This window comes from Nicotiana tomentosiformis, chromosome 11, assembly GCF_000390325.3.
Source record: "Nicotiana tomentosiformis chromosome 11, ASM39032v3, whole genome shotgun sequence".
Taxonomy (NCBI): Eukaryota; Viridiplantae; Streptophyta; class Magnoliopsida; order Solanales; family Solanaceae; genus Nicotiana; species Nicotiana tomentosiformis.
The window spans coordinates 47730916-47803004 of record NC_090822.1 but is presented as its reverse complement, the minus strand read 5'-3'; the positions used below and the strand labels follow the sequence as shown (position 1 = coordinate 47803004).

Genomic DNA, 72089 nt, shown 5'->3' with positions numbered 1-72089 from the left:
TACGGTGCCTTCTGGCACATAATCTCGAGTCCGATTTTCCCTAGTAATTGATACCTTAGTGCGTTTGAACATGGGCCTTTGTGGGATATTGACCCGGCCAACGATCATGTGGATTACATGTTGTGGCTCTTCCTGTTCAGTTTTCCTATTGGCGTCCCTTTCTCTGAAAATGATTCTTGGTTCGATCACTTAAGAGCTATCGAAGGTGGCCCTAGTTGAATAGATGGGCTACCTCCTCTCTTAGTTGCATGCAATCCTCGATTTTGTGGCCATGTGTGCCATGATACTTACGCATCAGATTGGGGTCTTTTTGGGAAGGATCGGTCTGTATGGGCCTCGACCACCTGGAATCTTTGATTCTTTCGATTGCCGATACAATACCTGATGTGTCGACATGAAAATTATACTTTGACAATCGTGGTGCCGTTGTATGATCGGCATGCTTATAAAAACCTTTTTCGCTCATAAGTCCCCGAGAACTCTGTCCTCGATCGCTTCTTCGATCATTTCAGGTGGAGTTGCGTCCCGGGCCGTCATTCCTATGATCTGCGATGTATGGCTGATATCGGTCTTTGTTCAACAGAGGCTCCCTGTTGATGTCCCTCTGATTTCTGACTGCGGACCTGTTTGGATATACCGAGCCGAAGGAAGCTCCTAACTGGTCATCTTCGACCCTTATCTTTATTGATACCAATTATGTACATCGGCCCAAGTCGCCACTAGATATTCGATCAAATTTTGCTTCAATTGGCGTGACGCTATCCAACTCTGATCATTCAAACCCTAAGTGACAGCTTCAATAGCCCGATTATCTGTGACTGGTGGCAACTCCATGCGTTCCATTTAAAATCAGGACACGAACTCCCTTAGCATTTCATTATCCTTCTGTTTTACTTTGAAAAGGTCTGATTTCCTCGTCGCAACTTTTATGGCCCCGGCGTGTGCCTTTACAAAAGAATCTACCAACATGGAAAATGAGTCGATGGAATTTGGCGGCAGGTTGTGATACCAGATCATTTCTCCCTTTGACAGAGTTTCTCTGAACTTCTTCAATAGAACAGATTCGATCTTGTCATCTTCCAAATCGTTACCTTTGATAGCGCATGTATAGGAGGTGATATGCTCGTTGGGATCGGTAGTCCCATTGTACTTAGGTATGTCCAGCAAACGAAACATTTTAAGAATGGGCTTCAGTGCCGCACTTGGAGGGAATAGCTTCTATACGAACTTCCTCGAATCTAGACCTTTTAGGATCGGGAGTGCCCTCGGTATTTGATCAACCCGTGAATTGTACGTTTCTACCTTCGTGTCGTTGGCTTCAATTTTCTTTCCCGATTCGATCCGTTTGGTGAGCTCCTCGAGCATATTCATGATGGCGGGATTTGTTCCCGTGTTAGCATTCAATGTTTCCTATATCGGTTCGACCCTATGAACAACTTCTTGCGATGTATCGAGTTCAATTCCACTTGGTGCTCGATTTTGATTCTGGAGTTGCGCTATCGTAGCTTGCTGGGTTTGCAACATTTCAAATATCATTCGAAGTCTAATCTCGCCTTCTTCATCACTTTGTGCATTTTGATCGGCTGCCCGAGTGTCTCTGCGAACACTATTTTCAGGGTCGGCGCCTCAATCCCCACGAACGGTGACACGAGAATTGACATCAATCGGATCCACGGCCTGTGGTGCATCAGGATTGATTGGAGGCACTCCGTTTCCCGGGGCGACCACGCGATCCTTTTCACCATGAATACCAAGGCCGGTGTCAGTGTGAGTGGGTACTGCTTGACAGTTTGACATGTTGATTCCTGAAGTCAAAAGCACTTAAGAAATCACTATTATCCTTAGCCCCACGGTGGGTGCCAAACTGTTTTACCCTAAAATCGAGTAACAATTAAACTTGTAATGTGGTTTTAAGGATACGCGATTTTTCTCAATACTGGTTGATTATCTTAGAGATAAATGATGCGAATTGACAAGAATGTAAAACAAACCAATGCTTGGACAATGCCCTCAAGCTGATGAACCCTCGAGAATAATGAAGTAAGAGCAATTTAAAGATAGGTAAATTGATGAACCGAAGCAAGAGATATTATATTGCCTTGATATTCGTGAATGTAAAATGCTTACAAATGCTGGGGACTCCCCTTTATATACTAGAGGATTCGTAATTATGGTACAATTTTAATTATGGAAATAAATCCCATGATTGGTACCAATAACTGCTCTTGATTTGATCTGTTCAGGGATTTCCGCCGTGATCTTCGACCGGTTACGGATATCTCGCTATTCTATTATTATGCTCCCCTCGAAGTCAGTCATACTTGGTCTCGATTGTTGCTGGCCTTGGTCTCAACGTACACTTCGATCTCTAGGCTCAATGTCTCATCCTCGAGCTCGGGTCTGATTTATTACGAGGCTACCCCCGATGCAACTCCCTTGTCTCGATCAAATAGCAAAATCGGGTAGGCCCGATTTTGACCGTATACACTTTTCTAACACCGAGTTTGGATTTTCAAAGTCTAAACCGAAGTAAATGGGCGACTCCTAGGGTTAGCTAATCCCTTTGAAATATTATAGAACAATAATAATTAAAAAAACATTCAACTCACTTCATAATTAATAAAAATCATTTAGTACAAAAGCAAAATAAGAGATTTAATCAAAACTTTAATAATGAATATTTTCATAAAGACGTTTCAAATATTGGAATAAATACTAAACACATAGGTATTCAATACAAAGCAATTAATTGAAGAAATGTTTAAAAAGGGTAAGAAAATCTCATCCAAAGTCTTCAAATCTTCAACTCTCAAGTGTGGGTGCAAGAACCCTAGCTCCAAACATGTATTTTTAGTCAAAAAGGCCAAAGATATTTCTAGAGATTCGCCAAAGAACTGCTAGGTCATGTATTTAAGGGTTTGGGATCAAGAAAATGTGAAACGTCAAATTTGCCTAGGTCAAAAACCCGTGGTTCGCATTTATGAAGAAGGGTTTGCATTTGCGAACCTAGACTCTACTATTGATAATCACAATTGCAATACAGTCATTCATTTTTGCAAAATCTGACCTCTTCACTAACCCATCACAATTTTGGTATACAGGTTCGGATTTACGAAAGTTGACTGCCTGGTTGACTTCGCATTGCGACCCGAACTTTACACTTGCGAATTCTTCTTTCCTAAGCGGGCTACGCAATTAAGGTCAGGGAGTTCGCATTTACGAACACTAACTGGTATTGTTGATTGCGCAATTATGAAGCCTAGTTCGTATTTGCGATCTAGGGCCTTTCTCCAGATTTATTCATTTGAGTTCCTTTTTGACTTGTTTTTATTTGGTTTTTTTCCCGATCACTTCTAAATCACATAAGTGGGTAGAATACCAACTAATCCAGTAGCTGTTTTACCTTCTCATACCTTGAAGTCCCTTTTCTCTTAGTGTATACTATTACTGTTTTTTCTTTCAGGCAGTCCGTATTTTGGGATCAATCTTTGTATTTAAACTCCGTACAACTCATGTACTCATTGATACCGAATCATGAGATGGTTCTAGTTGTATTATTGCTATTGACTTAATTTATTTATGATTATTCCGCTGATGAGACAATTTATTTCTATTATTTAAGTTTGTTCCTGCTTATTGAATGTTGGATTTCCTAGCAAGCATTGTTAGGCGTCGTCACGGCTTTGGTGGGATTTGGGATTGTGAAATTTTTGTTATGCACATGTAGTAAAACAAAAAGGTGGTATTATTGGATATGCACGTGTGGCACAATAAGGTGAACTTTGTGATTATGCGCATATGGCGGAATAAAGGTGGCATGCCTGATTACGCACAAGTGGCGGAATAAGGATGGAATTTACTAATTATTTTGATGAATAAGGGTGGCATATTTGATTATGTACATGAATTCTTTATGCTTGTCTGGCATTTCACATGTTTTATATGTATTATCCATGCATATCATTTACATATTCTAGTTGATGCATTCTTCATATGAATTGGACTTGTTAGTGGATTGGTGGACACACGAAGGGTTCTTCCATGCTTCCTGACATTCTGATATCGGCACGAAGGGTGTTTTCGTGCATGTGAGGTTCTGAGTTCATGGTACGAAGAGTGTTTCCGTGTAGGCGAGGAGGAGAGACATGCATTATATAGTGTTCACATATACATTTTTGCCTTTTTCCTAAGTTGTTAGTGTTAGCTATATGCCTTCTACCTTGTTTGGTGTTGTTATACACGCGAATAGTGAGGTAGAGTGGAAATGCACAAAGGGTTTTGCTGTACCATTTTATTTGACATACATGCATACATTTGGTTAGGTTGAGATAAATGCACGAGGGGTGTTGTCGTGTCATTTGATTTGATAACTTGCACATACTCCTTTTTAGTATATTAGTTTCCAGTTATGGTTTATATTGGTTCACAGATATTATTTCCTTCCTAAGAAATTTGTTTTGTCGAAAAGGTCTGGTTGTTATATTTGTGAAATAGGCTCATTATTTCTTTTACCGATCCTTTCATTATCACTTGCCTTTTTCCTCCTGATTATTTCTCTTGCTTATCAACTGCACAAGTTATATTAAGTGAGTATCTTTTTGACCTAAAAACATCGTCACTACTACACTGAGGTTAGTCAAGATACTTACTAGGTACATGGGGTCATTTGTACTCATACTACACTTCTGCACCTTGTGTGCAGATTCTGGAGCTGAGTAGCTGTGGAAGACGGAGCCTTGCATTAATGTCATGACCATATTCCCACCATAGGTTGTGATGGCGCCCAACGCCACCGTTAGGCAAGCAGATGGTAAACTACCAACATAATCATCCGTTCATAATACTTTTAAAATCAAGAATTTTATTAATAAAGTGGAATCAAGTTAAGAAAGCATGGTAAAATACTTTCATTCTTACTACGTCACGATGTATGAACAAACCATAAAGCATAATGATATAAATAATAGGTACAGCCCTAAACATCTACTAAAAACCCACAAAACCTGGCGTCACAAGTGAATGGGCATCTAGTAGAATATACAAAATAACTATAACTAGTGTGTAGAATAAAAATAGACAGAATAAAATAACATAGGGGGAGAAGACTCCGGGTGCTGCGGGTCGAAGCATGGAAAACAGCTCACCACTAAGTCTCCAAATAATACGGCTACGCGCCCGAGTGACCACCTGATGTATCTATCTTCGTACCTGCTACAATTAGTGCATAGTATGAGTACTTAAATCGACACGTACCCGGTAAGTATCTAGTCTAACTTCGAAGAAATAGTGACGAGAGGGCGACATCGACACTTAATAGTTGTCAAATAACAAGATATGTAAATTAGACTAGTATGAAACACAACAAGTAGCAAGGAAGTAGATACATATAAATAATATGAGTCTCAAGTAAGAATAATTACGAAATCATCAAATACCATAATCTTTCTCGAAGGAAACAAGGACAATCAGTATCAAATACAATGCCAAATCTCAATTCAAGAAAACTCATATGTGCGTTGACATGATATCAAATATTACGCATGAGTCTGCCGAGGCGAATAACCTGATCCCATAAGATTATTATTACACAATACGCCGAGGTGAACGGCCCGATCCCATAATGATATTTCATAACAATGACGAGGCGAACAACCTGATCCCATAATGATATTTCATAACACTGCTGAGGTGAATAGCCCGATCCCATATGAATAGAGAAACTTTCCCACCTGCGAAGATACATGCGAGTCGAGAAAATATGGAACTACCGATCACGTAAACACAACAAGAGGATGGGAATGCAAGAGAAAACATAAATGTTACCTACCATCAACTATTCCTTAAAAATTCATAAAATTCTATTCTCAATCTCAGTTATGAATTCTAGTAAACAAACAAGCAAGTTTAATTCAAGTAGTAGAGTTAAAGCATGGTGTAGGTCTAAATCTACTCGGACATAAACATAAATCTAGATTACGCACGGACACTCGTCACCTCATACATGCGTAGAACCTATAACACATAGCATACAACAAATAAGTTACCTACGGGGATAATTCCCTCTTACAAGATTAGGCAAGAGATTTACCTTGCTTTGAAGCCCACTTCTCAACTCTCACACCTCACTAACTAGTCAAAAGGACATATAAACCAATCAATATACGCTCAAAAACTCATAATTCAACTATTAGAGTCATTTCCCAACCCTACTCGGAAAGTCAACAAAAGTCAACCCCGAGCCCACGTGCTTGGATTCCAAAAATTTTCAAAGATAAATTTTATCCATGGCATTACAAACTCAATTATATAATTTATACTCAATCCCATAACTAATTTCATAGTCAAATCTCATTTTTACCAAATTCTAGGATTTTCAACAAAATCCAAGAATTATACTAATTTCCATGTTAAAATCCACACCTAAATCATGTATTTAGCTCACAATAGGTAGAAATCACTTACCCAAATACTCTTGATGAAAATGGTTCTTCGAAGAGCTCCCAAATCACTCACGCCAAGAGAGAATAGTGTGAAATAGGCCATAGTACAGTATTAAAAATCACATTCTGCCCAGGCGTCCATTATCGCGATTGAGAAAGAACCATCGCGATCGCGAAGGCCAAGATGCCCTTACCTAGAAATCCTTCATCGCGTTTGCGATGAACACATTGCATTCGTGATGAACACTTCCCCCAACCCTCCTCGAATGCGGTTTTCACTCCCCAAAACCGAGGAGCACGACCGGCGCTCAACCGAGTGAACCCGATTGAGCAAGCCTGTTGGATTTCCTTCTACCTAAACTCATCCACGAATGAAGATAATACTTATTTTCATTAGTTATATAAAAACGTGATCATGTCTACAATACCAATTCATTACCAATAGTTTTCATCATTTATAAAGTCTCAAATGGAACAAGTAATACAACCACAACACAATATAGTTTGTCTTTCCCAGCACCAATACACAACCCACACTATGTCTACGGAGCCCCTATAGATAAAGAAGAGTACAATGATAATGCCAACAACAAGGCCCTAACTATACCTCAAACAGATTACACAAAGTACAAAAGATTCATGACCCCGGGATAAAGTGGGGCTCACCAAGTCAGCTGGGAAGAAGGTGTACTGCTATCACTGATCAATATCTCTTGCTGTGGAACCACCTGCAACCATTTAAAGATGCAGCGCCCCCGGCAAAAAAGACATTAGTACTGTCAAATAGCACTAGTATGTATAACTAAACACCCTCTCAATATAATGACAAATAATACAAACAAGATTATCATAATGTTAATGGAAGCCTTAAATAAATAGCAAACCTCAATTTAGAATCAAGACAGTGTTTTAACTTTATTTCCATATCTCACATTGGGAAATTTTTAGTATCGATATATCATTATCCACAATACCATTATTCAAAATACCAGTACCACCGTACTCTCAGCACGGAGTTCGATCATGACACGATCGGCTAGGCTATCTCATTAGAGACATCAACCACAATTACTCTCAATATCAATTCCACCGTTATTAACACGTTGTCCAATCACGACCCGATCGGCTAGGCTATCCATTAGGGACATCGACCACAATCATAATTTCAATTACAATTTCCAGCACAATCACCACTATGTGTGTGGCATGGTGTCCGGCCGCGACCCGACCGGCTAGGCTGTCTTATTCAAGACATCAACCTTTTTATATTAGTCATCGCATTTCATATTACATTCACATCTTTTCATTTCATTGGCACTAATGGCAATAATTATAAGATCATTCTTGGCACGTTGGCCATATTTAGTATTTCATGCTCACCTTTTTAATTTAAAATATCATCATCATCATCAACCACAAATACAATTCAAATCAAGGTGTGTAGTACACATGTGAGCATTTTAGAGTCTACGGCACATAGAGATATTTCACAAAATTTGGCATAATAGCCTTCGTTTGAACTTGACATGAAGTCGAAACATTATTAATGCACAATCCATATTTTAACACATCCTCAATTGGTAACATAACATGAATAAAGCATTTGGGATACTTATTGAATATATATCTTTCAACCCAATCTTACTCGGAATAGTCAATTTTATAATGAACCACTTGGGACTTACATAATTTACATGAATATCGTGGGATTCAATTCTAAGAGAAGCGTTTAGCCAACATACCTCAATCAAGCTTCCTTAAGCTCTAAAATGCTCTGGAATTCTTAGCAACTTCAATCTATTGTAGAAATATAACAAATTGAACCAGAATTAGGAAGATGCTCACGGTTCTAGCTCAGTTGAGCATTTTATCAAACATTAGGTGTGCATTAAGGTTTCAAGGTCCTTTATGGAGGATTCCATCATCCCACAACCCAATCTTTACCATTTTTAGCTCAACAATGTTCCTACACCCTTTTATAACACATGCATGTAAAATAAACAACTCTCATGCCCAAATATTATCTTGCTAATTACCCATTTCTAGACAAAATTTGACATTGAGGGTTAGGGTGTAGAATCTTACCTCTAGGATGAAGACCTAGTGAGTTTCCCTATCTTAATCTTCAAAAACATGGGCAAGAATTGAAGAACAATTATTGAAGAACACCTTCTCACTCAGGGCACTCTCTCTCATTCTAAAATGTCAGATTATAGCTCAAAAATAGCCCAAAGCGTGTATTTAACGAAGTAGGGTCGGGTTTTAAAAACACAAAAATGGAGCTCCGGAACAAGGTTTGCGATCGCATAATCGATATGCGTATCGCATATCGGTCGCATAATTGTTGTCAAGAGCTGGCAAAAATCTGTCTGTGTCTGCAGTCACTATGCGGCCCGCAGTCGTGTTCTGTGGTCGCATAATGAACTGTAGAACAGTTATGCGGTCGCATAGTGGACCGCATAATTGCATCCAAACTGACCCTCTCCTGCCTCACTTCTACGGCCGTTATGCGGCCTGCAGAGTGATTCCGAGGTCGCATAATGGACCGCAAAAATGCATTTTTCTGCCAAATATTTTCCTTTACTTTCCAGTGCATTGTTCAACCTAAAAAGAAGAATTTTTACAGTCCTCAAACACGTAAGCCTAGTCTGGCACCATGAAACATTATTTTTCGTTTGCCAAAATTTTACGGGGTCTTACATTCTCCCCCACTTAGGATCATTCATCCTTGAATGAGGGTCAAAATCTGTTATTAGCATCTTTTGCAACTCAGTTTTCATACCACACACCAACAGCCCCAAATTTGACTAACTCCCTAAATTTTCAAAAATTGTGCTAGAGTTTCCCTTGTAACTAGGCCTATCCACCTGTCAGAGAGCCCCAGAAACATATCCTAATAGCATATACATAATCCAACGACGTAACATAATACAAAACAACATCAATTGTGGCCTCACAAGCAATGTATTACCAGAAAGTAACACCCTTAACGCCAATTGTACAATTGATACAAAATTCATAGAAAGTAAGTCTTATAATTTTCCTAGATCACAACTTTATAAATACATAGTCATTCAAACAAATAAGGATACCTTTTCTTCATTTCTTCCTTGGCCTCCCAAATAGCCTCTTCGACCTGTTGGTTTCGCCATAACACTTTCACAGAAGCAATTTCTTTATTTCTCAATTTTTGGACTTGCCGATCAATAATAGAAATCGGAATCGCTTCGAAAGTCAATTCTTCATTAACCTCAATAGTCTCAACCGGAGCAATGAGTGTTGGATCTCCAACTACTTTCTTCAACATAAACACATGAAACACCTGGTGTACTAATGATATCTCAGGTGGTAGCTCAACTTTGTACGCCACCTCTCCGATCCTCTGAATGATTTTGTACGGTCTGACATACCTCGGACTCAATTTCCTTTTCTTACCAAATCGCATTACACCTTTTATGGGTGAAACTTTCAAAAATACCCAATCAACTTCTTTGAACTCCAAATCTCTCCGACGAACATCCAAATAGGGCTTCTGACGACTCTGAGCATTCTTCAACCGCTCCTTAATAATTTTAACTTTTTCCATAGCCTCATGTACAAGGTCTGGCTCTATCAACTCTGCTTCCCCAATTTCGAACCACCCAATGCGAGATCTACATCTCCTACCATATAAAGCCTTAAACGGTGCCATCTGAATGCTAGCATGATAGCTATTGTTGAATCCAAATTCTATGAGTGGTAAATGATCATCCCAACTAACTTTAAACCCTAGAACACAAGCACGCAACATATCCTCAAGCGTCTGAATAGTCCGCTCTGCCTGCTCGTCAGTCTGCGGGTGAAAGGCTGTACTAAGATTCACCTGAGTACCCAAACCCTGCTGAAATTTCTTCCAAAAGTTAGCATTGAATTATGCTCCCCTGATAAGAAATGATAGAATCTGGGGTGCCATGCAACCTGACTCTTTCTTATATATACAACTGAGCATATTATTCCATTGTATCGGTAGCCTTAACCGGCAAGAAGTGTGCTGATTTCGTGAGTCGATCCACAATCACCCAAATCGAGTCAAACTTATGAGGAGTATGAGGTAATCCTACCACAAAGTCCATATTAATAATTTCCCACTTCCACATTGAAATTTCTATGTTTTGTGCCAACCCACCGGGCTGTTGATATTCGGCCTTCACTTGCTGACAATTTGGACACTCTGCCACAAACTCCGCTACATTCCTCTTCATATCGTTCCACCAATAGACTTACATAAGATCATGATACATTTTCGTAGAACCTGGGTGCACAAAATACCTTGAAGTATGAGCTTCGGTCATAATTCTTTCCCGGAGACCATCCACATTTGGAACACATAGTCGCCCTTGGTACCTTAGTGTACCATCATCCATGCCAAGAAAAAAGGCCATGGTCTTATGTTTATGAATCCCTTATTTCAATTGCACCAACAATGGATCGTTGTATTGCTTCTCTTTGACTTCCACAACAAGCGATGATTCAGCCTTATTTTGCACAATTACCCCCTTCACTAGAGTCCGCAAGACGAACTCCCAAACAAGCCAATCGATGATGGCCTTTGATATGCCTCCAAGTGAGCCAAACTACCCATGGCTTTCTGGCTAAGAGCATATGCCATAACATTGGCCTTTCCCGGATGATATAAAATATCAATGTCGTAGTCCTTAAGTAACTCATGCCATCTTCTCTGCCTCATATTCAATTCCTTCTGCTTGAAAATATATTGAAGGCTCTAATGGTCCGTGAATATATCCACATTGACCCCATATAAATAGTGACGCCAAATTTTCAATGCAAATACCACTGCCACAAGTTCTAAATCATGTGTTGGATAGTTCTTTTCATGATTCTTTAGTTGCCTAGAAGCATAATCTATCACCTTCCCATGTTGTATTAATACATACCCATGCCCGATTCTTGAAGCATCACAATATGCCACAAATCCATCTATACCCTCTGGTAGAGTCAACACCGGTGCCGTAGTCCTCAAACACATAAGCCTAGTCTGGCACCATGAAACATTATTTTTCTTTTGCCAAAATTTTACGGGGCTTTACAGTGGTCCCCCCTATCGCGTTCGCAAAGGCCTACGCTTGCCAGCGCATCCTTCATCTTCCTTCTTCGCATCACGATGGAACCTCTGCATTCGTGAAGAGGAGCCAGGTCCTACATCATGCTCCGGGGCCTTCTTCACGTACGCGAGGATCAAAACAACTCCCCCTCTTAAATCCTTCATCGCAATCGCAGAACATACATCACGATTGCGAAGCACACTAGCCCCAGCAAAACTCTGCCAACTTCAACATTGCTTCGGGTGGTCTGAAACTCACCCAAGCCACATGGGACCCTATCCAGTTATAACAACAAGTGCTTAAATACAATCTAGACTGACTCGAGACCTCAGAACACATAAAATAACATTGCCACAGATAATCCTACCCCAAACCAAATTAATTAACTTTCAAAGTTCTTCCTACTAACTCTAAACGTGACGACTTATTATTAGACAACTCGGAACGACACCAAATTTCACACACAAGCAGAATATGACAATACCAACCTATCTTGAGGCTCAAAATACTAAACAAAATCCGATAACACCAAAGTACACCCTATGTTAAACTTAGAAACTCTAAAACCTTCAAAATGTCAACTTCCAACAATAAGCGATGAAACGCTAACCGTCCACCCGAAACTCGATCTGAACATATGCCCAAGCCCAAAATAACCATACAACCCTAGTGGAACCTTCAAATCTTAATTATGAGGTCGTTTACTGAAAGTGTTGACTTAAGTCAAACTTCACCACCTAAGGCCAATATTATGGAACTAAGTGTTCCGAATTCAATCTGAACCCTTATAAAACCAAACCAACCGCCCCCGCAAGTCAAGAAATAGGAAAAGCACATACAATAAGTCTTAAATAGGGGAACGAGGTTCTAGAATGAAAAACAACCGGTCGGGTCATTACAATTAAAGACGTACCGGCACTTCCAATTCTAATACCTCTTGTTTACGGTAGTTTAGGACTTCACTTTTGTTCATGTAAAATTTAAACAGATGTTGTATTTATTCTTTTTATCATCTATCTAAATCTAAATCACTGTGTCTTATGATTTACTACCAGTCCTAGGGATAGTTGTATTGAATATTTTTAGTCTTTATTATTAATATTGATAATTTCTAATTATAGTTGTACCTTATATAGTTTGGCTTACATAAAAGGTTGGATTAGGTTACATCACGACTTGGTTGTATTTTGGGTCGGGACACCTGTACATTTATTAAGCAAGAGATATGTCAAGATAAATAATAAGAATAAATACGAGAAATAGTAAAATAATCAACTTAAAAAATAATGACCAACAACCAAACCTTTGTCAACAACTCAACCAAAGAGGATGAAACGATATCCGTTAAATAATATAGTCAAATCCACAAAGGAAGAAAACATCATATGTTAAACAAAAGGATTCAAATCACACATGTTGTGGTGAACAACCCAATCCAACAATGTTACGCCCCACACTTTTTCCCCACCTATGAAATTGAATATTAATGGAGTTTTGACACAGCCGGTAACATCATAAGGACAAGAGGCAGTTTCCTTTGGCCAAATTGCACCAGCTATCCTACCAGGTGCGGTCCTTTATTTATAGTTCTTGCATTAATCGGTCTGAAATTAGGTGTAGAGTGGCCAGTGCGGGGCGACCCATTTAATATTTAGGGTGGAGGAATTTCCTAGACTTGATATAAAAGGTAGAGCAGTTCTCTTCTCTTTTGTTCTAGGAGATATCACCCAATTTAACTCACCAAAAAATGCTCTCAAACCCCCACTATATTTCTCAATGTTTTAAGGCAGAATCAGAGGCGAACCTTGCGGGATATAGCGTGAAGAAACTTGAAATCGTCACTGTAATATCAATTATTTTGTTATAATCAATTTATGAAGATTCATTTGAGGCAAAATTAATCACCATAGGAGCATAAGAATTCAGAAAGTGTAATTAGTTTTTCAAAAACGTATGTAATGCAACTTTCTTTCTTTGGTAAGCGTCTCTCTCGAAAGGATTCATGTGTTGAAAGACTGGTTTATTCTAAGCCTTCTCAATAATGCTGCTTCTATTCTAGTACATTCTGCCGGTAACATTTAATTCAAGTATGAGATGTTCCCAGTTAGTATCTTGAGGTCAGAAAATATGATTCACTCTGAGTTACTCTTAGTATATCTTGGAAATTATCTTGAATGTCACTTGTATATATGTATCTATTGTTACTTACCGAGGTCGGGTATGACCAAGCTCTTTATGAAGCCGGGTACAGAATGATGTGCTATGAAATACTATCAATCCCTTGTATAACCGGGTACGATTGAGATTTCTTGTGTTCGGGTACAACCAAGACCTTCTGAGCCCTAGTACAAAAGGTGGAAGAATAAAACTTTACCTGAGTCCTTTACGAGGCCTGGTACAATATGAAATGATATGCACCAAAGAGTGGTTGAGTAGTATTATACTATATTATATTTAACGCATAGTCTCTAGAAGTGGCTTAACCTTTTATAAAGGTTTCACACTTTTAAGTATTTTGGTTTCCACAGTTACGCCCTCGATGGCTTGTCTTCGGTATTTAGGATGAACTAATGCATTCATATCTCATATGTTATGTCTTTAATTTAAATATCTTCTTAGTCTTACATAGTCAGTACATTTTCTGTAGTGACACCCCTTTCTTTGGGTGCTATTTTTATGCCCGCAATTATAGATAGGCCCAGTGACGCTCCTCCACAGTAAGGTGTTCGTTCAGAAATTAGTTCTTGCACTCCACTTCTCCGGAGTAGTTGTTCAAAAGTTGATAGGTACCGAAATGTATGTCCAAGTCAGTTTGGGTGTGGTGGGGCCCTATCCCGACATTTTGGGTGTGTTGGGGCATTCTAGAGGCTTACAGACCAGTGTTTGGAAGTATGTAAAAGTAAACGTTGTAATGATCCTGTTGGCAACGGTTGTTTGTTTATGTATATATATGTATATCCAATGTTACAATTTCTCCCACTGTCAGTCATGATCATTTGAATGTTTATTTGGAGGCCTTGTTGGCCCAAATTTTATGGTGTAAGGTCTAAGTATGAACCTCGATTCGCATGGGCCTTTAGGCACCGTGTACCGGTCGTACCTCCCAAAGTTGGGGTGTGACAAACTTGGTATCAGAGCAAGTCAGTCCTAGGGAGTCTGCAAGCCGTATCTAGTAGAGTCATGTTTATGGGTATGACGTGTACCATACATTTAAACAAGGGTCTGCAGATACCTAGGGTAAATACCTTTTATTTTTGATCTAGATCATGAAGTATAACTGAGTCATAAGTATTCTTTTCTAATCATTATCATTATTATGGTTATAGCGATGCCTACTATGAGACGTCAGGTAGGTGTTCAAAGGATGGATAAGGAAGCAAGGGAGGGTACCAGCCGAGTACTAGCTACACATATGGATCAATGTGAGCCTCGTGATGAGGCTAGTACTCAGGTTTTAGGGACGGCACCACTGCCCCTGGAAGGGCATAAAGGAACTAACATACTTCCTATTCCTTCCACGGTTCCTTCTAAATAGGATTTAGACATGAGAGGTGCAGTACAATTATTTACGTGGTTGGTCCCCTCCTAGGCCTAATGACAGGCCCCTACCACTTTAAATAGGACGATCAGTGCGAGAGTTCGGGACATTATTAATTTGGACCCCCAGGTGTTCATCGGAACATATCCAAAGGAAGATCCCTAGAATTTTATAGATTAGATGTAGTGGACTTTAAGAGTTATGCATGCCACTGATATTGAGTTTTTAGAGCTTGCCTCTAATAGGTTGCAGGATATAGTTGCGACTTAGTATGAGACTTGGAATAGTCTAGGGGATCTCTTGCCCCAGCAGCAGGATAGAGGGAATTTTCTGAGGTATTTATGCAGTAGTATCTTCCTGTTGAGCTCTGCCGAGCAAGACAAGATAGATTCTTATGGTTGGAGCAAGGTAATATGAGTGTCCGGGAGTATAGCATGCAATTTAACTCATTGACTAGGTATGCTCCTTCGGTTATGGCTAAGATGAGTGACCGAGTACATCGATTTATGAGCGGGTTGGTACCACATATGATAAATGAATGTACCATAACTTCTTTGAATCTAATTATGGATATTTCTCATATTCAAGCTTATGCATGGAACCTGGAGGATCGCAAGAGGCTACAATGAGCTGCTCAAGAACATAACCAAGACCAAACTTAGAGAGCCCGATCCATAGGTGACATGGGAGAGTTTCAAGGAGGGATTAGGCCTCCATTTTCTCGGCATTCACCTTATTCGGTGACTAATGTGCCATCACGTCCTGGGGCCAGCGTCGAAAACGGATTGCTTATTTCGGCCAGGGCAAGAGATACCAAGGATAGAGCTCACAAAATAGTGGGGATCATAGTAGGGTGAGACACCGGATGCCGCACTGTGGCCGATATAGTAGAAATCATTTTGGGCAGTGCCACCAGGGTTCAAATTTGTCCTATTCTTATAGGTATCCCGGTCACATCATGCGCTTTTTCCTAGTGAGAAATGTGGGTGTTATGATGTCGCCAACGGTATCTGCAGCAGCTTCTTCATCATCAGCGCATCCTCATGAGCCACGTATGAAATCACCGGTGGGGAGAGGTAGAGGTAGAGGTGGAGTGACTAGCTCAGGTGGACAACATAACCGCATTTATGAGTAGTCAAGTGAAAGAATCAAGAGTCATCATAGGATGTGGTCACATGTATCCTATTTGTGTTTTCCATTAATGTGTATGGTTTGATAGATCCAGGTTCCACTTTATCATACATCTCCCCATTTGTTGCTAGTAAATTTGGTAAAAACCCTGAATTGTTACGAAAACCATTTGAAGTGTCCACACCCCTAGGCGAGTCCGTGATATTTAGGCAAGTATATCGAGGTTGCAATGTGATGATTTATGATCACCATACCTTGGCTGATTTAAATGAATTAGAAATGGTAGAATTTCATGTTATTATGAGCATGGATTTGCTGGCCTCATGTTATGCTACGGTGGATTGTTTGAAGAAAGTTGTTCGCTTTAACTTTCCGTGAGAGGACATTATTGAGTGGAAGGGTGATGTTGTAATGCCAAAAGGAAAGTTTAATTCTTACTTTAAGGCTCGTAAGATTATCACGAATGGATGTTTCTATCATTTTGTTTAAGTGCATGATGTGGAGCGAGGCCTCCAACCCTTCGATCAGTTCCGGTTATTAAAGAGTTTCCTGATGAGATCCTGGGTTTCCCTCCCAAGAGAGATATCGAGTTTGCCATCGATGTGCCACCCGATACACAATCGATATCTATCCCTCCGTAATAGATGGCTCTTGCCGAGTTGAATGAATTTAAAGCTCAATTGAAAGATTTTTTAGATAAGGGCTTCATTTGACCCAGTACATCCTCGTGGTGTGCCCCACTGTTATTTGCTCAATAGAAAGATGGTTCATTGAAGATGCGCATCGACTACCTAGCTGAATAAGGTGATCATTAAGAACAAGTATCTGCTTCCGAGGATTGATGATTCATTTGACATGTTGCAAGGCGCTAAGTGTTTTTCAAAGATCGATCTTAGATATGGGTATCATCAGATAAGAATCAAGGGAGAAGATGTTCCAAAGATAGCCTTTCGGACCAGATATGGCCATTACGAGTTTCTTGTTATGTCCTTTAGGCCTAACCAATGCACCAACGACATTTATGGATATTATTAATCGGGTGTTCAAGCCATTTTTGGATATCTTTATAATCGTGTTCATAGATGATATTTTGGTGTACTCACGGTCAAAAGAAGAGCATCAAGAGCAGCTGCGAATGGTTTTACACATTCTCTGGGAACATAATTTGTACGCCAAATTTTCCAAATGCATGTTCTTATTCAATTAAGTGACTTTTCTTGGGCATATAGTATCGAACGAGGGTATCAACGTAGATATACAAAAGATCAAAGCAAGTCAAGAATTCGCATAGGCCCACGACCCCTACGGAAGTGCGCAGCTTCTTGGGCCTAGCCGGTTACTACCTAAGATTTGTGGAAAATTGATCATCCATAGTTGCTCCATTGACGAAGTTGACACACACGGCAGCTAAATTTTGATGGACTGGTATTTATGAAAAGAGCTTCCAAGAATTAAAGGACAGGCTAACCTCGGCACCAGTTCTCACTCTTCCTAAAGGACCCGAAGGCTATATTATATAATGTGATGCCTCTAGAGTAGGATTGGGTAGTGTTCTGATGCAACATGGTAGGGTTATTGGATACGCTTCAAGGCATCTGAGAAAACATGAGCAAAATTATCTGACCCATGATATGGAACAAGCAGTTGTTATTTTTTCCATGAAGATATGGCGTCATTATTTGAATGGAGTTCATGTTGATGTATTCACGGATCACAAGACCTTGCAATACATATTCATGCAAACAAAGTTGAACTTGAGGCAGTGGAGGTGGCTTGAATTATTAAAGGATTACGATGTTGATATTTTATACCACCTCAGGAGGGCAAACGTTGTGGCTGATGTATTAAGTCGTAAATCCATGGGTAGTCTACAACATGCGGGGAAACATAATTTAGAAATGATTAAGGACTTGCACCGGTTGGCCAATATGAGTGTATGATTATTTGACTATGATTATTTGATGCCTATAATAAAGGAGCCATAGTATAGAATACTGTCGAATCCTTGTTAGTGGATGAAGTAAAAGCACGACAATTTGACGATCCAGCATTGGTGAAAATAAGAGAAAGCATTCCCTTTCAACAGAAGCCAGTGTTCAAATTATTCGAGGACAAAGTCCTTAGATATAAGGGCCGGTTGTGGGTGCCCGTTGTCGGGGGACTTCGAAAGCCTATCATGGCAGAAATTCATCGGCCTGGGTGTTCTATGCATCAGGGGTCAACCAAGATGAATCACGATCTTCGTTAGCTCTACTTGTGGAATGACACGAAGAGGAGAATTGCTGAATACGCTGATCAATGTCCAAATTTCCAACAACTTAAGGTTGAACACAAGATACCAGGAGGACTGCTCCAGGATATAGAAATTCAACCCTGAAAATGGGAGATGATCAACATGCATTTTATTATCGGCTTACCATATTCACACTGAATGTTTGATTCCATATGGGTTATCGTGGATCGACTCAACAAGTCAGCTAACTTCCTACCAGTTAAAACTACCTTCTCGCCTAAAGAATATGATATTATACATTAATGAAATAGTTTGACTTCATGGGGTTCCGATATCTATCATACTGGATAGAGGTTCCCAACTTATGGCTAATTTCTGGAAATCATTCCAACAATAATTGGGTAAGAGGATCAACCTTAGCATAGCTTTTCACCCAAAAATAGACGGCCAAGCTGAGCACGCTACTTTGACGCTCGAGGATATGTTACGAGCTTGCATTTTGGATTTCAAAAGAACTTGGGAGGACCATCTACCACTCATCAAATTTTCTTACAACAACATCTACCATTCTAGAATTCGGATGGCACCGTATGAAGCCCTATATGGACGAAAGTGCATATCTCCAATCTGCTGGATTGAAATTGGTAAAATAAACTTATTGTGTCCCGATTTTGTGCAACAAGATGGAGAAATGGTGAAGACAATTTGAATCAAATATTGACCGCCCAAAGTAGGAAAAAATCTTACTTGGATAATCGACGACGAGATTTGAAGTTTGTTGTGGGAGATATGGTATTCTTGAAAGTGTCACCTATGAAAGGTGTGATGAGATTTGGTGAGAAAGGAAAACTCCGCCCCGGATATATCGGACCATATCAGATTATTTGGAGATTTGGTCAGTGGCTTATAAGCTTGAATTGCCCACAGAAAATGGAGCAGTGCATCTGGTATTCCATATGACTATGCTTCGCAACTGCATGGGTGATCCCTCCCATATTACCCCTATTGAAGATATCCAAGTCATAAAGGACCTATCTTACAAAGAAATTCTGGTGGCTATCCTAGACTGTCAAGTTTATAAGCTGCGAACAAAAGAGATAGCTTCAGTTAAAGTACTTTGGAGGAACAATAATATAGAATAACTGACCTGGGAAGCCGAATAGGATATAAAATCCAGGTACCCCCATTTGTTCCATACTACAAGAGGTAACAAAGAGAACACTATAACGGGTACAACCTAAGACGACTAGAGAAGTTTACAAGGAGTGACTACAATTCAACATTCGGGGATGAATGTTACGAAGGGGGGATAATCTTACGCCCCACACATTTCCCCCACGTATGAAGTTGGATATTAATGGAGTTTTGACACAACCAATCAGTTGACGGCACGTCATAAGGACAAGAGGCAGTTTCACTTGGCCAAATTATGCCAGCTATACCACCTAGCGCAGTGGCTGGTGCGGGGCAACCGGTTTCGTATTTGGGGCAACAAAATTTCCTAGACTTGGTAAGTCTGAGATGTTCCCAGTTAATATCATGAGGTCAGAAAATATGATTCACTCTGAGTTACTCTTAGTATTTCTTGGAAATGAACTTGTATATATGTATTTATTTTTACTTAACAAGCCGCACTAGAGAAGGTCGGGTATAGCACCTAATGTAAAACCACTGAGCTATTGGGTATGATAAGTTGCAATGGGGAAGTACTATCGAGCCCTTGTATGGACGGGTACGACTAAGCTCTCTATGAGGCCGGGCACAACCGAGACCTTCTGGGGAAGGGTATGACGTGATGGCAGAATAAAACCTTACCGATTCCTCCATGCAACCCGGTACAATATTAAAATATATGCCAGATAGAGTGGCTAAGTAATATTATATTATATTTATTGCATGGTCTCTAAAATGGCATAACCTTTAAAAAATCTTGCACACTTTTAAGTTTTATGGTTTCCACAGTTACGCCCTGGTGGCTTGCCTTCGTTATTCAGGTTAAAATCATGCATTCATATCTCTTATGCTATTTCTTGGATTTACATGCCTTCTTAGTCTTACATACTCATTACATTTGCCGTACTGACGTCCCTTTCTTTGGGTGTTGTGTTCATGCCCACGGGTACATATAAACCCGGTTATGTTCCTCCACAGTATGGTGTTCGTTCAGCTATTGGTTGTTGCACTCTAATTCTCCAGAGTAGCTGTTCAGAAGTCAATAGGTACCAAAGTGTATGTCCCATTCATTTTGGCATGGTGGGGCCCTATCCCGACCAAGTTAGGTGTTATGGTACTCTAGAGGCTTGCAGACCAGTGTTTGGAAGTATGTTATAGAAAATGTTGTAATAACCATGTTGGCAACGGTTGTGTATGTATGTATATATATGTATATCCAATGTTACGATTCTCCCACAGTCATTCATGATCATTTGAATGTATATTTGGAAGCCTTGTTGGCCAATGTTTTATTATGTAAGGTCTAAGTATGGACCTTGGTCGCCCGGGCCTTTGGGCACTGTGTGCCTGTCGCACCTCCTAAGGTTGGGGTGTGACAAATAAAATAGTTTTGTGGCGAACAACCCAATCCAATGGCTATATTGTTGCAGCGAGCAACGCCGACCTTTTATAACAATATTTCAGCAAGAAACCCGATCCAGCATACTAATTCATATGCAAAAACACATAAAGCAACAAACATCACAAAGTGCATACTATAATATCAAAGAAAACGAATAAGAATAATTCATTAAGGAAAAGATAAGTGTGACCAAGGTGTGATAGGCAATTCAATATCTCAACAAGGCCACTAACACATGAATAATTAAGTAGTCTCACCATCCAATATAGCATAAGAGAATAATATATGAAATAAGCAAAGACATCAAAAAACTAATTCTACCCGCATGCTTTGAACCATGACAAACGCATATACACCCGTCACTATGCATATATGTCGGATCCAACAAATTTAGCACATATAAAGTAAAATATTTACAACCTAATTCCCTCAAGTGAAACGTAAATCACGCTACTTACCTCCTTCTAGAACACGTTCAACAATCCAATACCATTTTTCCTTTAAACAAGCCTCCAAACAACTCGAATCTAGTCAAACAATACATAAATAAGTCAAATCAAGCTTTAGAAATCCTTCTAATACCAAATATGTCTAAACTTTACCCTATTTAGAAAAGCCAACAAAAAGTCAAGTGGGCCCATATGATCGAAATCTAAACTCGAGACCAAGTTCTTATTATCCATTCTTTCCAGGGCCCACATGGTTGAAATCTAAAATCGAGACCAAATCCCGATTACCCATTCTTCCTCGGGTTCAAGTATGTGATTAGTTTCAAGATCTGACCTCTAATTGAGGACAAAATCTCTGAAATTAACTATCTTATAAAGCTTTCACACTTTTAAGTTTTATGGTTTCCACAGTTACACCATCCATGGCTTGTCTTCAGTATTTAGGATGAAGTCATGCATTCATATCTCATATGTTATGACCTTAATTTACATTCCTTCTTAGTCTTACATACTTAGTACATTTTCCATACTGACATTTCTTTCTTTGGGTTGTGTTCATGCCCACAGGTACAGATAGGCCTGGTGACGCTCCCCAACAGTACGGTGTTCGTTTAGCAGTTAGTGTTTGCACTCCACTTCTCCGAATTAGTTGTTCAGAAATTGATTGTTTCCGAAGTGTATGTCCTAGTCATTTTGTGTATGGTGGGGCCCTATCCCGACCAAGGTGTGCGTTATGGTACTCTAGAGGCTTGTAGACTAGTTTGGAAATATGTAAAAGTAAATGTTGTAATGACCCTATTGGCAACGGTTGTGTGTGTATGTGTATATTTGTATATCCAATGTTAATATTTCGCCTACTGTCAGTCATGATCATTTTAATGTTTATTCGGGGACCTTGTTGGCCAAAATTTTATGCTTTAAGGTCTAAGTATGGAACTCGGTTCGCATGGGCCTTTGGGTATCGTGTGCCGGTCGCACCTCCCAAGGTTGGGGTGTGACAAACTTGGTATCAAAGCAGGTCAGTTCTAGGGAGTTTGCAAGTTGTATCCAGTAGAATCATGTTTATGGGTATGTCCTGCACCATACATATAAACAGGGGGCTGCATAATATATAGGGTGAATACCTTTTATTTCGTATCTATATCATGCGGTAGAACTGAGTCGTAAGTATTCACTTCTAATCCTTATCATTATTATAGCGATGCCTACTATGAGACGTCAGACAGGTGTTCAAAGGATGGATAAGGAAACAAGAGAGGGTACTAGTCGAGTACTACTGCACATATGAATCAACGTGAGCCTCATGATGAGGTAGGTACTCAGGTTTTGGGAACATCACCATTGCCCCCGAAAGGGAATAGAGGAACTAACATACCTCCTATTCTTCCCCCGGTTCCTTCTAAGTAGGATTTAGATATGCGAAGTGTAGTGCATTTGTTGACGCGGGTTGTGGCTTCCCATGCCCAATGACAGGCCCCTACTACTTCAAATTGGATGGTCAGTGCGAGAGTTCGGGTCATTATTAATTTGGACCCCCCAGTGTTCATCGGAACAAATCCAAATGAAGATCCCAGAATTTTCTAGATCAGATGCAGCGGACTTTACGAGTTATGCATGCCACTGATACTGAGTTTGCAGAGCCTGCCTCTAACAGGTTGTAGGATATAGCTGTGACTTGATATGAGACTTGGAATATTCTAGTGGATATCTTTCCCCAGCAGCAAGATGAAGGGAATTTTCTAAGGTATTTCTGCAATAGTATCTGCCCGTTGAGCTCTACCGAGCAAGAAAAGATAGATTCTTATGGTTGGAGCAAGGTAATATGAGTGTCCGGGAGTATAGCATACAATTTAAAGCCTTTGCCGGGTATGCTACTTTGGTTCCGGCTGAGATGAGTGACCAAGTACATCGATTTGTGAGCAGTTTGGGACCACATCTGATAAACAAATGTATCATATCTTCTTTGAATCCAATTATGGATAATGCTCATATTCAAGCTTATGCGCAGAACCTGGAGGATCGCAAGGGGCTACAGCGAGCTACTCGAGAACATGACCAATACCAAACAAACAGAGCTCGGTCCGCGGGTGACATGGGAGAATTTCAAGGTGGGTTTAGGCCTATGTTTTCTCGGTATTCACCTTATTCGATGACTAAAGTACCATGACGTCCTAGGGCCAGCATCGAAAACAGATAGCTTATTTCAGTCAAGGCAAGAGATAAGAGCTCACAGGATAGTGGGGATCGTAGTAGGGTGAGACCCCTGATGCCGCAATGTGGACAATGTGGTAGAAATTATTTTGGGCAGTGCCGCCAGTGTTCAGATTTGTCCTATTCTTGTAGGCAGCCCGGTCACATCATGCGCTTTTTCCCAGTAAGAAATGTGGGTGTTATGATGCCGCCAACGGGATCTGCAGCATCTTCTTCATCATCAGCGCATCCTCATGAGCAAGTTATGAAACTGCCGGTGGAGAGAGGTAGAGTTAGAGGTGGAGTGACTAGCTCGGGCGGACAATAGTTCCGCATTTATGCGTTGTCAGGCGACATAACCTAGAGTCATCATAGGATGTGGTCACATATATACTATCCGTGTTTTCCCTTGATGTGTATGCTTTGATAGATCCAGGTTCCACTTTCTCTTATATATCCCATTTGTTGCTAGTAAATTTGGTAAATAACCTGAATTGTTATGACAACCATTTGAAGTGTCCACACCCCTAGGCGAGTCCGTGATAGTTCGGCAAGTATATCGAGGTTGTCATGTGATGATTTATGATCACCATACCTTATCTAATTTAAATGAAATAGAAATGGTAGAATTTCATGTTATTATGAGCATGGATTTGCTGGCCTCATGTTATGCTACGGTGGATTATTGGAAGAAAGTTGTTAATGAGTTTCATGATGAGATCCCGGGTATAGCCATTATGAGTTTCTAGTTATGTAATTTTGGTCTCACCAATGCACCAACGACTTTTATGGATCTGATGAATCGGGTATTCAAGGCATTTTTGGATATCTTTGTAATCGTGTTTATAGATGATATTTTGGTATACTCACATTCAGAAGCAGAACATGCAAAGCAGCTGTGAATGGTTTTACAGACACTCCGGGAACATAAGTTGTACGCCAAATTTTCCAAATGCATGTTCTAATTCAACTCAGTGACTTTTCTCGGGCATATAGTATCGAACGAGGGTATCAAATGTCGATAGTCAAAAGATCAAAGCAGTCAAGAATTGGCCAAAGCCCATGACCCCTACGGAAGTGCGCAACGTCTTGGGACTAGCCGATTACTACAGAAGATTTGTGGATAATTTCTCATCCATAGATGATCCATTGACGAAGTTGACACATATGACAACTAAATTCCAGTGGACTGACATTTGTGAAAAGAGCTTCCAAGAATTAAAGGACATGCTAACCTCGGCACCAGTTCTCACTCTTCCTAGAGGACTCGAAATGCTATGTTATATATCTTGATGCCTCTAGAGTTGGATTGGGTAGTGTTCCAATGCAACATGGTTGGGTTATTTCATACTATTCAAGGAATCTGATAAAACATGAGCAAACTTATCTGACCCATGATCTGGAACTAGCGACTGTTATTTTCGCCTTGAAGATATGGCATCATTATTTGTATGGAGTTATTACACCCTATGTTTTGGTACATAAAAGCCTGTCGCAAGTCAATAAATGTATGTTTGGAAATGATATCATCTTTGAAATTATATATAGCAAGTTAATCATGTTTCCTTGGAATTTACAAATGCATAAGATCAATAACAACAAGTACCAAAAGGGTTGGAAAGCTTAGAAGCTAAACGATTTGAAGAAAATAAGTTTCGTCGAAAGTTGAAAAAGTTTGTAATGTTATAACACATACATTTGGGGCAAGACTAGGGTGATTAACAACGATACAACATCGGAGTAGACAAATATTCACGTTTTTGCAAGACTGCGCAAGCAGCTCCCTATGGGACCCACTTAGGCGGTTGAGATATCTTGATATATATGTGACACCTGCAGACCATTTTAACACATTAATTTTCACTCTCTTCAGACCCTAGACACCTAAAAACTCTCTTTCAAAGTTCTCTCATGATCCAAGACATAAACCAAGGGCAAACAATACAAATCAAGTGTCGGGAATCCCGTGGCGCTAGTGAGTTTCTTGTTTTTTTTGTGGTTGCTGATTTTGGTGTGGTTCCAGCTCGTATGGGAGTTTTTTAAAGTGATTATGATGCCCACAGAGGCGTATTTCAAGTCTTTCAAAGTGATTCTAGTGCCGAGAAACTTGAATTGATTGCTAGTTTCGCTTTCTTATTCTTGTGGATGTGTTGGAAGGATATTTTGTGGTGAAGTAAGCTCAAATTGGAGTTGTTCTATATGTTTAAAGGTAAGGAGCATCTTATTATACATGTATTTAAGCTTATACAAGTTACGGCTAAGTCGCTGAAGCTAGAACTTGTGAGATATAGATTGAAAGGCTTGTTAGTAATGTTGGTTGATTGTTGGACTATTTGGGAGGTGTTCTTGCAGCATTTTATGGCTGGAAAATTTATGGAATAACCTGAGTATATTATGTTTTTATTATCAACATTTTCTTGAATATAAATAAGAGGGAAAGGATTCAAAATATAGTGTTATTAGACATGAACTGAGCTAGCCACTCGACGTGTTATTGTGCCGGTTGTGTTCCATATAGATACTGATTTGTTGTTTTGGCTATTTGGTGACTTTTAATAACTTATGGGATGTAGTAAAAATAGGGGAGGTGCTGACCATTTTCTTGTAGAATATTGGTTTCGAAATATGAGAGTTATAATGCTTATATGATGACGACGAAGTTGGTTTACTCATTGACTTCCTTCTTTGTTTTGGCAAGATCTAAGTGAAATGAACGTAAACAATAAGCTATTTGATAACGGATCTACTCCTAACAACTAAGGTTGTCCATGTTGTTCATTACTTATAAAGTAATTCTAAGTAAGTGTGTATGATCATTGAATCCTATTGAGGTTCATATTGATGGTATGGATGTCCATTATGTGAATCGAAAATGTGATGACCTTACGTCACTCTGAAAAGTTTCAAACGTGATTCTATGAGTCCAGCATGCATTATATATATGTATCTAGTTTACTCTACCGAGTCGCGCTATAGTCAGCTGAGTACGATGTCTATTATGCAACAACTGATCAGTTTGGTTTATCGAGCTCCATGTGGCCGGGTACGATTCTACCGAGCCTTATGATGGTCGAGTACGTTTTTACCCAGTCCTCTTCGATGCCGGGTACGATATGATGATGATGATTCCCATAGAGGCGTAAGTTTTTAAAATTTTATGTATATATATATCATGCATTTCATGCCAATCGCCCTCAGAAGCACTCATATGTTACAGATTGTATCTTCTCTATCGCTCTTTACATTATTGTTCTTATTTATGGGTTCCTTCCTTACATACTCGGTACTTTATTTGTATTGACGTCCCTTTTGCCTGAGGACACTGTGTTTTATGCCTGCAAGTCCCGGTAGACAGGTTTGACGGTCCTCCTAGTAGGCTATCAGCTCAGCGGATCGATAGATATGGAGAAATTCATCGCAAATAAGTTTGAGTTAAAAGAAAACATAAAACAATCCAAACCATTGTCTTGAGTGAGGATTGAAGGATTAAATCCTTGAGCTCTTGCTTCTCAAATTTCTTCTTAGCCTCCTTAGGTCTAAAGTATGTCAAAAGTCCTCAAAATACCATTTTTCCATGTATATATACCAAGTAGGGTCAGGCCTAAATGAACACACCTTCTCCTATACGAAATAGGACTCTTTCTGAAAGGGGACGTGCTCAGCCGTGCACCTGGAGATGTGCTCGCGCACTTGATCGCGCATTTTGCACAGTACACTGCCGCATATGCGTGCCTAGTGTGCGATCGCGCACCTGGGTGACTTCCGGCTTGATTCTTCGTTTCCCTCTTTGAATGCACTAGTGTCTGTTGATCCTCGAACTCGATCCCAACTTAATCCTTGGGTGTTTACTCATACTTCAAAGCTTGATAAAATGTTTACTCATAATGCCCACCTACTGTTTGATAAAATGCTCAAATGAGCTGGAACAATGAACTCCTTCCTACTTTGTGTTCAATTTTGTTATATTTCTAAATAGATCGAAGTGACTAAGATTTCCGAACATTGTAGTAATTTAAGGAAGCTCAAGGCGAGATATGTTGGCTAATCTCTTCTCTTAGAATTGAACCCCACAATGTCCGTGTAAGTCCCAAGTTGTTAATTATAATCGACTATTCCGAATAAGCCCTGTGTCAAAAGATATTTGTTCAATATGTATTCCAAATGCTCTTGTTATGTTATGTTACTATTTGAGAATGTGTTCAAAGTATGGGATGCATATCTAAATGTTATAATTTCAAGTCGTGTTTCAAATGAAAGTTTTTATGCCGAATTGTCTAAGAAATCTCAATGTGCTCAAAACTACTATTTGCTCACATGTGTACATAAAGTCTTGAATAGAAAGGCTTTGTTATTGATCATCCGTGATGATGTTTGAAAGAGAAAAGGGTAAGCATGAAATATGAAAATAAAGCCAACGTGCCAAGAACGATATTACATGTGGAGCCATTAGTGCCAATGAAACAAAGAAACGTGTAAAAGACATTGAAACGAGTTGTAAATCTTTAAAATAAATAAACACTTTGGGAGTATCATTAGTCACCGAGGAAGGGTAGGTTAAAATAACCTAACCCCGAAACTACACGTGCCGCTGTAGTAGTGAATTGTGACTATTCCTCTTATTTGGGATGAGATTGATGTGATTAAAATATTCCCATTTATTGGGGATGAGATTATTGCTAGAAAAGGGTGATGTCGATCCACGGGGAATTGTGGTGAGACAGCCTAGCCGGTCGGGTCATGATCGGATGCCATGCCGCACACATGGTGGTGATTGTGCTTGAAAATATGACTAAGATAATGATTATGATGGTGGTTGATGTCTTTGAGTGAGACGGACTAGCCGATCGGGTGGTGATCAGACTCCGTGCTAAAATCACGGTGGTATATTAGTGCTAAGATCTCCCAACCAAAAATAATGGAAATTTACTTGAAGACTTTTCTTGCTTATAACTTGACGTTTAGTATTGTTTGAGGTTTCCGTTGAATCTATGACTGTTCTTTCTTGTATTGCTACTTGTTCTAATGAGAGGGTTCTTAGTCATACATACTAGTACTATTTCATATGTACTAACGTCCCGTTTGCGGGGGCCGCTGCATCTTTAATGGATGCAGGTGGTTTCGTAGCAGGTGGCATTGAGCATTGATAGCAGCACACCCTCTTCTCAGCAGATTTGGTGAGCCCCACTTTATTCGGGGTCGTGTATCTTTTGTCGCACGTGTGTTACGTTTTTAGGTATAGTTGGGGCCTTGTTGCCGGCATTATCATAGTATTTTTGTATCTATAGAGGCTCCGTAGATACAATGTAGGTTGTATATGGGTCTTGGGAAAGTCAGACTAGTCATGTTGTATTTAAATTACTTGTTTCACATCAAATAGGAATGTGTATGTATTTTGAGACTATAAAGTGAAGTAACTAATGGTAATGGAATTAGTGTTGATCATGAATCCTCTTGCACTAAATTAATGAAGCTTATCCTCTCTTTATTTATGGGTGAGTTGGGTAGAAGGCAATCATGCAGTCTTGCTCGGCCGGGTTATCTCGGTTGAGCGCCGGTTGAGCTCCTCGAGGTCGGGGCGTGACGGAATATAATTATGGACTAAAGGATTTGCTAATAGTCGACATCGTGAGAATTTTGTAGATCACATTTCAGCAATAATAGAATGGACAACTGAAGAATAACCTTTAAAGGTCAGTCAGGAAGACGATTCCCCAAAGCAAGCACTATGAGCAGGGTTAAGCTTAAGAGACTAAGTGTTCCAGTTACACTAGGTATCACCTTTGTGTGTAAGAAATTAAGTTATCCTTGGTACAGAAGGATTACCGTAAGGTGAGTATGAGTCCGTGAAGATGTAAAAAGCCAAAGATGAAGAGGTAAAACATTTATAGGTCACTATTGTATAGTAAAGGATGAATGTGGTAAAAAGGCGAAGGGAATGATATTGCATTTATTCAGATCCTACAGATATGTTACAACTCCACAACATTATGTAAGCACGACGCTGGTAAGAGGTAGTAAACGTTCCCGGCAAGGATGTTAATTGGTAAATAAGTGTGATTGGACACTTGATACATAAGGAGCCAATGCGAGAGGTAAGTTAATCCAAAGGAAATAACCCAAGAGATATTACTCGCAATATAGATATGAGAATAGACCAACGATTAGTTTGTAGTTAATTTAGGAAGAGTCTAGTTATGGCTAGACAAGAGGATACTGATAAAAAAATAGATCGTGCAAGATAAACATAGTGAACCCCAACATAGGGAATTCAGTCTCGCAGATATGATGACATTGTGATCCTTGATAAATATACAGATAGGAATTAGGGTAGTTAAAGGCACCGTATAAGTGTTACGGAAATAAAAGAAAGTGCCACTCAAGAGACAGTCAAAATTTCAATTCAGAAGCAACCATACGAGCACAAGGGCACGGAGGTATGTAACTGAGGACATTTATAGGCGGGTAAGAATATCGAAAGTTCCGTCGGGTATATGATGTTATAAGCTCACAGCTTTACAAGAGTCAAAGGGTCTCCCCTAAGTACTACTACAAAAGACTAGCTTAGTAAATAAGGAAGAAGGCTTCAACCTAAGCATAGTGACCTAAAGAAGAAATGATCTTATAACAACAGTGTCATTATAACATCGTATGCACTCTATAAGAAAGTGGCACCTATCGTGACTAATGAACGGGAAGTAAAATCAACAGTAATATTCGAGATGATATGGGTTGCATGGAATTCCAATATGTGTGGGCACTAAGATATGCCAAGCATTTATGCAACAAGTGGCAGAACAACCAGGAAAAAAAATTGCTTACATTTAAAGACAAATGAGAAGGCATGAAAGGAAATCTATAGTGCTAGAAAGTTAAAGGAAGGTTGCGAGTAATATAAATAGATATGTGTAGGTTGCAAGCTAAAGTACGGTAGAGCGACAAGATTTTAGCTATATAGGAGTAAGGATAATAAAAGGTGAATTAGAAAGTTACAAGAATAAGTAAGGCCTTGGAATTAATCCCATAAAAACAAGAGAGCTGATGGTTTCCGTAAGTGGGGGAGAATGTAAGGCCCCGTAAAGAATTTTGCAAAAAAAGAAAATAATGTTTCATGGCGCCGAATTGGTTTTACGTGTTGAGGATTATAGAAATTGTAATTATGCGGTCCATTCTCCGCCGAATTGGTTTTACGTTTTACGGGAAAGTAAAAGAAAATGTTTGGCGAAAAATTGTAATTCTGTGGTCCATTATGTGACCGCAGTATCACTCTGCGGGCCGCATAATGGTCGCAGATGTGAGAAGGAGAAGGGCCAGTCTGGGGGCAATTATGCGGTCAACAGTGCGACCGCATAACTATTATGCGGTGCATTATGCGATCGCATAACAGTTATGCGGACCGCATAGTGACCGCATACATAGACAGATTTTTCGGTCGTTTGGTTTGTAATTATGCGACTATTATGCGGTCCACATATCCGTTATGCGGTCGCATATGCGACCGCAGAACCATTCCGGAGCTCCATTTTTGGGTTTTTAAAACCCAACCCTATTTCGTTAAATACACTCTTTGGGTCATGTTTGAGCTATTATCCGACATTTTAGAGTAAGAGAGGGTGCCATAGAGTGAGAAGGTATTCTCCAATAATTGTTCTTCAATTCTTGCCCAAGTTGTATATGATTAAGAAGGGAAACTCACTAGGTCTTCATCCTAGAGGTAAGATTCTACACCCTAACTCTCAATTTCGAATTTTGTGTAGAAATGGATAATAAGCAAGATAATTTCTGGGCAAGAGGGTTGGTTATTTTACATGCATGTGTTATCAAAGGGTGTAGAAAGATTGTTGAAGTAAAACAAAATGGTAAAGGTTGGGTTGTAGGATGATGGAATCCTCCATAAAAGGACCTTGAACCTTAATCCACACTTAGTGTTTGATAAAAGGCTCAAATGAGCTAGAATCATGAGCATCTTCCTAATTTTGATTTAAATTGTTATATTTCTAAAATAGAATGAAGTTGCTAAGAATTCCGAAACATTTAGAGTGTAAAGAAGCTCAAGTGAGGTATGTTGGCTAAACTCTTCTCTTAGAATTGAATCCCACGATATTCATGTAATTTATGTAGACCCTAGGGGTTTGTGTCGAAAGATATACGTTCTGAGTTTGAGCTAGAATCATGAGCATCTTCCTAATTTTGATTTAAATTGTTATATTTCTAAAATAGAATGAAGTTGCTAAGAATTCCGAAACATTTAGAGTGTAAAGAAGCTCAAGTGAGGTATGTTGGCTAAACTCTTCTCTTAGAATTGAATCCCACGATATTCATGTAATTTATGTAGACCCTAGGGGTTTGTGTCGAAAGATATACGTTCTGAGTAAGTTTGTGTTGAAGGATAAATGTTCAATAAGTGTCCTAATTACTATATTCATGTTATGTTGCCGATTGATGATGTGTTCAAGTTTGGGTTGTGCATTAATAATGTGCCGACTTCAAGTCGAGTTCGAACGAAGGCTATTATGATATATTTTGTGAAATATCTTTATGTGCCTTAGACTTTTAATTGCTCACATGTGTACTACACACCTTGAGTTGAATTGTTGTTGTTCATTGATGATGATGCTGATGTTTGAAAGTGAAAAGGTGAGCATGAAATACTAAATACGGCTAGCATGCCAAGAATGATTTTACATTATGGCCATTAGTGCCAATGAAATGAAAAGATGGGAAAGGAGTATGAAATGTGATGATTGATATAAAATAGTTGATGTCTCGATTAAGACAACCTAGCCTATCGGGTCGTGATCAGACACTGTGCCGCACACATAGTAGTGATTGTGCTGGAAATTATAATTGAAATGGTAATTTTGGTTGATGTCCCTAATGGATAGACTAGCCGATCGGGTCGTGATCGGACTCCGTATTAAAGACGGTCGTATTGATATTAAGAGTAATTGTGGTTGATGTCTCTAATGAGATAGCTTAGACGATCGGGTCGTAATCGGACTCCGTACTGAGAGTACGGTGGTATTGGTATGGTGAATAATGGTATTGTGAACAATGGTATATCGATACTAAAAATTTCCTAATGTGAGATAAGGGTGGCAAATGGGCCGGTCCAGGCCCGGGACCGGCCCGGAAACGCGGTCCAAACGGGCCAAACGGGCTAAACGGGCCAGGACCATTTGGCCCGGTTTTAGTGGAATTGGGCCGGTCTCGTGGGCCGTCCTATGATTTGGGCCCGTCAGGCCCGGGACCGTTTAGCCCGCCAGAGCCCGGGACCGGCCCGGTCCCTTAACAGGCCAAACGGTCCCAATGGCTATTTTTTAAAAAAAATAATATAGCCATTGAGCTGTCAAAAATAGCCGTTGGCTATTTATAAAATAGCCATTTACCCCTCCCCCCTCCAAACTTTCTTTGTTTTAATACCATTTATAATTACGTTTTTTCCCTATTTTCAACTATAAATACCCCATCATTCTTTCATTGTTTCTTACAAAATCATCAATCTATCACAATCTCTCTCTAATTTTCTTCTATATCGAGATATATATATATATATATATATATATATATATATACACTATACTATACTATATATACATTTAATATATATACTATACTATATATACATCTTATATATAGTATATAAGATGTATATATAGCTTATCAAATATAGCTTATATATATATACTATACTATATATACATCTTATATATAGTATATAAGATGTATATATAACTTATCGAATATAGCTTATATATATATATATATATATATATATATATATATATATATATATATATATATATATATACATCTTATATCGATATACTATATATACATCTTATATACTATATATATTCGATATTAAATATTGAACATTAAAATTTAGGTCACAATTCTATAATAAAATTTACATAGCATTGTCTTAGATATTTTTTTTTAACATCCTTTTGTCTCTAATATCTATTTAATTTTTTTTTTTTAAAAATATGTTGGGCCCGCTTAGCCCACTTAGCCCGTTTAGCCCGCGGGCCGGGACCGTTTAGCCCGGGACCAAACGGTCCCTACAAAAAGCCTGTTTAGGCCCGGGCCCGTTTGGCCCGTTTAATTTGGGACCGGGACCGGGACTGTTTGGACCGGCCCACTTGGCCCGTTTAGGCCCGGAACCGGCCCACTTGCCAGCCCTAATGTGAGATATGGAAATTAATTTGAAAAGTGTCTTGATCCTAAATTTAGGTTTGATGTTGATTTAAGCTTCCATTGATATTATGATAACTTTGTTTGTATTATTTGTCATTCTATTAAGAGGTGTTTAGTTATACATACTAGTGCTACTCGATAGTACTAACGTCGCTTTTGCCGGGGGCGCTGCATCTTTAAATGGATGTAGGTGGTTCCACAACAGGAGATATTTATCAGTGATAGCAATGCACCTTCTTCCCAGCTGACTTGGTGAGCCCCGCTTCATCCCGGGTTCATGTACCTTTTGTATTTTTGTATATTCCATTTGAGGTATAGCCGGGGCCTTGTTGCCTGCATTATCATAGTACTCTTCTTTATCCATAGAGGCTCCGTAGACATAGTATGGATTGTGTACTGGTGCTGGAAAAGACAAACTATGCTATGTTGTGGTTGTATTACTTGTCCATTTGAAACTTTAAAAATGATGAAACTTATGGTAAAAAATTGGTAATTGCAGACATGACCACTTTATTGTTTAATTAAGGAAAAAATATATTCTCTTATTTCATGAATGATTTTGGGTAGAAGGAATCTAACAGGCTTGCTCCGTCGGGTTTACTCGGTTGAGCGCCGGTCGCGCTCCTCGGTTTTGGGGCGTGTCAAACTTGGTATCAGAGCCTAAGGTTTTAAAGTGTCCTAGGATGTCTCGGAGCCGTGTCTAGTAGAGTCCTTATTATCGGTGTGTTGTCGACCACATCTATAATTAGGATGCTACATGGGCATTTAGGAATAATAACCTTCTTTCATATTCTTGATCGTGCGATAAAGTTGGTTGTAATATTGTTCCTCCTTTAACTCCTACGTTGGTCTAATTTTCAGTACATGGCACCTAAGAAGAAGGCAAGAACTGGCCAAGGAGCCAATGCCACCCCAGGAGTGACAGTTTATCCTATAATTGATGATGCGGGTGAGCAACCGAGGAGTGAGAATATTCCTCTAGTTACTACACTGCCTGACTCTACTATAACTGATCAGACCGCACCTGTTCTTGCACCTACCGAGGATGCAACAGTCTCTCCAACTGATAGCTTCCGATTTTGGTGTTTCTGATGTTGATCTTAGAGGAGCCATACAAATGTTGGCTCAGATAGTGGCTTCCCAAGCCCAGAGGTCAAATATGGCACCCACTTCTTCCAGTCAGCCAGGGGATTCTACTAGTTCCAGGGTGAACAAGTTTCTCCAGTTGGATCCTCTAGTGTCACGGGTACTAACCTAGAGAAAAATCCACAGGATTTCATTGATGATATGCACAAGACTCTCAGAGTTATGCATGCTACTAAGATAGAGGCAGTTAAATTGGCCTCCTACCGCCTGAAAGAGGTGGCATATTCTTGGTTTGAACTATGGGAGGTCCCGTGAAGAAGGGAGCTCTCCCGCGAGGTGAGGTGAGTTTACGGATGCCTTCATTGATCATTTCTTGCCTGCCGAGACTAATGCAGTCCGTGCTACAAAATTTGAGAACTTGAGGCAAGGTAGCCTGAGTGTGTGAGATTACCATATGAGATTCACGTACCTGTCTAAATATGCTATTTACATGCTGCCCACTATGGAGACTAGAGTTCGCCGATATGTACAGGGCTTTAGTCCCTTGGTAATTAATTAGGCCGCTACAACCGCCATGAATTCTGATATGAACTATGGGAAGATAGTGGCATTCGTTCAAGCCACAGAGACCCGCAAATTAAGGAACAGCAGGGAGCGAGAGGGTAGTAATAAGGCCCGGTCTACGGGCAACTTTGGTGGTCCTTCTAGTGGCGGCAGGTCAACCTTCAAGGTCTAGACCTCGTAACTCCAAAGAAGTGGAACTTACCAACCGATCTGATGTTTGACTCTGTCTACTGGGAAGGTCCATCCAACTGTCTATTAGGACCTACAGGCATGAAATGTAGCATCCCCAGTAAAAGGGACGCCAGTACGAAATAATGTACCGAGTATGTAAGGCAGCAGAATAATGGAAAGCTGAAACTGAACTGATAATATAATAACTGAAAGTAACTAGGAGCCAAAGATGATCTGAAGATATGCTTACCTGCTGATACTAACTCAACTCTCTCAATTTAGTAAGTAAAATAGATTTCTGGCCCTATAATGCTCGGTACGTATAACTACTCTACCGTAGTAGGCTCGCTCATAGGCGGTCAGCTATACTAGGCTCTGTATCTTGGCCATTCTGGGCTCGCTCATAGGCGCTCGACCATACTAGGCTCTGTATCTCGGCCATTCTGGGCTCGCTCATAGGCGCTCGGGAACTCTCTTTTATTTCCGTAATACTTATTCAGTACCTTTAACTACCCCAACTCCTATCTGAATATTTTTCAAGGATTATGATATCATATCTGTGAGACTGAATTTCTTGTGTTGGGTTTCACTAAGTTAATCTTGCATGATCTGCTAACTTTTCTTAGACCTTTTGTCTAGCCATAACTAGGCTCTTCCTAAATCAACTACTACCTACTCGTCAGTCCATGCTCATATTTATATTCTGCATAACCTCTCTTGGGTTATGTCTTTTATCTTAACTTACCTTTCGCACCGGCTCCTAATGTATCAAGTGTCAATTCACACATATTTATCAATAACATCCTGGCCGGGAGCCCTTAATGCCTCTCCCCGGCATCGTGCTTGCATAATATTCTTGTAAGGCCCCGTAAAAGTTGCTAATGATTTAAGATTTTAAAGTGCGCCAACGGTATTTGGGAATAATGTATTTGAGTATTAAAGGAGACCTATGGGATAGAGCCACATCATTTCGAATTGATAATGTATGTGTAAGGTGTGTTGCAACATACTAAGTAGTTTTGTAAATGGAAAGAACTTGTGTGGAACAAGTTGGATACATTAAGTGGAATGGATGTTCCAATTCGCACAACATCCTACTTCAAAGGCATGCTGATACCAAACTATAAATACTTAGCAGGTGATCTACATATTATATTAAAGCCCTTTGAGTCTAGTATGCAACGCATTAAACCGTTCGTCATTTGGATATGTATACATAGAGTTATGGCCATTTTACGGGGGTTGTGTCATATGCGCGGCCACGCATATTTGGGAGTTTCTACCTTATGTGTGAGGCCAGATGCGCAGCCACTTGCCCAGGTGCGCGACCATGCACGTAGGAGCCCATTAAATAACCCCAAGGCCGCGTAGAGAGAGGGCTAAGTCATTTCTTTGATCTAGGGCTTGTATAGTAAGGGGAATCCGCCCAATACCTCCCTCTCATGAACCATGGTAATGTTTTTGGAGTAATTGTGAGTTGATTACTACTCCTAAACACTTGTATTAACAAGGAATAATCTTGAAGATCCATATATTTCAATTTAAATCCCCAAATTGGTCAAGAACACTACAAGTTGGGATTCTCAAGAGTTTCACTATAAGAGGTATGTCTACCATCTCTAACTAATCTATAGTGATTATTTATGTATGAAATATGTGTTAGGACTTATGGGATGGTGATTGGAAGCCACAAATGCCTAACCTAGGTTGTGTTGGTATTGTAGAGATTGTAAAATGAATTAATTGATAAGATTTGTGGGTTGGGAGTGAATTGTTGGGCATGCATGTGCTAATGGAAGTTGTGGATGGACTAGAGGCGATTGTGAGGTGAATCACTAGTGTGGAAGGTGGTTGTTAGGTGAAGAAATTCCATATATCACACTAGATGTTTGATAAAAAGTCTAAATGACTTAAAGTATAGAAATCTTGCTAATATTGATGAAATTTTGTTGCATTGTTGTAAATTGAAGTTGTTTAGTGTGGTGGAACATCGTAGTATTATTAAGGGGCGAATTCCAGGTATGTTAGCTAAACTTCTTTCCTAGAATTGAGTTCCATGATGTTCTTGTAAGTCCCGGGTTATTTTTTATAAATCAACTATTCCGAATAAGCTTTGTGTTGAAAGGTATATGCTCAAAATATGTTCCGGATGCTCTTGTCATATGATGTTATCCTTCGGGAATGTGTTCAAAGCATGAGTTGGGTATAAAAATGTTATGACTCCAAGTAGTGTTTCAAGTGAAGGCTATTATTCCAAATTGTGTAAGAAGTCTCAATGTGCATAAGGCTCTTAATTGCTCATAGGTGTACTAAAAGTCATGATTAGGGATTCCTTGTTGTCGATAATCTATATAGATGCTTGAAAGTGAAAGTAGTGAGTTGAGGATATAAAGTGTGAAGTAGTGATTTGGGGATATAAAGTGTGAACACCATTCCAAGAATGAAAGTTATACTTGTGGCCAATAGCGCCAACGAAATGAAATGATGTGTGAAATATTAGGAAATGAGCCTTGATTCAATTATTCCAAATTGACTCCGAAAATAGAATTATCCAAAAGCTTATGTACTCAAGTTATGTCCAAATATGGTTGTTCTAACTAATGCTATGCTTGGTAGGTATTTTCAATATGTTTTGATTTATTACATATTCATGAGTTGAAATTGTGTATTGCCCTTTTGGGGAAATGTATTTCAAGAGTATTTTATATGATGATGTTTATGATGATAATCCTTGAAAGTAAAGAAATTAAAGTGCGGAATATGATATACGGCCGCAGTGCCATAAATGAAGAATAATATGTATGGCTAAGGGAACCAATGAAATAATGATGTTGTAAGTAGTTGAAAGTAATTGTGAAGTGATATATGGTCTGAAAGATTATGAGATGAACGTATTTGTACTTATGTTCCCAATGTGTTATAAGCTCCTACGCCTTCATGAGGAGAGGCTATAGTGTTCCTAAATATTTTCACATATACTCACGTCCCTTTTGCTGGGGGCACTGCATCTTTTAATGGATGCAAGTATGCTTCTAAAGGATGATATGGATCTTTGATAGGGATCTTCTTCACTACTCAGCTTATGGTGAGCCTGCTACAGTTCTAGTGGGTGTTTGGGTCTAGTTCATTTTATGTATTTGGGTATCTATTATCATAGAAGCTCCATGTACACTGTGGGTTATGTACTTAAGTTTTGAGTTTCGTCATGTATTTATGTTCACAGGTATTTATGAAGCTATGTACCCATCACGAGAGAAAAAAATATTTATGGGCCATTGAGGCAAATGTATTCAATATGAAAGTCATGATCTAATTATATTTTGATAAATCATGCATGAGTTATGATGAAAGGTTGATGTAACATAGGCTTGCTCGACTGGGTTCACTCGGTTGAGCACCGGCCACGCTCCCCAAGTTCGGGGCGTGATAGTTCTGGAGTCATATCATATCTGTAGAATCTGTATAAATGCAATCTCATTCCCTTTGCCTTTTTACCACATTCTTCCCTTACTATTCCATAGTTACCTGAACCACTTAACGTTGACTTAATACCATATCACCCCATCTTCTCCCCTTTAGGGGAGTACTAACATTTAATGCTATGAAGATTTACCTATAAATATTTTACCTCTTTATCTTCGGCGTCTTTTCATGTCTTCACTGACTCTTACTCGCCTTGCGGTAACCCTTCTCTACCAATGATAACTGAATTTCTTATGTGCGAGGGTGACACCTAGTGTAACTTGCACACTTAGTTCCTTAATCTTAACTCTGCTCACAGTGCTTGCTTTAGGGAAGCGTCTTCCTGAATGACCTTTAAAGGTTATTCTTCCGTTGTCCATTCTTTCATTTCCAAAACGCGATCTATGAAATTCTCATGATGCTAACTATTATTAAATCCTTCGGTCCCTAAATCATGTTCGATTTTTTTTACTATCCCATACTAATTTCTATTACTCTGGGGGTCTAACTTAGCCTTCTAGTAGTCATGTTGGAGTCATCAACTCATTTCTCGAAATAAGGATATGACTTTATGGCATATACTCTTTTATAGTCTCAAGGCCTGTCCCCTCTTATCTTTTCCTCTACTTGACTATAGACTCTATCATCCTGTCATATTATGATTTACCGTTTTCCCCCCTTTTATCACATCTTACTCGTAATGTTTTATTTACTCTCTTTTTATTCTCCTGCTAATATCTCTGTCTATTACTTTTTTCTGAAAACTTCAACAAAACATTCTTTCACTTTTATCTCCCCTTGCTCCATCTCACTAGCTCTTCGGGTCGCCTAATATTCTCTTTTTTACTAGGGACGGGAGTCATACTAAGGTAAATATTTATCCCCTTCTATGATTCAACTACATGTCTTATGATATTTCTGAATGTTCCAATATTCATACCTGACTGTACTATTCTAGAGTGCACTATCTGGTATGCACAATCTAATAGGACCTCCAACAGGGCCAAGTCGTTAAGAACTCTCTCTCTACTAATGCCCTTACCTGCTGTTGTATTAGCTCTCTGGCTAGCTGTAATTTTTCAAATTGAAAGCAAATCTATATCATTAGCAAACATAAGTCATGGCTCGAACTCTTATGAATTAGCTCTATAACATGATTTGGATTTGAATGAATGGAAACAGACTCTTAAATACCTTGTAGCTTCCTATTTATATAATGTGGTGCACAACACATCTATAAACAAGGCTCTAATAGACACGCCTTGTAGACTCCCTAGGATAGAACTGCTCTTATACCAAGTTTGTCATGCCCCAAACCTGAAGAGGCGTGGCCGGCACCCGATGTAATACTCGGCCCGAGCGTACCACTCTGTAAGTGTGAACTATAGAGGGGCAACCCTCAACTTAGGACGATGAGGCCATATTTTGAATCATCTCAAAATAATGTCTCTCTCATCTGAGGGTTAAACATACCTAAAAGCTCATATATATAATTGAGCAGGCTGACGAGGCCACCATGAATGTCTACAATCAGCAATACAAAACTGAACATGCACACAAGGCTAGCAATGTCACAATACTAACATACAAAATATACAAGACTCGTCTACAAGCCTCTAGAGATAACAAAACTCTATAATGGTCGGGACAGGGCCTCGACCTACACATCAAACTTGTATATATTCAATGGACTCCAAGGTCTAGACCTGGTAACTCCAAGGAAGTGGAGCTTACCAACCGATCTGATGTTTGACTTTGTCTACTGAGAAGGTCTATCCAACTGTCTGTCAGGACCTGCAGGCATAAAATGCAGCATCCCTAACAAAAGGGACGTCAGTACGAAACAATGTAATGAGTATGTAATGAAACAGAATAATGGAAAGCTAAAACTGAACCGATAATATAATAACAGAAAGTAACTAGGAGTCAAAGACGATCTGAATATATGCTTACCTGCTGATACTGACTCAACTTTCTCAATATAGTAAGTAAAATAGATGTTCGGCCCTATAAGGCTCGGTACGTATAATTGCTCTACCGTAGTAGGCTCGCTCATAGGCGATTGGCCATACTAGGCTCTGTATCTCGGCCATTCTAGGCTCGCTCATAGGCGCTCGACCATACTAGGCTCTGTATCTCGGCCATTTTGGGCTCGCTCATAGGTGCTCAGCCACAGTAGGCTCAGTATATAACTTACCATTTGAGAGGCTGCCTAATAGGGGCCTGCCCACTAATTATATATTGATGGTGGTGAAAATACTATAATACGGCCCAATAGGGGCCTACCCACCGATTATAGCTCGATGGTGGTGAAAATATTATAATATTGTATATATATATATATATATATATATATATATATATATATATATATATATATACCCTCTTCTCTTTTGACTAGAAGAAGTCAATACTTAATTGAATATAAAGTACCGATATGGGAGAATATGATAACATATGAGACTAGGATAATGTACATAACAAGACACCATATAACTACAACAAGTCACAACTACTTCACGACTAGCAGTAAGCTCCGATTGGAATCCGTATAACCCATATCACCCCTTATAGACTTCTTATATTAACTTAACAGTATCATTAACATGATAACAAAGTCATTTATCAATGATTCATACCTTATACAATATATTAATAATAAAGGAAACAATTCACAACTCCAACTATCCTCAATTAGCAACTTTATTCGCTAGTTCATGTTTAGTCCATCCATTTAATTTAATCAACATCAAGATAACCTTAAGGACATGAAAGAACACAATACACATACCTCTTAAAGTAGCTTCAAGTCAAAATCCAAGTTATATTTAGCTTACAACAGCCCTCAATGGCAATACAACACCATAGAAGTGACTTAGGCTAATCTTCACCTCCATTCTAAAGTTTCATATGTTTCTTACACCAATTCACTTGATAAACATATAGACATGCATAAATACAGAAACCATATCATAATCACGTTATTTTCCCCATTTTCCCGCCATATATATATATATATATATATATATTATATATATATATATATATATATATATATATATATATATATATATATATATATATATATATATATATATATATATATATATATATATATATCTTTTAAACAACCCAACAAAAGATAACAACATCTCTTACCCTTTAAAGTGCTATCTTGTAATCGTTTACTCCAACACCACAACCAACATATAATTAACCTTAAACGCCATCAAAAAGATGTTAAAAATACCTTAGGAAGTAGATAAAATTCGAATCCTAAGCTTAACTTAGCTCACCATCATCCTTATTCACATCACAACACCATAGAGGGGTTATTCTTCACCTTTGGCTAAATTTGATGTTGGATTATGGTGTATTGTTTTTTGAAATTTGTTTGGAGCCTTGGGGAAATTGTTTGGGAGGGTTTGGAGAGTATGATGATGGAAGGAGGTCGAAAAATGAGCAAAGCGCATCCCAGGAATGAGATAAAACAAGTGAAGGTCGGCCACCTACAAAGTGGGTCCCATAGGGGCTTCCTGCGCAGTCTCGCAAAACCGTGAATATCTCTCTACTCCAATGTCGTATTGACAAATGGTTTAATGCGTTAGAAACTAGACTCATAGATATTCAATTTTATAGTTGGATAATCCAGTAATTCCAAGTATAATGGGAGAAAAGCTCAGAAATATTTGACCTAATATTCAGCATATTTATGAATGTAACTTATGATTACCTTTGCCAACTTTTGTTCCACAACTCGCTTGACTTCAAAACATAAAATACGACTATCGAACGACTAACGTAACTCATAACATAATATCCTTATCATGTTAAGCACCCCAGTCTCACCCCAAAATTACATGTTATAACATTCCCAACTTGTCGACTTTCGAAGAAACTTATTTTCTTCAATTAGTTTATCTTATAAGCCTTCTAACCCTCTTGGTACTTGTTATTCATGATCTTAAAAATTTGTAACCTCCATAGTAACATGATTAACTTACTTTATGTACTTTAAAAGATGATCTCATTTCTGAGCTTACATAAATTAACTTACGACGTACTCTCATATACGAAAACATGGGCTATAACAATAATATTTGCTTGCATAACAAGTGGACGTTAGGCGCCATCATGACTCCGGGGTTGGGATTCCCGGTCGTGACAGGGTTGCACACCGCAACGGCTATATATATATATATATATATATATATATATATATATATATATATATATATATGAATTGGTATGCACGCCGTAGCGGAGAACTTCTATTATAGTAATATTTTAGTTGTTGGTTTCCATTACCGTATTATGTTGTGAGACTGAGAAATGATTGTATTCTGGGGCCCTCTATTATATATTTCTTGTTTTGGTTACATGTTAATTAGTTGTTTCTCTATTCTGTTATTGTTTTTCTACTTATAATCGCACAGGTTTATATTGAGTGTCTTGTCGTATCCTTCATCACTACTTCGCTGAGGTTAGGCTCGGCACTTACAGAGTACATCGGTTCGGTTGTGCTCACACTACACTTCTGTACTTCTTGTACAGATCACGGTGTTGGTCCCAGCAGCTCATAGCGGAGTTTCCTTGGACCTGTCTTTTTAGGAGACTTGAGGTAGAGGTGCACAATGTCCGCAGACCCTGAAGTATCCTTCTTATCAATATTACTGTTCATTTCATATCAGACAGTTATATTTTATTTTAGACTCAATTTGTAGTATTCTATTATCTCATGTACTTGTGACATCAATTTCTAGGATTAAACTAGACAACGGTGTTTATGGATTCTATTGTATATTTCAAGTATTTCAGTCTTATTTTCTTAATAATTTGCTTTTAAAATTATGAAATTCATTAATTGTTTAGCTAATGTTCGCTTGCCTAGCAAGAAGATGTTAGGCGTCATCACGATCTTCTGGTTGAGAATTTGGGTCGTGATAAGTTGGTACTGGACCACTAGGTTCCCTAGGTCTCACGAGTAATGAGCAAGCTTAGTAGAGTCTTGAGAATCGGTACAGGACGTATTCACTTATCTTCTAGAGGCTATATGGTTTTAGAAAATTTCACTTTCTTTCTTTATCTATCATGCAAATTGTTTTTATCGCTGAGTTTGAATCTTTCTTCTCATAGTTTCTCGTAGATGGTGAGGACACGTACGACATCCTCAATTGATCAGGAACCGGAGCCCCAAGTTGCATCCACTACCAGGGGTAGGGGTCGGGGACGAGGTAGAGGCAGAGCTCAGCCTAGAGCATGCACAATGACACCTATGCTGGAACCTCAGATAGAGCAGGATGATGAGATCCCTGTTCCGACCCAGCTAGTCAGACCATCTCAGGTCCCAGAAAGGTTCATTGCTACCCATATGCTTCAAGATGCCCTAGTCTACATGTTTCGCTTGATGGAGAGTATGGCAAAGGCTGATGTATTTTCTGTGGCCTCAGCCGACTCTCAGGACCGGGGAGGAGCCCAAACTCCCGCTGTTGACGACCAAATTTGACCCTCTCCTTTTAAATTAATTTATTTACACTTATTAATCAGTAATAAACGTAGTAAAGTATTTTTAAATCAATAATACTTATTTTTCTCAATATATAAATGATATAATACATATAATAATAATTAACAATATTAAGATCGATAAAAATGTAGTCTCAAATATTTATAAACTATACTACTTTTACTACCTTAATTAATTAAAATAATTTTCATATTTTAATAAACAAGTATTACAGTTAATTTAATAATATAGTCTCAAATATATAATTATATTACCTTTATTAGTTATGACGGCCTTGCTGGCCCAGCTTTATATTGATGTTTAGTCAGCATTGGTTTCCATTCAGTTGTATATTTTGCTTCGCAAATTGTCTTGCAATGTGGCCCATGGCCAAAGTATGACATTATATGTTCAGAGCCCCTTAATCGCAAGTTGGTATGCAAGGATAGATGAGGCACCGGGTGCCGATATCGCCCCTCTAGGCTCGGGGCGTGACAAAAGTGGTATCAGAGCAGTTCTGTCCTAGGAAGTCTACAAGCCGTGTCTAGTAGGGTCTTGTTTATAGATATGTGGTATACCACATTATATAAGCAGGGGACTACAGGGCATTTAGGAGTTGGTTACCCTTCTTTCAAATCTAAGTCGTGCTATAGAACTGAGTTATAGGAAATTTGAGTTAAACTTACCTGTTGGGGTTTGCATGCACAGATGACGATGACTAGGAAGACTACGGCTAGTCAGAAGAGAGATACAGCAGTGGGTGAGGGGACCAGTAGGGTACCCCCAGTAGATGGGGCCCAATCGGAGGCCCGGGGAGAGACCCCTACCCAGCCATTACCGGCTCGTCTACCACCTGAGGAGATTCCTAGGGAGCTCGCACATCCAGTTCCTCTTGCGCTTCCATCGGATCAGGACATGAGGAGTGCGGTGCAATTGTTGACACAGTTGGTAGCTACCCAACAACAGGCTAGGGCATCCTCTAGTGCAAGATCTTTTGAGGGGTCTCGGAGTTCAAGGGTCCGAGAGTTTATTGCTTTAAGTCCCCCAGAGTTCACGGGGACAGATCAGAGGGAGGACCCGCAGGAAATCATAGATCAGCTTCACAACATCTTTCGGGTTATGCATGCCACGGAGAAAGACGCGGTTGAGCTAGCAGCTTTTCGACTCCGAGATATAGCCATCCTTTGGTACAAGAGATGGGAGAGGTCCAGGGGACGTGATGCACCTCCAGCTATTTGGGAGAATTTTTCATATGCCTTCCTTGACCAGTACTTACCATGGGAGATCCGACAGGCTCGAATTGATCAGTTTCTAGCCCTCAAGCAGGGCAATATGAGTGTTCGAGAGTATAGTCTAAGTTTTGACTCATTGGCCAGATATGCACCATCCATAGTTGCTACTATGCGGGACAGGATTCATAGGTTTGTAGTAGGATTGGCCCCAGAGTTGACTGAGGCATGTACCACCGCTGCATTGCAGGATAGTATGGATATCTCCCGGATTCAGGCATTCACCCAGAATATAGAACAGCAGCAAGGAACAGAGAGGACTGAGTCAGGGCAGCGTAAGAGGATATGATTTTCCAAGTTTCAGGAGCAGTTATAGGCCCCAATACATGAAACGACCACCTAGGCCTCCGCCACCTCAGTTACAGGGTTACAAGTATGATCATTATACTCAGTCGGGACCAGGTGAGAGCTCATGGGCGTTGGATTTGTAGCAACAGTGAGGTTCAGGGCAGACATGGTCATTTTCGTCGTGGTGTGACTCTGTGGTAGAGGACACTTAGGCCAATGCCGAGCCGGTTCTGATGCTTGTTATACATGTGGACGTCCAGGGCATATGATGCGAGATTGCCCAAATAGAGATTCTGGGGGTATGGCATAACCAGCGAATTCAGCAACAGGATCATCTATGTCTATGCATCCTTCAAGGCGCGAGTCTCAGGACCCGTTTAGACATAAATTTTGCCAAAATAAATTTGGGTTTTATTTGGCAAACACATGTTTGGCCATAGATTTTGCCTACATTTTGGCAAAATCCCAAATCTCAAATCCCAAATCCCAAAACCAGTTCAATAGCTGGTTTTGGGCCAAAATATCATTATTACATTTTTAAAAAAAATTGCCCCAAACTTTTTTATTTTATAAAAGAGCCCACCATTTATTATTTTGAAACAATGATGCTTCGTTTTCTCGGTCACCTGATAGTGTATCATGTAGTTCATTGTAAAAATGATGATTTTGTATCAAATTTATTTATGTTTAGGACTATGGTTTGCGATAATATAATGAATGTTATTGGTAATGGGAAATATGGGAAATATGTTTTGAAAACTGATGTCCAAACACATTTTCATCTTCAAACCAAATTTCACCCAAACAAATTTTTCATAACAAATTTGGAAATCTATAGCCAAACGCTAGCTCAGTCTTTGACTAGTAGAGGTCGAGGCAGAGGTAGAGGTTCCAGTTCAGGTGGTAACCAGAATAGTAGCTATTCTTTAGCGAGTCAAAAGGACCAAGAGTCTTCACCAGACGTTGTGACAGGTATGTTGACCATTTGCTCTCATGATGCTTATTCCTTGATAGACCCAGCATCTACTTTATCGTGTATTACCCCATTTGTCGTGGGGAAGTTTGGTATAGTGCCTGGAATACTAAGTGATCCTTTTGCGGTATCTACACCGGTTGGAGAATCGACTATTGCTAGACTGGTTTAACGAGATTGTACGGTGTCAGTTTGTGGTCGTCAGACCTCAGCCGACCTAGTTGAGCTAGAGATGTTGGATTTTGATGCTATCATGGGCATGGACTGGTTGGCAGCTTGCTATGCCACAGTTCATTGTCGAGCAACGACAGCTAGATTTCATTTTCTGGGTGAGCCAGTCCTTGAATGGGTAGGTAATACAGCGACACCCAGAGGTAGGTTTATTTCCTATCTGAAGGCGATGAAAATGTTCGCCAAAGGGTGCATTTATCATATTGTGCGAGTTAGAGATGCAGATGCTGAGATACCTACACTTCAGTCTATTCCAGTAGTCAAAGAGTACGCAGATGTATTTCTAGATGAACTTCCAGGTATTCCTCCATAGGGAGATATTGGTTTTGGCTTCGATTTGCTTCCAGGAACTCAACCAATATCCATCCCTCCATATAGAATGGCACCTGCCGAATTGAAGGAGTTGAAGGAGCAGTTAAAAGATTTGCTGGAGAAAGGTTTCATCAAGCCCAGTACCTCACCTTGGGGTGCACCGGTACTGTTTATATGGAAGAAAGACGGCTCGCTGAGGATGTGTATCTATTATAGGCAGCTGAACAAGGTAACTATTAAGAATAAGTATCCCCTTCCAAGGATAGATGACTTGTTTGATCAGTTGCAGGGAGCTAGATGCTTTTCAATGATTGATTTGAGGTCGGGGTACCACCAAGTCAGAGTTCGGGAGAAAGATATTCCCAAGACAGCCTTCAGGACCTGATATGGCCACTTCGAGTTCCTTGTCATGTCCTTCGGGTTGACGAATACACTAGCCGTATTCATGGATTTGATGAATAGCCTATTCCGAGCATTTTTAGATCTATTCGTGATAGTATTTATTGATGATATTATGGTTTATTCACGCTCAGAGGATGAGCATGTGGACCACCTGTGAGCGGTACTCCAAATCCCCCGTGATAGTAAATTATATGCTAAGTTCTCTAAATGTGAGTTTTGGTTAAAGTCTGTAGCATATTTGGGGCACATTGTATGCGATGGAGATATAAAGGTATACACTCAGAAGATTGAGGATGTGAAATCCTGGCCTAGACCTACCACTCCGACAGAGGTTCGTAGCTTTCTAGGCTTAGCGGGATACTATCGGAGGTTCGTAGAGCGTTTTTCTTCCCTTTTGGCACCATTGACGAAGTTGACGCAGAAAGCAACTAAGTTTCAGTGGACAGAGGATTGCAAGAAGAGTTTCCAAGAACTTAAGAACAGGTTGAACTCAGGGCCAGTTTTAACACTTCCAGAGGGTCAAGATGGTTATGCCATGTATTGTGATGCCTCAGGTGTCGAGTTAGGATGTGTCATGATGTAACAGGGGAAGGTAATTGCATATGCTTCAAGGCAGTTAAGGAAGCACGAGCGGCATTATCCAACCCATGACCTCGAGTTAGCTGTGGTTGTCCATGCACTTAATATATGGAGGCATTATTTATATGGTGTCCATGTTGATGTATTCATAGATCATAAAATACTGCAATATATCTTCAAGCAAAAAGAGTTGAATTTGCGACAGAGGCGATGGCTTGAGTAATTGAAAGATTACGATGTTAACATTCTCTACCATCCCAGGAAAGCTAATGTTATAGCAGATGCCTTAAGTCGCCGATGTATGGGTATCTTAGCACATGTAGAGGCCGGTAAAAGATAATTAACTAGAGAGATTCATTAATTGGCTTGTTTGGGGGTTCCATTAGTAGATTCTGGCGATGGTGGAGTTGTACTCCAAAATACTGCAAAATCATCTGTCATAGCTGAAGTAAAGGAGAGAAAGTACGAGGACCCAGAGTTGGTCAAGTTGAGAGAGCGAGTTTTGCAGCAGAAGAAGCCGTTATTAGAGCTCAAGGGAGATGGGGTTCTCAGATATAGGGGTCGTCTATGTGTTCCAGATGTAGCAGAGCTACGAGACAGGATTATATCAGAGGCACATTATTCGTGGTACTCCATTCATCCTGGGTCGACGAATATGTATCATGAAATTAAGGATATGTACTGGTGGAACGATATGAAGAAGAACATTGTTGAGTATGTTGCTCAGTGTCCTAGTTGCCAGCAGGTGAAGGTAGAGCACTAGAAGCCTGAAGGGCTAATGCAGACTATAGAGATCCCGACGTGGAAATGGGAGGCGATAAACATGGACATTGTCACAGGTTTACCTCGTTCTCATTGTAAGTTCGATTCCATATGGGTGATAATCGATAGGCTCACGAAATCAGCTCATTTCCTACCGGTCAGATCTACATATACAGTAGAAGACTATGCAAAGTTATATATTAAGGAGATAGTGCGGCTACACAGAGTACCAGCATCTATTATATCTGACCGTGGGGCCCAGTCTACAACATATTTTTGGAGGTCATTTCAGAAAGGTCTAGGGAGTCAGGTGAATCTCAGCACAACTTTTCATCCACAGACTGACGGACAAGCCGAGCACACAATTCAGACGCTCGAGGATATGTTACGAGCATGTGTGTTAGATTTTAAAAGAAGTTGGGATGAACATTTACCTCTTATCGAGTTTGCATATAATAACAGTTACCACTCCAGTATCCAGATCTCCTATAGGGTGGTTTGATATTGGAGAATCTGGGTTACATGGGCTAAACCTGGTTTAGCAAGTTGTAGAGAAAGTAAAGCGTATCCGGGAGCGACTGTTGACATCCCAAAGTCGTCAGAAGTCATATTCTGACGTGCGGCGACGAGACTTAGAGTTCGGGGTTAATGACTGGGTATTCTTAAAGGTGTCACCTATGAAGGACATGATGAGGTTTGGCAAGAAAGGCAAGCTTAGCCCACGGTATATTGGGCCTTATAGGATCATTCGGAGAGTAGGCCAAGTAGCTTATGAGTTAGAATTGCCCTCGGAATTGGAGTATGTCCATCCATTTTTTCACGTATCTACGTTACGAAAGTGCATTGGCAATCCTACCCGAGTGGTGCCCACGGATGATGTACAGATTACAGAGGACTTGTCATACGAGGAAATTCCGGTTGCCATCCAAGACCGACAAATCCGCAAACTATGGAATAAGGAGATAGCCTCCATGAAGGTCTTAAGCAAGAATATGGAATAGATGACGTGGGAAGCGGAGGAAGAAATGAAGTCTAAATACCCCCACCTATTTCAAACTGAAGATATGGCTCGAGGTGGGATACCTCAGCACAGCTCTATTCAGGCCAGTAGGTCATCAGGTAAGCTCTTATTTTTTACTTTAAGAATTTATAATGGATAGCTATGTGAGACCAAGTGTTGCTATTTGTAGACATTGGCCATATTTGGCATGTATAGTATATTTTCTGGCTGCGTACAGGTTGGTTTTAATCTAGTGAACGGAGGAGACTCTGGCCAAATTTTCCCAAAGGCTCTAAGAATAAACATTCGAGGATGAATGTTTCTAAGGGGGGAAGGATGTTACGTCTCGCGTTTTCATACATTAAAGTTTTGTCGTAAGTTAATCGACGTAAGTTCAGGAATGAGGTTACTTTGGGATTATAAGCATTATGATATTTAAAACACGTGATGAATAAATTCGTGAAGGAGAGAATGTAAGCAAATAGAAAAAATGAGTTTCGTCGAAGTTTGGCAATTTGGGATAAAATACAGTCCAAGCTATAATACCCTGTATTTATGGACTAGTACCATACAAGGTACCATATGACCATGATAGTATGATGTATAAAGTGTATTAAAAATGAGTAGTATTTTAAGTTAATTGAGATAATTCTTAATTATATGGGTAATTGGTTAATTATAGTTTAATGAGAGATTAACCATGTAATTAAGGATTTGTGGATAATTGTAGGTGGGGACAAAGCCCCCCTCATGTGGCAGCAAGTGGAGGAATATTGGATAAGTGACTCTTGACTTTAGACCATTGAATTAAGAGGACACATGGATAATATCCTAATCCACTCCTTGCAAACACGAAGAAAGAGAAATCATAATAGTCATTCCTACACTTATCTTGAATTAATACCAAACTTCATTTGGTAAGGAAGTTATACATAATGCAAAGCCAAGAACAATACTCATCCCTACACTTATCTTGCAATAATACCAAACTTCATTTGGTAAGGGAGTTACACAGAATGCAAAGCCAAGAATGACAATCATCCCTACACTTATCTTGAATTAATATCAAACTCCATTTGGTAAGGGAGTTACACAGAAAGGCAAAGCCAAGAACGAGGGTAAGGGGATTCGGAAATTTATACGAGACTCCATACTATAATAGCAACGAGATTTTTTGATTCTAAGGGAGTACGGTGTAATCCTTCTCAAGAATATCATACAGATGTTTTCCCTACTCCAGGTATGTTAAGGCTAAGCCCTTCCTTCATGTTGGCAGGATCTCGTAATTACATGTGTCTGATAAAAAGGTATAAAGAGAAGTTCATAATCCTGAATTTATATACATTATCTTAGTCTCATAAATTACAGTATTTTTATTAACATCGAGCTTTAATAGATGGGCAGGCCCCTATTGGGAAACCTCTGATCAGATAGTAAGTTATATACCGAGCCTACTGTGGCCGAGCGCCTATAAGCGAGCCCAAAATGGCTGAGATACAGAGCCTAGTATGGTCGAGCGCCTATGAGTGAGCCTACTATGGCGGAGCAGTTACACGTTACGAGCCATATAGGGCCGGACACTTATTTTACTTAATATATTGAGAGAGTTAAGTCAGTATCAGAAGGCAAGTATTTCTCCAGATCATCTTTGACTCCCAGTTACTTTCAGTTATTATATTATCAGTTCAGTTTCAGCTTTCAGTTATTTTATTGCCTTGCACACTCAGTACATTATTTTGTATTAACGTCCCTTTTTCTGGGGACAGTTGCATTTCATGTGTGCAGATTCAGACAGACAGGCAGGTCGACCTCCTCTGTAGGTATTGCCCGAGTTTAGCTTTATCAGTAATCTCCACGTCCTTCGGAGTTACTGGGTCTAGATATTTTGTATATATATGTATATAGGTTTTGGGTAGATCGGGGCTCTGTTCCAATCACGGTACATCCATCAGTAGAGGCTTGTAGACATAACCTGTCAGTTAGTGCAGTATGTTGGGCTTGTAGGCCTTGTATGTATATTTTGTTGGTTTGGTAGTTGTATTAGTTATGACAGCCTTGCCGGCCCAGCTTTATATTGATGTTTAGTCAGCGTTGGTTTCCATTCAGTTGTATATTTTGCTTCGCAAATTGTCTTGCAATGTGGCCCATGGCCAAAGTATGACATTATATGTTCAGAGCTCCTTAGTCGTAAGTTGGTACGCAAGGATAGATGAGGCACCGGGTGCTGGTCTCGCCCCCCAGGCTCGGGGCGTGACAATTTGTTATCATGTCTATCACTAAACCTGCCTACTTGATGTGTTCTGCATGCCAAGATTAGCCATAAAATGAAAGCTTTTATTTGATATCTCATGACGTCTTGACATCACTGTCTTGGGATGATCCCCACTTATAAATCCGAGCAATGTTTGGTTCTCGTAATTGGAAAACTCATAAATGTTCTCTATACGTTATGATATTTAGGATCAACATCAAGGCCTTTGTCACCATCAAAACTTTAATAATCCACCTATAGTGACATGTTCTTACATGTTGTGTTCTATCGAAGAATATTACAAGGTCCATATTGTGTAAAGACTTTAACTGCTTATGTTTTGACACTAGTGATAGTTGCAATTTATGAGTGTCTTAACCTCTAAAAGGTTTCTGATGAACCTTTGATACTTGTCTCTTTCATGTTGGCTATGTGAAACTGCTAAGTTGACACTTTATATGTGTCGAGACCTTTGAGGAAGAGTAGGAGTTTATGACCAAAGGTATTTAGGTGTGAGCTTGGTTTGTGGTTGAGGTACCCCTCCCTGACACAAGCACTGCTCGGGGTCCATGAGACCCTCGTGAACTTTGAAGTGTCAGGGGTCCATAGGGGTACTTCATCCATAAATGTGGTGACCCTAAGCCTATGTTCACTAACTTCAATTAATCCTCATAGGGTTAGCATGAATAAATTGACTTTACTGCATCCCTTAACTATTTGTTACTATTAATTGCTATGATTTTGTCTTGTTTTACCCTATATAGATATACACTAATTATTATCTTTCCCTTTTTTATGCATGTTCGATTGGGCCTACTGAGTTCATTTGGAACTCAGGTCCAAGTTCCAAAACTGGGCTGCTTTCCCTGCTTGTTGGATTCTGCCACTGCTATAGTCAATCTGGGCCTGGTTTGCTTGCCAGCCCAAATCTTAAGAGTCCAGCTTTCCTTCCTCATATTTTTAAATGATAGTTGTTATTCTTTGTTGTTTTATGTATATATCTTGGAATATTAACCTTATTATTGGATATTCTTTGATATTTTGATTGTTTAAGAAAATTAGGCATATTAGGACTTATAGGTAAAAAGGGTAAATTAGATTACTAGGTTCATCTGCTTCAATAACCTTAACATTTTGAACATTAATAGTTTGAGACTAACCATTTAACAAACAAACAACATCTATTTATACTTACAGCTAATGAATTTCAGTGATTTTAAGGTTTTTGGCATATTTAAAAAAATAAAAATAAATCCTCCTTGAAAAATCTTCAAATGGATCATGAGTAATATAAGAGTTGTTTCAAGATAAAAGCAATCATATATAGTCGAACCTACAAGGAATAACATAAATAAGTTTAAAAACATAAGGCATTTCACTAGGGTAGTTTTTCATAAAACAAACAGGGTATATTCCTTTTCAATCAAAAGAATATTTTTGGAGTAATCTTTTATTCTAAGAGTTATAAAGATCCATAAATAAGCATCACTTTTCTAAAGAAGATACACAACATTTTCTTAAAATTAGCTTTCAAGCAAAACTTAAAACAACTTTATAAAATCTCACTTAACAATTTCAAAAAGTTAATCAACCAGAATATTGACATTTCATTCCACGAACCTTGCCTAAGTTTAAGGAGCTACCTCAGGTAGATTTTAATAGATGCCTAAAATCTCACCGGTTAGTAGACCATTAGGATAACTACAACCCTTAACCAAATCTCACCGGTTAGCAGACTATTAGGATAATAATTTTCACTGACTTATAGGTACCATATTATACCTTAAATATTAGGTGGCAACTCTTTTATTCATCTTAAGAAGAACCACTAGTTGTATTTTGTTATAACCTGTACAAAATAGAGTGCACCACCCGCTACTCACACTCTAGAGCAAATATCTCATGGTTATCAGACCCCAGCAATTTTACTATTTGGGGCGGTTCAGCTCGTTGTTCCTACACAGCGCGGGGAGAGACCCCAATGTCAGATGAGGGGCTAAAGATGTTTGACAAGTTTACCAAGTGGTTTCCCCCACACTTTCGTTGTGCACCTTTCTGTAGACCCTCCCCTCCCCCCCCTCCCCCTCAAGATTTCTTGGACCATTTCCATGAGATATTATGGAATATGGGTATAGTGGAGTCCAACGGAGTTGATTTCACAATGTTTCAAATACATGGTTCTGCCAAGTGATGGTGGCATGTTTATGTACATGGAAGGCCAGCAGGTTCACCTCCTCTCACTTCGGCTTAGCTCTCACAGTTGCTCTTGGAGAAGTTCATTTCCTTCACTTAGAGAGAGGAGTTCTGCAGTCAGTTTGAGCGCCTTTAGCAGGTTAGCATGATTGTTACTCAGTATGGGACCATATTTGTGGACCTATCATGCCATGCAGCAACCCTGATTCCTATTGAGAGGGAGAAGTTGCGGAGGTTCATAGATGGCCTTACATATGGCATCAGGTTACAGATGGACAGAGAGGTCGACGATGATATTTCTTTTACATTGGTAGTGGAGATCGCCAAAAGGACCGAGCGCATCATGGGCCAACCTAAGGAGACGACCTCTGATAAGTGGCCCAGTTATTTTGGAGGATTCAGTAGTGCCTCATCTGGAGGCAGGTGTTCCTTTGGTAGAGGATATCCTATCAAGCCGGTACAATTAGCTCTATAGGTCACACATGGTCCTTTAGGCAGTCTTGGTGCTAATGGGTCCCGTTCTAAGCAGCCAAAATTCAGTACACCTTTAGCTCCCATTAGTGAATTACCGATTTAGAGCTATCATGGTTGTCATTTGGGTCTTCATGGTTAGTCTCATATTCAGCAGCCATGCCAGCCAAGAGAGAAATTTGAGTGTGGAGGTGCGAGTCATATCAGGAGGTATTTTCCCATACTTTAGAGCAGTATGCCACAGAACGGTACTCGTGCCATGATTCAAGCATCGGTTGATGCCACAGGGGTCAGACAGCCCGTGGTAGAGGTTAGACGGTTAGAGGTGGAGGCTAGTTAGTGAGTGGTCGTCTGATACGTGGAGGTCAGATTGTTGGTGCACATCCTCATTGTTATACATTTCCAACTAGACTTAAGGCAGAGTCGTCTGATGCAGTTATTATAGGTATTATTTAGTCTATCATAGAAATGCTTCTGTGTCTACACCCGTTGGAGATTTTGCAGTAGTTGATTAGGTATTTAAGTCTTGTGTTGTTACTGTTAATGGTTTTGATACTATAGTTGATTTTCTATTGTTGGACATGGTGAATTTTGAAGTTATTCTTGGTATGGATTAGTTGTCCCTGTATGACTCTATCTTGGATAAACATGCAAAGATTGTGACTTTAGCCATGCTGGGGTTACCTAGATTGCGAAGAGCGACACTTTGTCACTCCACTAGCAGGATGGTTTTATATTTGAGGTATTGGCTTATTGTAGAGAAGGGATGTTTGGCATATTTAGCTTATATCTATGATTCTAGTGCGAAGGTTCCTTCTATGGATTCGGTACCGGTTGTGAGTGAGTCTCTTGAGGTGTTTCCTACAAATTTATTGGGTATGCCACCCGACAGGCATATCGACTTTTGCATTGATTTGGTGTCGGGCACTCAGCCCATTTTAATTCCACCATACCATATGGCTCCAAGTGAGTTAAAATAATTGAAGGATCAGTTACAAGATATGCTTGATAAGGGATTCATTAAACTGAGTGTTACACCTTGGGTGCGCTGGTGTTGTTCGTCAAGAAAAGGGACGGATCGATGAGGATGTGCGTAGATTAATGACAGTTAAACAAGGTCACTATCAAGAACAAGTATCTGTTGCCGATGATTGATGATTTATTTGATAAACTTCATGGTGCCCGGGTGTTTTCCAAGATTTATTTGAGATTTGGCTACCATCAGGTGACGATTAGGTCATCGGGTGTGTAAGGTCCCATAACATTTCACAAAATATCTGGGGTTTTGTGGTACCGAGGAAAGCTCGCCGTAGTATGAACTTTTTGGGTTAAGCAGAGCGTTGGGGCGTTGAAGAAAAATTATTGTAGAACAGGGCATTTTATGCGGTCCATTATGAGACTGCAAAACTGATCTGCAGACCACAGATCCACCATAGAGTGAAGCCGAGAAATGGGCCAATTTTGGAAGTTGTTTTGGCGTTTAACTATGCGACCGCATAATCATTTCGCGGGTTGCACATCCGTCGTAGAACCAGCATGAAGATTTTCGGAGGGAGATTCTGCGATCAATTATGTGGACACAAAGTTGATATGCGGGCCGCAGACTGGACCAGACCAGCCTAGTTTTTGGGACCATTTCTGCGGTCTATTTTGTGGGTCGCATACCTGATCTGCGGTGCACTATGTGACCTCAGAGTTGAGTTCGGAGGGACCATTTTCTGGTTTAAAAACCTGACCCCATTTTTTATAAAACAACCTTAGGGGTCATTTTAGAAGGTTCAAATTGAAATTTTAGAGAGAGAAAAGTAGTCTAGAGTGAGAAGAGGAATTCCTAAGCTATTTGTTCATCAATCTTTGCACAAGTCTGAAAGAATTCACAAGGATAGCTCACAAGGTCTTCATCCAAGAGGTAAGATTCTAGCCCTAGCCTTCAATTTCGAAATTTGGGTTGGGAATAAGTAATAGGGAAGAAGGTTTTGAGAATAAGAGTTGTTAGTTATGCATGCATGTACTAATAAAGATGGTAGGGAGGTTGTGGAGTATTTGTGGGTGGCCTATTGAATTGGGGAATTATTGTGGGGTAAAGGAACCCACCATAGGAGGACCTTGAAACTTTAATGCACACTAGTGCTTGATAAAATGCTCAAATGAGCTGAACCCCCGAGAATCTTCCTAATTATAGTTAAATTTTGCCATTTCTTTAATTAGATTGAAGTCGCTAGGAGTTTTAGAATGTTGTAGTAAATCACAGAAAGCTCAATCAAGGTATGTTGGCTAAATTCCTCTTGTAGAATCGATTTCCATGAAGTCCTAGTAAGTTGCGATTATGATTTGCTCAATTTCTTATGTCTCAAATTCCGAGTCCTTCCTAATAGATTCAATTATTCCTAACTAAGTGTTGTGTTGAAAGATATATGTACCCAAAATGCCCTCCAAATGTTCCTATCATATCATGATTCCCTCCGAGAATGCAATCTAGTATGATCAACGTACCAAAGGTGTTGTGATTTAAAAATCATGTTTCAATTGCAAGCTAGTATGCCTAATTGTGGAAGAGAAACTCAGTGTGCCTAAGACTCTTGTTTGATCAGATGTGTACTTAAAGTATTGATTTAAAAATTCTCTTATTGGTGATAATCCATGGTAACGCTTGAAAGTTATAGGGGTGAGTATGAAATGTGAAATACGGCCGATGTGCCAAGAATTTATATTACAACGGTGGCCACTAGTGCCAATGAAATGGAAATATGGGTGAAAGATAATGAAACAAGTTGTAAATCCTTTAAATAATAAATGCTTTGGGAGTATTTTCTAGTCACCGAGAAAGGGTAGTTCGAAATGACCTAACCCCGAAACTACATGCGCCTGTGTAGGAGTTATTGAGGGGTAAATCCCCATGTTGATTTGATGAGATTGTTTCCCCTTATATGGGATGAGATTGATGTGCTGAGATATTTCCCCTTAAATGGAATGATATTATTTCCAGCAAGATGTGATGTGATGTCGACCCACACGGCATTGTGGTGAGACGGCTTAGCCGATCGGACGGAGATCGAACACCATGTCGCGCACATGGTGGTGTTGTGAGTGGATGTCTTGAGGTGAGATTGCCTAGCCGATCGGGCTGAGATCGGACTCCGTGTTAAAATCACTGTGGTATATCGGTACTAAAGATCTCCCAACTTAAAAATATTGAAACTTACATGATATTTACTTTTCTTCTAACTTGACACCTTGATACTGTTTGAGGATCTTAATGATTTCATGTTTCCTTCTCCTTTTTCCATTACTCATTTTATTAAGAGGGTGTTTAGTTTTACATACTAGTACTATTCTATATGTACTAACGTCCCCTTTGCTGGGGCTGCTGCATCTTTAATGGATGCAGGTGGTTCCATAGCAGGTGGTATTGATCAGTGATAGCAGCACACCCTCACCTCAACTAACTTGGTGAGTCCCATTTCATTTCAGGGTCCTGTATCTCTTGTCCTCTATGTATATTGTTCTAAGGTATAGCCAGATCCTTGTTGCCGGCACCATCATGCTACTCTTTTATATCTATTAGAGGCTCTGTAGACATAGCATGGGTGGTACCTTTGTTTTGGAAAGTCAAATTAGAAATGTTGTATGTGTGTCATATGTTTCCACTTCTAAACTATGAATCTATAATGTAATACTTTGGAGAATCTTGAATGAAGTTCTAACGGTAATGAAATTTGGATTGTTCATGTAACCTTCTCATTGTCTAGTTAATGAAAATATATCTTCTCTTTATTAATGGGTGAGTTTGGGTAGAAGGCATTATACAGGCTTGCTTGGCCGGGTTATCTTGGTAGAGTGCCGGTCGCGCTCCCCGATGTCGAGGCGTGATAGGATGTTTCTAAGATAGCTTTTTGGACTCGTTATAGTCAGTACTAGTTCTTGGTTATGTCATTTGGATTGACTAATGCTCCAGCATCCTTTATGGACTTGATTAACCGAGTGTTCAAGCCTTATCTGGATTCCTTCGTGATTGTCTTCATTGATGATATTTTTGTTTACTCTCTCAATCGAGAGGAGAATGAACAGCACCTAGGGGTAGTACTGTAGACTTTGAAGGATACTCAGCTACATGCCAAGTTTTTGAAGTTTGAGTTCTGGTTAGACACAGTTTCCTTTTTGGGACATGTTGTGTCATCTGAGGGTATCAAGGTGGATCCTAAGAATATTGAGGTAGTTCAGATTTAGCGTAGACCAACTTCAGCTACATAGATTCAGAGCTTCTTAGGTTTGGTGGGTTACTATCTCTGATTCGTGGAGGGTTTTTCATCTATCTCAACCTCATTGACCAAGTTGACCTAGAAGGGTTCTCTTTTCATATGTTCTAACGTATGAGAGGCGAGCTTTTAGATGCTCAAGACAGCCTTGACTACATGCCCAGTGTTGGTATTGCTTACATGTTCATGCTCATACAATGTGTATTGTGATGTATCGTGTATTGAGTTTGGCACGGTGTTGATGCAGGACGGTAGGGTGATTGCCTAGGCGTCTCGTCAGTTGAAGGTTCATGAGAAGAACTACCCTTTGCATGATTTGGAGTTGACAGCTATTATTCATGCGCTCAAGATTGGAGGCACTATCTATACGATGTTCTATGTGAGGTCTATACTGACCATCGGAGTCTCCAACATTTGTTCAAGCATATGGATCTTAATTTGCGGTAGTGGAGATGGTTAGTGTTACCAAAGGACAATGATATTATCATATTATATAACCCGGAGAAGGCCAATGTAGTGGTCGATGCATTGAGTAGGAAGGCAGAGAACATAGGAAGCTTGGCATTTTTACCGGCAGTGGAGAGGCCATTAACCATGGACATTCAGGATTTGGCCAATCGTTCATGAGGTTGGATGTTTCGGAGCCTAGACGGGTTCTTACTTGTGTTATTGCACAGTCATTATTGTTGGAGCGCATCAAGTCTTGCCAATTTGATCATCCTCTCTAGTTGGTATTGAAAGACACGGTTCAGCAGTGTGGTGCAAAGGAGTTTGTGATTGGAGATAATGGTGTTATGTGGCTTCAGGTCCGGGTTTCTATGGCTGAATGTTGATAGGTTGAGAGAGTTGATCCTTGAGGAGGCTCACAGTTCACGGTATTCCATTCACCTAGGTGTCACGAAGATGTACCGTGATTTGAAGCGGCACTATTGGTAGCAGAAGTTGAAGAATGATATTGTTGGTCATGTCTCTCGGTGTTTGAATTGTCAATAGGTGAAGTATGAACATCAAGTCGGGTGGGTTGACATAGAGATTGGAGATGCCGGAGTGGAAATGGGACGCATCACTAGGGACTTTTTGGTAGGCTTACCACGGACCTTGAGGAAATATGATGTACTTTGGGTTATTGTGGATCAGTTAACTAAGTCTGCACACTTCATTCCAGTGATGATATCCTATTCTTGAGAGAAGTTGGCTCAGATTTACATCCGGGAGATTATTTGTCTGCATGGCATGCCTATTCTATTATTTCTAACTGGGGCACGTAGTTTACTTCACACTTTTTGAGAATCGTGCATCATGAATTGGGCACGCAGGTCGAGTTGAGTACCGCATTTAATCATCAGATGGACAGATAGTCTGAGCGCACTATTATGATTTTGAGGACATTCTGCGGGCATGCTCTATGGATTTCGGGGGTCTGTGGGATCATGTCTTACCTCTAGCGGAGTTTTCCTACAACAACATCTATCAGTGGAGCATTCAGATGGCTCCGTACGAGGCCTTGTATGGGAGGCGATGTCGTTCGCCGGTTGGTTGGTTTGAACCCGTTGAGACTAGATTGTTGGAGACCGATATAGATCGTGATTCTTTGGAGAAGGTTAAGGTGATTCAAGAGCGACTTCGTACAGCTCAGTCCAGGCAAAAGCTTTATGGGGATTGGAAGGTTCCAGATATGGCTTACATGGAAGGCGAGAAGGTTATTCTCTAAGTGTCACCTATGAAGGGCGTGATGCGAATTGGCACGGTTGAGATCTTGGAGAGAGTTAGGAAGTTCCTTATGGGCTTGCATTGCCTCCTAGCCTAGTAGGGGTACATCCGGTTTGTCACATTTCCATGCTTCGGAAGTACCATGAGGATAGGTCACATATTTTGGACTTCAGCATGGCGAAGCTTGATGTGAATTTGACCTACGAGGAAGAGTCGGTGGCTTCTAGACCGGATGGTTCGAAAGTTGAGATTTAAGAGTTTTCCTTCTATGAAAGTGCATTGGAGAGCTCAGCCAATTGATGAGGCTATGTGAGTCCGAGTCTGATATGAGGAGTAGATACCCGCACCTTTTTACCAGTCCTGGTACATTTCTATGTCCGTTCAAGTACGAACGTTTCTTTTATAGGTGGAGAATGTGACGATCTGAAAGGTCATTTTGAGTAATAGCTCCCTTTTCTATGTTCAGTGACCTCATGTAGCTTTATTTAATGATATATGACTTGCGTGCAATGTCCGTGTCATTTTTTTAGAAAGCTTATTTGTGACATTTTAAAGAAAATATCATTTTTGCCTTTCAAAATGACTTGTGTTGACCATGGTCAACGCTTTTGGTAAACTACCTCAGATCGATGTTTTGACGATTCTGGTAGGTTCGTAAAATGTTTTTGGGATTGTACGCATGTTTGGTTGGGGTCTCGGGTGACCAAAGGCCGTTTTGGCGCATTATGTAAAAATTTTGAAACTTGTGTTTCAAAGTTTAAAATCTTGAGTTTTGATGACCGATTCTTGATATTTGATGTTATTTTACTGATTTGAGTTAGCGAGCAAGTTTGTATGATGTTATTACACCTGTGTGAATGATCGGATTGTACCCTGAAGGCTCGGGTGAGTTTTGGATGCGTTTTGGAAGGTTTTGAATTACTGATGCAAAACTGTACTGGTTGATCTGCAAGTCTCGCATTTGCGACGACCTGTTCGAAAATGCGAGCTTCGCTTTTGTGGAGTCAAGATCGCATTTGGGACATTTGGGCTGGGCAGTAAAGCTTGGCAATTGCGAAGCAGTGGTCGCATATGTTAGTAGGTGCGCTTCATTTTTGCGATAAATATGTTGCTTTTGGGACTGGGAGGCTGAAATAGAGGGCTTCACAAATGTGAAGACATGCCCGATTTTGTGATAGGTGGGACTTCAAAATTGCAAAGTTTTGGGTCGCAAATGCAACATTAGGGGGCTCAGAATTAGGGGGCTCAAACACTTATCGCATTTGCGATCCGTGGTTCGCTTTTGTGATGGTTTCAATTGCGAACAAGAGTTTGCAATTGCATCATCTACAGCTAGGGAAAAGTTGGGAAAATCGGGACCTAGCTCATTTTACACCATTTTTTAATCCTAAGTTCCATAGAGGCGACTTTTGAAGGGGAATTTCTTCCAAATTTCAATGATAAGCAACTTTAACTTGTTTGCAATAAATTTCAATTACTTTTCCATGAATTTTATCATAAAATCTTTGAATTTCAAAGTAGAAATTGGGGTTTTAGGTAGAATTTAGGAATTTTAGGAAATTGATATTTGGACCTCGAATTGAGGTTAGATTTCAAATCAAATTACATGTCTGGACTCGGGGGTGAATGGATAATCTAGATTTGGTCCTAATCTTGGATTTTGACAACGTGGGCCTGAGTTGACTTTTTGTTGATTTTTCTAATTTAGTTAAGATTGAACCTTTTTCTAAAGCTTGTTTTGATATGAACAATATTTGACTAGATTCGATTGGTTTGGAGGCTTCTTCCAAAGGGAAAACCGTGTTGGATTGTTGACTTGTTTCTGGAAAGAGGTAAGTGTCATAGCTCACCTTAACTTGAGGGAATTTGGACTTGATTAGTCAATTTGCTACGTGATATATGTGTGGGGACGACGTATATGCAAGGTGAAGAGTGCATATGCGTTGTCATGGGTTTAAGCATGCGGGATGGACTACCTAATTGCATGCTTTCAATTATATCATGCCTTCATTTATTCCATGTTATTACTTGTTACATGCCTTAATTTATGCTTGTCTTTATTGTTAAATATGTGTCTTCACTGTTATAAGCTTCGATATACTACATGTTTCTCTATACCCATGCCTTTATTTATTGTCTACTTTTACTTGTTCTTTGCTCTTATATGCCATTAGATAGATACATTAACTTGTCTCATGACCTTAATTGTTTATTCGTCTTACATGCTTTCTATGTCACTTTACTATGTTATGTTGGATTTCATAGAAAACTGTTATGTTTTGGTTCCTTTTACGTACGTGTGAGATACGCCGAAGATGGTTGTAGTATTATATGTGTGTGTATGTGTGTGGATCGTGTTGCACGCCATAGCGGTATTATATATTGTGGATTGGATTGCACACTTCAACGGTAGTATTATTATATGTTGATCGTATTGTACGCTTCAACGGTATCATTATAATATGTGAATTGGGTTGCACACTGCAATGGTATTATTATTATATGTGGATCGGGCTTCCCACTACAACGGTATTATTATAATATGTTGATTGGGTTGCACGCTGCAACGGTATTTTATATACATATATATATATATGGATCGGGTTGTGCGCCGTAATGGAGAAGTTGTATTACAGTAATATTTTGGTTGTTGGTTCCCATTACCATATTGTGTTGTGAGACTGAGAAATGATGATATTCTGGGGCCCTATTATGTATTTCTTGTTTTGGTTATCATGTTAATTAGTTATTTCTTTATTCCATTATTGTTTTTCTACTTATGCTCGCACAGGTGTTTAGTGAGTGTCTTCTCGTAGCCTCGTCACTACTTCGTGGAGATTAGGCTCGGCACTTACGGAGTACATGGGGTCGGTTGTACTCATACTACACTTTTGCACTTCTTGTGCAAATCCCGGTGTTGGTCCCAGCGGCGCGTAGCGGAGATTGCTCGGGCCTGTCTTTTCAGGAGATTTGAGGTAGAGCTCCACAACGTTCATAGACCCTGAAGTCCATTCTTATCTATATCACTATTCATTTCATATCAGATAGTTGTATTTCATTTTAGACTATGTTTGTAGTATTCTAGCAGCTCATGTACTTATGACATCAGTTTCTGGGATTAGACTAGACAGTGATATTTATGGATTCTATTATATATTTCAAGTATTTCAGTCTTATTTTCTGAATAATTTTGCATTTAAAATATTTAAATTGATTAATTATTTTTGCTAATATTGGCTTGCCTAGCAAGCGGATGTTAGGCACCATCACAGTCCCATGGTTGAAATTTTGGGTCGTGACAAGTTAGTATCAGAGCACTAGGGTTCCAAGGTCTCACGAGTCATGATCAAGCTTAGTAGAGTCTTGAGAACCGGTACAGAGACGTCTGTGCTTATCTTCTAGAGGCTATATGGCTTTAGGAAATTTCACATTCTTTCTTTCTCTATCGTGCGACTTTGTTCTAAAGCTGAGTTTGAATCATTCTTCTCTTATTCTCTCATAGATGGTGAGGACACATATGGGGTCCTCAATTGATTAGGAGTCGGAGCATTGGGTTGCAGCCATTACCAGGGGTAGGGGCCGGGACTGAGGTAGAGGCAGAGATCAACCTAGAGCACGCACAACGACACTTGTTATTGTTCCTCAAATATATCAAGATGATGAGATCCTTGTTGTGACCGAGCCAAAAGGACCAACTCAGGTAACATAGGGGTTCATTGCTACCCTAGTGCATCAGGACGCCCTAGTCCACATGGTTGTCTTGATTGAGAGTATGGCACAGGCCTATGTATTTCCTGTGACACCAGTCATCACTGAGGCCAGGGGAGGAGCCTAGATTCCCGCTACTCATACTCCAGAGCAGATAGCTCACGGTCACCAGACCACAACAGTTCTACCAGTTGGGGCGGTTCAGCCCGTTATTGCTACACAGCCTGGGGAGAGACCCACGATGTCAGATGAGGAGCTGAAGAGGTTGTCCGTGATATATTTCGCAACATGGGTATAGTGGAGTCCAACTGAGTTTATTTTATAGTATTTCATATGCATGGTTCTACCAAGAGAAGGTGGCAGGTGTATGTATAGGGCAGGCCAGCAGGTTCATCACCCAACAAAAAATATATAATATTTTCGTATTTTGAAAATTGTTATGTTTTAACTTGGCATTTGGATATCATTGATTGTTACTTGTTGCTTCCATGGTGTTTCCCCTTCTGATATTGGCATCTTATTTCTAAAGAGGACATTTAGCTACACAGGTACTATTCCACATATACTAACGTCCCTTTTGTTGGGGGCACTGCATCTTTAATGGATGCAGGTGGTTCATCAGCGGGCAGCTTTGGTCCTCGTTAGTAGTCACTCTCTATTCAATAGATTTTGGTAAGCCCTACTCTACTCCGGGCCCGATGTCACTAGATGTTGTACTTTGTGTTTTGAGGTATAGCCGAGGCCTTGTCACCGGCACTTCCATATTTCTCTTCGGTTGTACTTAGAGGCTCCGAAGACATAGTGTGGGTGGTGTTTGATGTTGGGAATTGAACTAGAAGTGTTGGTATTTTGGCAAACATGTTTTTCATCATATCTATAAACTTGTAATATTTCGGGAATTGTAAATGAATCTCTTTTGAATAATGGAAAAAGAATATGGAACACTTGACTCTTTCCTTATTTATCCCTTGTACTTCTTCTTATATTGTTAATGGGCAAGGTTGGGTAGAAGCATCTAGCAGGCTTGCTTGAATGGGGTATCTCGATTGAATGCCGGTCGCGCTCCCCGAGGTTGGGGCGTGACAAACTTGGTCTCAGAGCCTATGGTTTTAAAGTTTCCTATGATGTCTCAGAGCTGTGTCTAGTAGAGTCCTTCTTATCGGTGTGTTGTCAACCACATCTATAATGGGGAGTCTACTTGGACATTTAGGAATTTCACACTTCTTTGATACTCCAGATCGTGCGATAGAGCCCAAGATAAGGGGCTAATTTCCTAGTCATGTCTCATTTTCCAGATGAGTAATCCACGCGTTCGGAGAAGCGAGGAGGGAATGACCCCGCCATTGAATCTGGGGGAGATGGAACAAGAGTTTGTTGGGAGAATGCATCAAGCCGTGGAGGGATTGGAAGAACTTGTTGCTAAGGGAAGTGTCCTTGTTCCTATCAATTTCACCGCACCACCGGATCGTGTGGTGAGAGAATCTAAGGAATGAAAGAGGGTTGTTGGTACTAATGAAATGGATTGTTTGATTTGCAAGAAGCGTCACTTGGGAACATGTTGGATGACTCTTGAAATATGTTACGGTTGCAGAAAGAGGGGGCACAAGAAGAACAAATGACCTAGGTTGGGTACACCCATCCCGGTCTGCCCAATATGCGGGAAGGAACATTTGGCGTCGTGTTGTAAATATGCGAAACCGCATGTTAGGGGTGGCAGGTTTGGGAAATTCCAAAGTCCTACACAGCAAACCGGTACAGGGATTATTACTCACGCATTGGAGGCCTGGAGGAAGGATAAGAGGGATGCTCATGATGTATGCAAAAAGGGTGAATATGAGGTCATTGGGGCGAGTCAGTTTAGCTGACCTCATCCCCGTTGTGTGAAGTGTGGGAGATGTCATTCGGGAGTATGTCACTATGGTACCAATGTATGCTACGAGTGTGGTATGAGGGGTCACATTCAGAGATATTATTGTTCGTCTCGCCAGAGCATGGGCAGGGATGCGGCACAGCCAACCAGTTCTGCAGCAATTACATCCACAGCGCCTCCCCCAGCTCGAGACACTATAGCGCCCACAGGGTGTGGAGCAGCTAGGGTGGTATCAAGAGCTCGGGAGGCCCCAGCAGGTTTTATGCTATGAGGAGGCGTCAAAGGTCGGAGGCTTCTCCAGATGTGGTTACAAGTATATTGACTGTCCAATCTCATGATGTATGTGCTCTTATTGATCCCGGTTCCACTTTGTCATATGTCATTCCTTATGTTACTATGGAATTTGGGATAGAACCGGAACAGCTTTATGAGTCGTTCTCAGTATCTACTCTTTGAACGAGATGTATCATTTGTGAAGCCACTTTATCACAATTATCTTACTTACAACCTCTTGAGGAATTGAGTTCTATAATGATTTCTTTGAATTGAGTTATAACCCTAGGCTAATACTTTCCACTTGCTTCCCTAAATTCTCAACAAGGGACTTTACCTAATGAATTTCTTATAGAACCTTCTGATTCAAATGTATAACATCTGCTCACTTTTGCTTATGCATGCACCGTCATAAATTTTACCTATGTGGTATCAAATCCAATGTAAAGCAGCCTAGCGTTGAGATCCTTCTTGAGTCACTTTACTCCCTTTGTGAGCATTGTCATAAATCCTTTTCATTGTCTAGTAACATGAGAGCATATCTCACCACTTGTCATATGTGTGAATGTCAAATGAAATGGTCACTTGTTCGCATAAAGTCTCTCTGAAATATGAGATTGCGCTAGTCTCCCGACACTTGTTGGATAACCATGAGAGATCGCGTCCTTCTATATGTCATTGTCATGTGCAGAGAGTTTATTTTCCTTAATATTTCCACCTCCCTAGGTGGATAGGGGTCTATCATTTGCCTTTCTCCCCGGAGCATCATATTAATCAGTAGAACCTCTCTAACTCATGCATGATTTCATCCCAATAATAAGATGTCCTAGCTACATGGTTTTAATCGTGTTAAGTATCCTTACCGCAACCTTTTCCTTCCCACTTCAGGTGGATGTTTCAGATTTTGGCACATATCATGAGCATATTGATTTGAAAGACAATTTTGTCGTATCTCTAGTCCTCTCATATAGGATCAACTATCAGGAAGGGTTAAGTTGTCAGAATGAAAATAATCTCACAAGTGTTCAACCTCTTTTTCAACCTCGTTGGCTTGTGGCATAGATTCCTTATGTCAAATACTGTTAAGAGCGTAATGCAACTTCATGTATTTTGAATCCCTTATCACATTCATGGTGCAAGAATCTTCTCGTTTCAAGTTAAACTGATTTTCCCTACACTCCAGGAGGTAACTAGTGTCACGTACTTGGCTATTTATCCTTAAGGCTTACTATTGCCAAACAAGGAACATATGGAATGAAACAATTGTCATTGTCCCTTTCATAGCTCTTAGTCTTCCAAGAATAACTGATGCTAATGTCTTTATCCTCCTGATCATGCCTCACATATGTCACATGTCTAAAATGACTCACTTCTTTTGCATCTCGGGATCATGTACATGGTTCCCATATTATCAATGTGTACTGGTTAACTCTATGTCCCATTTGTCGAATCGATGATGTCATCACAATGATTAACCATGATAGCGCTATTGGTAGTAACCTTCATGTCTCTTATGATATGACCTCCTGAAATGTCCCTGCTCAGCATATTGATGGATCCTTGAATAATTCCACCTCAATCACGAACCCTATTGTTCCTCTTTGTATTAAATCTATGGCGGTTGAAGGTTCAACCATGTCAAAGAAGAAGCATCATTAAATGATGTAACATATTGGGTAGGAAACCCTATGGTCATACCCATTCAAGCATAGTCTATAGAACCGCTCCACTCATCCCTCGACAACCCCGGCATCGCCAACGTCATGGTCTTAGAGTGACAATCTAGAACAGCATGACATGGAGACAGCCAATTCATGCCCAAAATCATGTCAAAATTGACCATACTTAGCAACAAGAGATCTACTCTGGACTCTAGATTCCCAATAGTCACCACACATGACCGATAAATACGGTCTACAATGATAGTATCGCCCACTATAGTGGACACATGAACAGATAAAACTAAAGACTCATGGGGAATATCCAGATAATAAGCAAAATATGAGGACCCATATGAAGAAGTTGAAACAGGGTCAATAATACGAAGGCATCTCTATCGCAAACTGACACAATACCTGTAATCATAACATCCGAAGCAATGGCATCTGGTCTGGTAGGGAGGGCATAGAAACGGGCCTGGCCACCCTCTGATATGCCTCCCCCTCTCGGATGACCCCTAGCTGACTGTGATCCACCCTGAGCTGGTTGAGCGGGTGTTGATGTCATAGACTGGCTCCCCTACTAAGCTGGACCTCCCGTAAGGCGGGGACAATGTCTCCTGTTGTGGCCAAACTTTCCACACTCATAACAACTCCCCGGTGTTGGTGCTAGGGATTGAAGTGAGCCCCGAGCACCAGGATGAATGGTAGAAGGACCTGGCATAGCCGAGCCTTGACCCGATGGAGCACAAGACGAAATTTGAGCTGGGGGGCACTGAGAGATGAATGGCCCTGTTGATAACTGTGTGAACTATGGCCAGATGATGCACCACGGTGGACTAGGCGAGCCATCAATGCGTGTCTAAAAGGACGACCCCTACCGTGGTGGAACTTCCCCCCAGAAGGAACACCACTAAATCCACCCTGTCCACGAGGCCTCTTGGCCTCCCTCTCAACCCTCTCCTGACTGCGAACCATCTCAATCTGACGAGCAATGTTGACAACCTCATCAAAAGTAGCACCAGACACTCTCTCTCTGGTGTTAAGCAATCGCAGCTAAAAAGTGAGGCCATCTATAAACCTCCTGATCCTCTCCCTATCTGTGGGAACCAACCAGATAGCATGACGGGCCAACTCTGAGAATCGCATCTCATACTGCGTCACAGACATATCACCCTAACGAAGTTGCTCAAACTGTCTGTGCAGCTCCTCTCTGCGGGACTATGGCACGAACTTCTCTAGGAATTGACCGGAGAACTGCTGCCATGTAAAGGGTGTTGTGCCGACCGGCCTACGCCTCTAGTAAGCCTCCCACCAACTGAAGGCAGCCCTAAAGAACTGAAAATTAGTAAAGAGACTCCACTGGTCTCTAGAATACCTGTTGTACGGAGTATCCTCTGACACCTATCCAAGAAACCCTGTGCATCCTCTCCCTCTGCACCACTGAAAGATGGAGGCTAGAGTCTCCTAAACCTCTCCAATATACGCCGCTCATCCTCAGGCATAGCAGGAACCACATAGTCCTGAGCATCTGCAACCGGTTAGGCTGGTGGTGCCCCCGGTGTCTGGAATCCCTGTACCATCTGCTCTGGTGTGCGGGTAGCGGGAGTCTGAGCACCTCCCCTGGCCTGAGAAGTGGCTGCTGCGGCCGAAACAGAGACCGCCTGAGCAAGACTGGTACACACGGTCAGAATTTGAGCTAAGGCCTCCTGAAGGCCTGGAATCACAATAGGCACAGGTGGTGCCTGAGCTAGTGTATCAACAACTGGAATCTGGTCCTAATCTGGGGCAACTGGTGGATCTGCAGGTACTGCCCCAGCTATTGTGCGGGCTGCACCTCTTGTCACGACCCAAACCGATGGGCTGCGACAGGCACCCAGTACCTTACTCAACTGAGTACCAACATAACGTATCTTTTCGTATCATACTATTTTTTGAATCATAGATAACTGAGCCGAAGAGGCTGCCGGGAGATAGGTAGAATACAACATGTAATACTAACTTATACATAAGACCAAAATAACCACTCGTACATTGAACATAGACCGACAAGGCCATACAATCTTTTACGTACATGATATTTGTCTACAAGCCTCTAAGAATACATAATCGTCATCAAGGTCGGGACAGAGTCCCGCCATACCAAACAATACACGACTAAATCATACTGACCAAACAAGAAACTCCGAAGCAAATGGAGCGCACCAACACCTTCCGCTGAGCTGATAGCCTATTTGGAGGACTCTCGACCTGTCTATCGAGACCTGCAGGCATGCAACGCAACATTCCCAGGCAAAAGGAACGTCAGTACAAATCATTTACCGAGTATGTAAGGAATGAAAATCAGTAAATAATAGACATGAGAGAAACATGGAGTAAAAGACTCGACATGTAAGTCTGAATAGCTCTGTGAATCATTCAATACTTATAATGCTATGCATATGGGTATAAATGTCATACCAAGCATGGGTATATGCAATCATCAAGTCTCTGAGGGTATCCCATCATATCATTTCGGCCACTGTGGGAAAATCATCAACGTATACCAGCTGGTCAGGTGGTGGTGCGTATATAACGCCGTAACCTTTTTCCATATCCCATATACATATAATATATATATATATATATATATATATATATATATATATATATATATATATATATATATATATATATATATATATATATATATAATATACATATATACATGTATATAACACCATCTGGTCATGGGTCAATGTAAATGAATGCAATGCATGAGAAGTACGTCAATAAAATCTTTCAGAGTGTCATAAGACCATTATACCTTTGATTAATATCATGAAATAAACTTTATCAACTTACATATTTTCTAAGAACCATGAACAGGTGATAGAATAATAAGACACATGACGAATCAAGAATATAGACACTCTTAATATTTCTATGAATAGAGTCATTTATGAAAGTTGCATATTTTGCTCGTTTCATTTATATCATTTGGATCATGCCAAAAAAAAAAGAAGGGATAGACTTACATACCTGAACTGATTCTCTTGACAATCCCTTTAATACCGTCTTTTGCGACAAAACACGTAACGGTGGATCGAAGTAGGAAAAAATCTATATGATGTTCTTGAGAAAGATTGTACCGTACTCCCTTAGAATTGCAAATCTCGATGCGATTACATAGTGTAACTTCATTGCAACCCTCTTAGAATTGCAATTAGTATTGAAGCA

At 40.0% G+C, this 72089-nt stretch overlaps 1 protein-coding gene across 1 annotated transcript; it reads left to right on the top strand.

The window, feature by feature from the left end:
• Nucleotides 1–46934: 46934 nt before the first annotated feature.
• Nucleotides 46935–48722, top strand: LOC138901396 (uncharacterized). The gene is made up of 5 exons (XM_070189157.1): nt 46935–47193; nt 47236–47286; nt 47386–47724; nt 48373–48470; nt 48561–48722. Exons 1-5 carry the CDS (start codon nt 46935–46937, stop codon nt 48720–48722), a joined length of 909 nt encoding a protein of 302 aa, XP_070045258.1.
• Nucleotides 48723–72089: the final 23367 nt, after the last annotated feature.

Bases quoted from the DNA above. Each gene is read 5' to 3' on its own strand.
- LOC138901396 (XM_070189157.1), top strand. From the start codon at position 46,935: ATGAATGTTATTGGTAATGGGAAATATGGGAAATATGTTTTGAAAACT. The intron at 47,194-47,235 runs GTATGTTGACCA...ATTCCTTGATAG, and splicing joins TTCACCAGACGTTGTGACAG to ACCCAGCATCTACTTTATCG. The intron at 48,471-48,560 runs GTTCGTAGCTTT...AAGTTGACGCAG, and splicing joins GACCTACCACTCCGACAGAG to AAAGCAACTAAGTTTCAGTG.